Source organism: Vanacampus margaritifer, chromosome 1 (assembly GCF_051991255.1).
Source record: "Vanacampus margaritifer isolate UIUO_Vmar chromosome 1, RoL_Vmar_1.0, whole genome shotgun sequence".
Classification (NCBI taxonomy): Eukaryota; Metazoa; Chordata; class Actinopteri; order Syngnathiformes; family Syngnathidae; genus Vanacampus; species Vanacampus margaritifer.
In genome coordinates, this window is record NC_135432.1 from 16582240 (window position 1) to 16644360 (window position 62121).

The 62121-nt window shown below is 41.5% G+C and overlaps 4 protein-coding genes and 1 pseudogene across 4 annotated transcripts; 1 reads left to right on the forward strand and 4 right to left on the reverse strand.

Annotated features, from left to right (window-relative positions):
• Window positions 1–7965: 7965 nt before the first annotated feature.
• LOC144058920 (actin-related protein 5-like) lies at window positions 7966–40033 on the forward strand. Its single transcript, XM_077577582.1, has 5 exons — window positions 7966–8122; window positions 37212–37478; window positions 38536–38675; window positions 38974–39106; window positions 39950–40033. The coding sequence occupies exons 2-4, from the start codon at window positions 37404–37406 to the stop codon at window positions 38993–38995; spliced, it is 237 nt and encodes a 78-aa protein (XP_077433708.1). The 5' UTR covers window positions 7966–8122; window positions 37212–37403; the 3' UTR covers window positions 38996–39106; window positions 39950–40033.
• LOC144058884 (uncharacterized) lies at window positions 11031–13993 on the reverse strand. Its single transcript, XM_077577509.1, has 2 exons — window positions 13505–13993; window positions 11031–13109 (listed from the first exon to the last, which is right to left on the reverse strand). Exons 1-2 carry the CDS (start codon window positions 13626–13628, stop codon window positions 11254–11256), a joined length of 1980 nt encoding a protein of 659 aa, XP_077433635.1. The 5' UTR covers window positions 13629–13993; the 3' UTR covers window positions 11031–11253.
• On the reverse strand, window positions 24651–47582 carry LOC144061877 (uncharacterized). Its single transcript, XM_077582773.1, has 4 exons — window positions 47411–47582; window positions 39532–39709; window positions 30711–31203; window positions 24651–24704 (listed from the first exon to the last, which is right to left on the reverse strand). Exons 3-4 carry the CDS (start codon window positions 31200–31202, stop codon window positions 24651–24653), a joined length of 546 nt encoding a protein of 181 aa, XP_077438899.1. The 5' UTR covers window position 31203; window positions 39532–39709; window positions 47411–47582.
• On the reverse strand, window positions 40680–41895 carry LOC144058906 (uncharacterized; annotated as a pseudogene).
• On the reverse strand, window positions 42907–46642 carry LOC144058863 (uncharacterized). Its single transcript, XM_077577464.1, has 2 exons — window positions 45901–46642; window positions 42907–45495 (listed from the first exon to the last, which is right to left on the reverse strand). The coding sequence occupies exons 1-2, from the start codon at window positions 46022–46024 to the stop codon at window positions 43136–43138; spliced, it is 2484 nt and encodes an 827-aa protein (XP_077433590.1). The 5' UTR covers window positions 46025–46642; the 3' UTR covers window positions 42907–43135.
• Window positions 47583–62121: the final 14539 nt, after the last annotated feature.

Genomic DNA, 62121 nt, shown 5'->3' on the forward strand with positions numbered 1-62121 from the left:
AAGACAAACAAAGCACAGCTTCTGCCTCCTTTTTCCTTTGTGCACGGTCAGTAACTAAGGGGATCTGTAATATCAGACCCAACATTTAACTGGTGCCGAAACCCGGGACCTGCATCTGGACGGACGACCGCCGCCGAACCGAGGACACCGATAATCTGTCGACAGCGTCTCCCCTTGCGTGACGGGTCTCGTCGCTCCGGCCACGGGCGTTCGCCCGGACACCGGGTCCTGCGAACCAGACCGGCACCGAGGACTAACAGGTATTATGCTGTTTAATTATCACGATTTACACAAAAGTTTGAAAAAGGAACACTAAATATACTGAAGAAGTAACAGAAAAATAGAAAAGTGGGGAGTAAAAGCAAAGCGCTTGGGCGTTGGCCCGTGAAGAAGAAAAACCCATGGTATATATGATCCGGGCATCAAAGGGATCACGGTTTTATTAGATGAGATCCAAAATACTTTTATTGACTAGTTTTTAACTTGTTAAATAAAAGTGTAGTTTTCGGGTGCCCGGGTAGAGGAAATTAAACGTTGCCGTAAATACGTAATAATTTACACCTCCCCACTCATTGTTTACCAAAATATCTGTGTTCAATATAACTAAGATTTATCAGGTCAGAATAGAACTGACTGCGATTAAAAATAATCGCCTAAAATACAAACATGGTTTTAAGTTAGAAAATGGTGCACCACAGAAAAGAGTGTGTGTGTGAGTGAGTGTGTGTGTTTGTGTGTGTGTGTGTGTGTGTGCGTGTATGTGTTTGTGATAAGGAAAAGGGAGTGACTGCTGCCCGCTCCGGAGTAGAAACAATGGGCCAGTCATTGAGAAAAGAAATAGAACAACACCAGGATGTTAAGTTTATTGCAAGCTTTGACGCTAATGCGTGCAAGTATCTGGAATCCTGGGTGACCAAGTATGATTTTAACCCGTCTTTGAGAGATGTCAGGAACAAAGAGGAAGTTAAGAAAAGTTTAGTGGAGAAAAGAGCAAAGAAGATTAAAAAGGGAAAGAATGTAGAAAAATTGGAAGCAAAACTACGTGCTGTTGAAGTGTGGATAAAACAGTGTAAAATGAGGGCAGAAAGCATTTTGGAAAGTGAGAAAAGAAAAAAGGAAAAGACAGAAAGAAAAATGTACCAGATGAAGATAAGACCTAAAAAGACAAAAAGCGCAATCATCAGTCTTCAATGCCATGCACACATTTTTTCAACATGCCTCTCCTCCACCTTCTGGACCAATTTACTACCAAAACCAACCCAATCGGGGTAGAGGACGTGGACGTGGAAGAGGAAGAGGCCGACCAGCCACCAGACAGGATGTGTGCTACAATTGTGGCAAGTACGGCCACTTCGCCCGAGATTGCCGCTCCAAACAAAAAATTGAGACCCCAAAATCTGACCCCTGTGATCCAACCGAATGACGCGAGCAGGAAAGGTCAAGTGATGAAAACCCTGATGACACCAGAACGATCGTCGAGGTGCTTGACCTGACAGTCCTGTTTAGCCAGATGTCCTCTATTGACCCAGCAGTAAGAAAACTAGGCTTAGGGCCATTTATTACAACATTGAAATTCATTGTGGATTCAGGAGCACAATCCTCCGTGATCACTGATCTACCAACAGGTGTCAAATTGTCAAAAAGCACAATAATGGTCATAGGAGTGGGAGGTAGACCAGCCATCCATTACTTTACCGAACCACTGACCATTATTGATGAAGAACAGAAGGGAAGTCCCATGTCTCAACAGGAGGGATGATATCTATGGTAGAACAGACAATGACAATACCACAGGGCTTACAAACCTATTTTAAAACTTTTTGTAGGTCATGTATGGTGTGTTGTCGTCACAATGCTCAGGGAAACTTAAGATCACAGAGAGGGAAATGCCCAGTGGGCTCCTACCCATTTGAAGTTTTACACATGGACTTTATTGAACTACACAGAAGTGGTCAGCACAAGTACTGTTTAGTGTTAGTAGACTCACTAACTAAATGGGTTGAACTTGTCCCTTCAAAACATCCAAACGCCCTCACAGTAGCTAAAGCTATTTGTAAACACATAATACCAGAACATGGCATTCCACGAGTCTTGTGGAGTGATAACGGTAGCCATTTTGTAAATACCATCGTTGACAATATGGCCATCCATTTAGGGATCACCCTAAAAAATCATTGTGCATATCATCCACAGAGCGCAGGCTTAGTTGAACGGACCAACGGTACTATTAAGTCACCGAACTCACCGAACTCAGATAAGGGATTACCCCCTGATTCTTGTCAAAAAGAAGAAGAACAAAGGAGAAGATGACCCTTTTTCAGACATTGTTTGGACTTTGATCATTATAATGTTTATCTTATTATGTGTTATTTGTTCCTGCTGTATTGTCCCAATGTCTAAGAGGTTAGTCGCCCGTATGTTCGTGGCCCAGATGTATCAATATAACTTACTACGCGTAGAGGATTATGTTGACACTGTGGAGACCGACACAAAAGTGTGACCCTCATCTTATTGTGTTTTCCTAACTTCAAATTCAGTTCCATTCTCAGACCAAGAGGTTCTCGTCACCGTGCGGTGGGGGAGTTATGGAATTTTTTCCCTTTAAGTTAAGGGTTTTCGCCATTTCCTGAGAATGGTTCAAATGTTGTGAATCTATTAATGAAGTAATACTGAGAAAACTTAATTGTTTTAGTATTTACTGATGTCCTTTTAAATCCACAACAGGAGGGAATGTGAAGTTGCTTAAAACAGTAGTCTTAACATTATGTGTATTTTAAAGAATATCCTGTATATATTTTTATGTTTTTATATTATCAACTGTCGTTTAGAGGCGCCGCTCAACTTTCTCAAATGTTTTGTATTTTTCCATGACATATGAAAACAGAAACTTAACCATGCTTTGTATGAAACGAAACTGAAACTTAACTGTAATAAAAGCGACGAGGTGGCCGGGGGAGGAGAGAGAGTCGGACGGAGCCGAGCGTGAGTTAAGGTCTCGCGTCTCCTCTCCTCTCCCAGCCGCGGTTGCATTAAGACAAACAAAGCACAGCTTCTGCCTCCTTTTTCCTTTGTGCACGGTCAGTAACTAAGGGGATCTGTAATATCAGACCCAACAATAATATATATCAGAATATCATATCAGAGTTCGTTCAACACTTTAATTTGAGTTTACCGTATTATTTGAAATTGGAATGTTTTGAAGAACAATGTGGGCTCAACAAATACAATGTCATAAACAACTGGAGCTGTAAGCTTGCTTTCACAGTATTTTCCAGAAATTCAGAACTCTCAAATACAGGCAAGCTTTTACAGAGAAAGAAAGCTCACAATAATAATAATAATAAAGTAAATTACACATTTTAATAGTATTTTCGTGAATGTATTGTTATTGTTGTGCATTTTACTAGGGTGACATTACGATCTGTCTCGTGACTGCAGATGAAAAATAGCCTTTTGGCTAATTCTGGCATATTTACTGAAATGTTTGTTAATATGTACTGTCCCTGATACAAAAAAAAAATCAAATCAATACAGTAATAAAGTCAGTAAACATAGAAAAACACTTATAAAACAATGAAATGGGAAAACAGTACAGCGGTAACTAAGTGTCTCTTCTTGTGCCACGTGACGAGGTATTCATACGCCGCTGCACAAACTAGTTCCTGAGTACTGTAGTCTGACATCTTACTTCCACGAGACGTCCTAAATCAACAAGACGTCATTACGCCCTCCCGCAACACAAGCATGTCAACAAATTGTTAGTTTAAGGTAGCGCACACGAATTCTAGATTAATGGCAATGACTGATTGATGACAAAAAAATCTTATAATAAATACATTTAATTTGAGTAAAATGTTAAAAGAATGATCAAACCTGACAATGACTTATTAAGATGTCAGAGTTTCTAGAGGTGCAACAGTTAACAACTAATCGATTATCAAACGAATTCACAACTATTTTTGATAATCAATTAACTCATTCACTGCCATGGACGACTATAGACGTAAAAAATTCATTTTAACTATTTCTATTAGTTTATTTTTTTGTACATTCATAACAGATATAAAATGTGTGATTAATTGTGAGTTAACTAGTGAATTAATGTAATTAATTATGATTACAAATTTTAATCGCCTGACGCCCCAAATTTTTAATAATGTTTTCTTCTCTTTTTTTTTTTTTATTCATTCATTGCCATTGATGGCTACAGATGTCAAAAAATAATTAGAATTATTAGTTTAACATTGTTTTCCACTTTTGTTAACAAGAGTATGAAAACCTAGATTTGTTTATTGTACATTTGGAACAGCTATAGAATTTGTGATTAATCGTAAGTTAACTAGTGAAGTCATGCGATTAATTAAATTTAAAAATATTAATCGCCCGTCGCCCCTAATTCTTTTTTTTATTTTTTATGAATTCATGGCAGTAAATGAGTTAATTATAATGAGGACTTATTTACTTAAAACTGTCCTGATTTCAGCCTCTCAATAATAAATATTCACTGATGTTTAATAGAACTCCATAAAATCTGACGATGTGTATGTTTAATCAAGTAAGACATTTTCAAATATCTGCTTTTACTTTGGGAAACTAATAGACCAACCAGTCAATTAATCATGATCAATTTATATTAGTGCATTTTCTCAACTGTCAATTTGAAAATGCCCTTTTATTTTAATAGAGGGATGGAAATAAAACATAAATCACATTTATTGATTCATCAAAAAAAAAAAATCAACAGATTAATCTACTTTTAGATTAATTTTTAGTTGCACCCCTAATGTATATGCAAATACATGTATATTTATAGCCTGTACAGATGCAGTATACGGTAGGCTATGTGTATTTAAAGAATGGGTGTGAGTGAGTGAGTATGTAGGCTATATATTGCAGGTGCTCCACACAGACAGTGCATGTTGTCAACATGGCAGACGTGCAGTCTAATAGCGTTAAGTAGTGTGAAACTGTCAGTGCTGAAGCTTCGAACCCTATGCCAGCCTGTCCTGTTTCTCCTCAAAACACACACACACACACAAGTTTGTTTTACTGTCTTTGTGGGGCCATCTCATTGACATAATGCATTTCCCAGCCCATCCCCATAACCCCAACCATCAAAAATTATTGCCTACCCCTATTTCTTACCCTAATCTCAACCATAACACAATTCAAACCTTAACTCTAAAACCAAGTCTTGACCCTCAAAAAGAGGTCTAAACTTGTGGGGCTCAGCAAAATGGCCCCACATGGACGGGTGGGCCCCACTGTGTAACAAAAACAAGACACACACACAAAGCAGGGGCATAGGGAGGCTAATCGTAGCCCAACCAGTCTTGTGAGTTGTGACTGCAGGATGTTTGGCTCAAATTTAACAAGGTCGATAAAAAAAAAACACACAGCACAACAAGGCAATATTTTTGCGTGAGTATTTATTTCTGTGTCGACAACCCTTCTTGCCATAATGATGAATTTAAAAAAAACAAACAGCTGGTGCAACTTGATGACATTGCAACATGGTTCATTTTAAGTTAATTTGATGCATTTGATCCCCCCAAAATAAAAGGAAAGTACCTATTCCATTTTGTATTATCCTTCCGCTTTTGTTTAAGATCCATTGTCAGATGAATTGCTATTACTTCATGTCAGCATTACACGGACTTCAGCGCAGAACTTTCTGCTGCATCATGCAGGTAGTGTTTATTTCTAAACGGGTATCTCTTTATGTGAAGTAGGGATAATGGTGAGATGCTGTGATCACACCAGGCACTCTTTAGGAGAACAGACCTAGAATTGCTGTATGATTTCAATGTAACTTGATAGCCTTAGAGACTCTTCAATATTATTTTGTATTGAATGCAGAATGGATCTTTAACTCATTCACTGCCTTTGACGGCGATAAACGCAAAAATTCATTTGAACTATTTCTATTAGTTTAACATTTTTTCTACTTTTGTTAATAAGAGTATGGAAACCTATATTTTTTTATTGTACATTTAGAACAGATATAAAATGTGTGATTAATCGTGAGTTAACTATTGAAGTCATGCGATTAATTACGATTAATTAATCGCATGACTTCAATAGTTTACTCACGATTAATCACACATTTTACATCTGTATTTCTAAAAAACAATTCTAGGTTTTCATACTCTTGTTAACAATGTTAAATGTTAAACTAATAGAAATAGTTGAAATGAATTTTTTACGTCTATAGCCGTCAATGACAGTGAATGAGTTAAATGTCCCACTGAGGTTCTGTATGCATCACGGCTGTAGCCAATTATGTTGGGGTTCCTGACCTTGGTTATTGTTAAGACAATAGAAGTGTGTGTATATGACTGGACAAATCTTTTCACTCCCCCAATTTAATTGGCCTATTTTAGTTCTTTTAAAGTCAGCAAAAATTGGTAGATTTTTTTTCCCCCCTCAATTTTTGCTGATTTTTTTAAAAAAAACACATTACATAACATAAGGCAAAGTTAACCCTATAAAGCCAAATGTATCATATTAAATGCAAGACATTTTGAGCCCTCTATTGAATTAGTATATTTTTTCCCCTTTAAAAACCCTGACGTATATGATCTGACACAAGCATTTCACACATAATCCATTAGAGGGCAGTGTCACTCAGGTGATGGCTTTTCCAGCGACCTTGCAAGATTGCCCCAATTGAGACAAGAGAGACATCTATACTTATTAATAGTGGGAAATGTTCTTTCTGATTTTGGGAAATACTCATGTTTGATACATCTGTTTATTATTATATATTTTTTAAAGTTATAAATGTACGACTTTAAAGCATTGTAACCGGATGTATCAAATATGACACAAATCAAAAGTCATATGTGGAAGTGGATTTTGTTGAAAAAGGACCGATCAATACTCTATTTACAAAGAATCCGAATTTTCTCTCATATATTTCATGGTTCTGCTTTTATAGGGTTATTTCATTCATTCAAAATTGTCAACAAAACGATCGATTTTGCTCTCTGTTTTAAAGTTGAACAATTACCGATACGATAGGGAAAAATGTTGGAAAACAGTCAAATAGTCTGTCTGTAATTAATATCCTCAACGTTGTAAGTGAACCAAAAAGAAAGTGTTTTATTCATTTTTAAATAATTGTTCAATTAATCAGTTATCAGAATTTTGTTCTGCCAAATATCATAATTGAGGCCAATTACGCTTAAAATAAGCTTTTTTTTATTTAGTTTTTGTTTAAATCCATGTCGGTCAGGCCCTAGATTAAATATTTACAAAAATATAAAGCATGTGGACAAGCGCATGTTTACATTTCATGTGAAAGGACAAGATGGATGTTGCACCTGTCCTTGCAGCAGTTCCAGTTGACAATCGTCCCCACAACATCACAACCAACACAATAACGTGCTTGTTTGCTTTCTGATGAGTCCGTATAAGATGCATGAGATGATGGACGCAATTTTGGGTTATCTGCATATATTTTAATTGTGCATTTGAATACCTACTAAAGCTCTATTACAGTCTTGTTTCCATTATTTTGTTAGATTTTTATTTTACTGTTTTAAGCCGCTGGAGCTTCATTCTTTTTATTATTTTTTTCAGCTTTCCATTTCTCGTGAGACTTGACATCTTCCTGTGCTGTCTTTGAAACTGATATGTTGTCAGTGAGGAGGTCCATAAGACGCTGATGTTTTTTGCACGCCTTCCCATTTCCTCCAGTTTGCTCTCCAAAGGCCCCTAAGTCGAGAAAGCAAGGGAGCAAAGATCTTTTGATCTCTTAACAGTTACAGGAGCTTTCACAACTACACAGCATCCTCACAAGATAACAATTGTTGTCCAATAATTTGGACGAATGTCGCAATTTATTTATTCTTTTCTTTTTTTTTAAAGAGGACTAAATGGATACCAGCAAGAGATCAGAGGCAGCTGTAATCAGATATAAAGGACTTGTTTCCCCTCCCATTCCTCCTCCTCCCTCCTCCTGCCTCCTTGTTTAGTGCAACAGGTCTAGATGGGAACTAACGAACAAAGTGAGGCCAAGCAAACGCAAGGAGCTGATTTAAGTCCCTCTTTTGTTTAAAAGTAGTGCAGAGCAATGAGATTTCGGGCAGCGGTGAACCATGCCAGGAAGTACCCTGCCGTGAGTAACCTTAGTAGTAATTAGTAGTCATTTTTATTTTCTGCTTCTTTTTTTGCATGAGTTTGGTCTGAAGCTGTGAGTCAAATCGATAACACAGCTGATAAAGTTGATCCTAATTAGATAGATAAACGTCTTCTATGAAGTAACTGACAAAAGAATAATGGAAATCAGGCATTGCTTTTTTGGCTGGTCCAACAGAATCATTTACAAAAAAAAAAGTGGCCTGGACCAAAAAAAAATGGTTTAAAGGTTGCCTCTCTAGACTTCCCGTTTCAACTCTTTTGACCGATGTGCAACCGAACTGAGATCAGGACTTGTCATAATAGTCTGATGTTTTAGATTTTGATTTTATTGGACCAGAACGCTTTGATAATAGGCTTCAGATTTCATTGTGCAATGTGGATTCAAGGCACCCTACCAGAACAAAACCGCAGGTCTCTGCAATGCTGCACAGTAGGTGCACTGTTCTTTTCTTTGTGCACAAAATTGCTAGTACACTTTCACAAAGGCAAGAAAAAGCTATGATTATTAAAAAGTAAAAAAAAAAAAAAAAGTAAAAAATTAAAATAAATAAATAACTTGAAACTGACTAGAGTTTGTCCAAATTTATTCCGACAATGCCAGATGTGACAAAACTGTCACATTAGATCCATGTTAATAGATAGAAGCATAAGAAAAACTGTTGCTACTGTGAAACATGGAGGAGGCTCAGTTAGGTTCTGGGGCTGCTTTGCTACATCCGGCACTGGATGGCTTGAGTCCGGTGCAGGGTACAATAAAATATCCAAGACTATCAAGTGAAATGTGCTGAGCAGTGTCATAATAGCTTGATTTCATTCATCAGGTTAACAACCCAAAACATACAGCTGAGCGGATTTTGACTGGTTTGTCAACAATGTTTGAGGGAAATGCGCCTCTTGCGCACATAGAAAAATTGTGCGAGGCGTGCGAGACTGAAAGTGATGCAAACAGCCACAATGACAAAATTGTGTGTGTGTTGAGGGGGGATGGGGGTGGTTTGGGGGGATCCAAGTCTGCACATACAGGGGAGAGTATTATAATATTTATGTATTCATTCATTTATGTATGTATTTATTTATTTGTTTGTTTATTTATTTCAAGCTTGTCGTGCTGACATGAAAGCTCTTACGTGTGACAATTTTTGCTTCGTGTCAATGGTTTGGGGGTGGGTGGGGAGTGCAGTCTGTCCAAGCCGCCACCATCACGTCACATGAGACAGAAAGACAAAAATAAAAGAAGACAAGCTGTTGGTCAGGCAAAGGTCCTCAAATCAAACCACATGAAATTAACTCATTCACTGCCATTGACGGCTATAGATGTCAAAAATTCATTTGAACTATTTCTATTAGTTTCAAAAAAAAATTCCACTTTTGTTAACAAGAGTATGAAAAACTTTTTTTTTTTTTACTGTACATTTAGAACAGATATACAATTTGTGATTAATCATGAGTTAACTATTGAAGTTAATTAATTACAATTTTAAAAAAGTAATCGTCTGAAACCCTTAATTTTTAATAATCTTTTCTTCTTTTTTTATTAGGGGCATCAGGCAATTAAATTTGTTTATTATAATTAATCACATGACTTCACTAGTTAACTCACGATTAATCACAAATTTTATATCTGTTCAAAATATACAGTAAAAAATGTTCTAGGTTTTCATATCTTGTTACCAAAAGTAGAAAACAAAAAATTGTTGAAATGAATTTTTGACGTCTATAGCCGTCAATGGCAGTGAATGAGTTAATAGTAAAGTTACATTATTATTCACTTTGAGATCTTATCATTCACACATTCCACTATTCGTGTAGCTGCTGTTAAGTCCAGCTCAAATACATTTGTTAGTACTGTACATATGGCATCTTTGTTTTTGTTTACATGATGATGATGATCTTAATTATAATCATACAAATAATGATATTTGTAAATGACCATTGACAAGGTTGAGGACATTTTTTCCCCCTTGTGTTGTCTATCTCCCTCAGTTTTTCTTCATCTGCTTGGGAATGGGCAGCGCTGTTCTATTCCTGGCCCGACTGGCCAAAGGACCTTAGGTCATGTAAGGACCTTGACCTGGTGTGAAAAAAATCTGTTGCGCTTTTTGCTACTTTTAACTTCTGATTGATGAATGAGTGTGGGTTCCTGTGTGTTGGCTTAAGTTTCCCTTGCTAGCAAACTTTTGAACACAAACTGGGCAGGCAAAAGGCTTCTCTCCAGTGTGGTTTATTGTGTGCACTTTTAAGCTTGTTTTGTAAGAGAGCCCGAAATGAAGAAGAATCATATAGTGAAGCGCGACAGCGTGTGTGTCTACGCAAAAGCGGCCTGGAACGGAGTATCATCGTCGTGTGAAACCTACGGCAACTCCAGTTGGACAAACCCCATGTCCGGGGAAAACCAAAATTTAATAATATACAAAAATATACGCTGAACGATACATTTACCAGGAGAACAAAAGAGACATATTAAACCTGCATTTGGACGAATAAGAAACACGTGTAGTACTTGTACAGCGGTAGGAGTGCCCAATCAGGAGCTCTGTGTCACTGTTGAGCCCCCTGACTAGATGTATTTAATTGGCCTTTTACTTATTTACTATTTTTAGCAAATTATAACTTGTATCTATTTTTTAAAAGGTTTTATCAGGCAAAGTGCAATTTCGAAGTGGCCGGCGTCTAGACTGGCTCTGTCAGAGTTTAGTGGCTGCCGTGAAGAAATATTGTTTGCTGTGTGAATCATTTAAAGAATTGTTTGCCCTTATACAAAGTAATTGCAGCCTACTATAGGTATATTTCTGCAAAGAATATCATGGCAAGATATGTGGAGTAAAAAAACAGAAGGCTGCAAAATATACAGACAACTTAAATAACTTTGCAACACGGAAGAAGAACCCCATTAGCGAGTTTATTGGGAAAACGCATGACAGAGAGGCATGGAGGGCCATGATCACTGATGTCTGTAGCAGACCTGGCACATGAAGAAGAAATATACGCATATAACAGGGTTAAGTCAAGACAAATACAAGTACACAGATCCTTCGTTCATTCAGCGGTAGACAGCATTTCTGCACCATTTTAAAAGTCAATCCATAAATGAGTTCATATCAGGCCTCATTAATCACGGCTATTCTCACCAGCACACCTGTGCCTCTTAGCGTTGGCATTACTTGAATATATTTGACTACAAACGGAGCAGGCAAAAGGCTTCTCTCCAGTGTGGGTTCTTGTGTGTCGACTTAAGCTGTCCTTGCAGGCAAACTTTTTACCACAAACTGAGCAGGCAAAAGGCTTCTCTCCAGTGTGGGTTCTTGTGTGAATTTTTAAGTGTGGTTTTTGAGAAAAACATTGACCACAAACAGAGCAAGCAAAAGGCTTCTCTCCAGTGTGTGTCCTTGTGTGTTTGCTTAAGTTTCCCTTGTGAGCAAACTTTTGACCACAAACTGAGCAAGCAAAAGGCTTCTCTCCAGTGTGGGTTCTTGTGTGCATTTTTAAGAGTTCTTTGCGATAAAAACATTGACCACAAACCGAGCAAGCAAAAGGCTTCTCTCCAGTGTGGGTTCTTGTGTGTCGGCTTAAGCTGTCCTTGCAGGCAAACTTTTTACCACAAACTGAGCAGGCAAAAGGCTTCTCTCCAGTGTGGGTTCTTGTGTGAATTTTTAAGTGTGGTTTTTGAGAAAAACATTGATCACAAACAGAGCAAGCAAAAGGCTTCTCTCCAGTGTGTGTCCTTGTGTGTTGGCTTAAGTTTCCCTTACGAGCAAACTTTTGACCACAAACTGAGCAAGCAAAAGGCTTCTCTCCAGTGTGGGTTCTTGTGTGCATTTTTAAGAGTTCTTTGCAATTAAAACATTGACCACAAACCGAGCAAGCAAAAGGCTTCTCTCCAGTGTGGGTTCTTGTGTGTATTTTTAAGTTTTTTCTTTGAGTAAAACATTGACCACAAACCGAGCAAGCAAAAGGCTTCTCTCCAGTGTGGGTTTGTGTGTGTGTGCTTAAGTTTCCCTTACTAGCAAACTTGTGACCACAAACTGAGCAGGCAAAAGGCTTCTCTCCAGTATGGGTTCTTGTGTGCATTTTTAAACTATCTTTGTGATTAAAACATTGACCACAAACCGAGCAGGCAAAAGGCTTCTCTCCAGTGTGGGTTCTTGTGTGATTTTTTAAGTGTGGTTTTTGAGTAAAACATTGACCACAAACCGAGCAAGCAAAAGGCTTCTCTCCAGTGTGTGTTCTTGTGTGATTTTTTAAAGTTATTTTTTGAGTAAAACATTGACCACAAACGGAGCAAGCAAAAGGCTTCTCTCCAGTGTGGGTTCTTGTGTGTTTGCTTAAGTTTCCCTTATTAGCAAACTTTTGACCACAAACGGAGCAAGCAAAAGGCTTCTCTCCAGTGTGGGTTCTTGTGTGTTTGCTTAAGTTTCCCTTACGAGCAAACTTTTGACCACCAACTGAGCAGGGAAAAGGTTTTTCACCAGTGTGGCTAATCATATGTCTTCTCAAATGAAAGTTGCTGCCAAATGATTTTTTACATAGAGAACATTCCCAACGTTTGCTGCCAGTGTTACATGTCACGTCGCCGTCAGACTGCTCGTCTTCAGTGTGAGAAGAGTGTGACGCGTCTTCAGCATCTGACATTAGAGCTAACCGGCTGTCTGCTTGTGATCCTCCACGGTGGTCCTCATCATCTTCTGTTGTTATCAGTTGTCTTGAGCTGCTGCTTGAAGGCTCCGCCCCTTTGTTGTTTTCATGTAGACATTCATCTTTAGTCTTCAAATGGACATCAGTCCCGGGCAACTCTGTGAACTCCTCCTCCTCTTTAATGTATAGCGGCAGCTGCTCCTCTTTATTTATGTTGGGAGGGTGTGGCTGCTCCTCTTCTTTAACCTGGAGAGGCTCCAGGTTGTCCTCCTCTCTCACACCAGGGAAGTCTGACTCCTGCCGCTCAGAACAAAGATATATTTCACAGACGTCTGTGGGACACCAGAGACACAAGTTTTGGTAAATTCACTTTATTGTGGGGTTATGTATTTTATATTTAAGATTATCACATCGGCCACGTGAGCGCATTAATAACACAGCCCGGAAAACGTACACGTGTATACGTGTATGTATGTGTGTAGAAACAACAGATTTGCCTCAGCTTGTTTAAAAAATATATATGCAATTGCTTAGTGCTGTGTACAAGTGACACAGCGATGTGAAAATGGAAAAAGCAGTTCTGAGAAATTCAATTAAGATCTGAGTAATGTACCAAAGCGACAGACACAAACTGTAAACACAAGGTAACACAGTGGTGGGATGAAGATTCCTCTCAAAATAAATAAATACATATTGTTGAAAACTATTGATTAAGCAAGCGACAAACCTGCTCTGTTCAACACAACACGAGGCTGCTTGCGCACAGCGTCCAGCAGCTGACGTTGTCGCTCGTTCTCCTCCTGTGCTCCACAAAGCTCCTTTTCGCACGTCACGTTCGTTGCAGCACACATTTTCACGATATTGGCGACACTCTTTGCTCACACTTGGCGTCTGCTGAGCCAATTAGTCGCTAACAAAACGCGTCTCCTTTTTTTGTGGTGGCTAGCAAGCTAAGCTAAGCTAAACCGGGCCGAGAGATGTCGACGAGCACTGTCTGATACGAATGTAAGCAGACACGAAATGTAGTAATTATTTTAGACTTCTCTAAAGTAGCGACGCACGCACAGTGTCGATGTTTAAGTCCATTCAGTCCGAAATCAAGAAGGATCATACAGCGAAGCGCGTAAGCGTGCGTGTCGACGCCAAAGCGGGCTGGAACGGAGTATCATCGTCACGTGGAACATACGGCAACACCAGCTGGACAAATCTCATGGCCGGGGAAAACCATGATGTATTAATAAACAAAAGTATCACGCTGAACGATATATTTACCAGGAGAACAAAAGGGACACATTAAAACTGCATTTGGACGAAAAAGAAACACGTGTAGGTTGTGTGCCATTTGCAATCAACACACAAGAGAACTGGTGTTGATTGTGCCACTGTTTGATGCCCTGCAAACAGCACCGAGGCATTTCTGTAGTGATGCGCGCTGAATGCCAACACGCCCGCCGAATATTGCCAAAAAATAAATAAAAATACTGGCCTGAACATATGACGATAGCCCACACATGCCCGTCCGCGCAAGACGTTGAAGCCTGAGGGCGGCGACTTCGCTCTTCCCATATCACAAGCAGCTATTCAAAAAGGGAAAACGTTTTTAACCAAATATTGAATAACAAGCACAATATGATACAATCGCTGTAACCGATGGAATTATTCATTAATGTATGAAAAAGAAAGTGCCATTATTGGCACTTATTAAATGATGATATAATTTGTCATCATTTGCGTGTCCAAAAAATTGGAGATTAGACTTCTTTGCGAGAAAGGCTCCTTGCAAGGATGATTTATCACAGAGATCTCTGGTCACACATATTGAATATCACGTAATAATTGTGTCAATCCAAAGAGTGCGTGTGCCCCCTCCCTTGAGAGAGAGAGCTCTTTATACACCCCAGTCTGTAGAAAAACGCCTTTTTCTCTTCCCATGAATAAGAAAAACAGATTGGTTCTCACAATGTTACATAACAGAAGAAAAACAGAGAAGAAAACAGACTCTCAGTACACAGTTTGCACCTGTCTTCATCTTTTTAGACACAACATATTCTTCAGTGTACCAGTTCGTACTTTTTTCCCAATACAAAATCTCAGTCAACAGATTTAACTTGACAGCTCCTGATGGTAGTAATGGGAACTGTGTGTGTGTGTGTGTTCTCTCTCACAAACAGAATATGTTCTCACGCAGGACACTGAGAAGAAATTTTAGACAAAACAAGGTACCAGATAGGTTTAAGGTCGAGTTATATTGAGTTCAACATTATTTCACCTGCTCTACACATCTATAAAACATTTCAACATGGTTAAAATATGAAATAAAGAATTAAAAATGTTAATAATGTCAACAAACTCCACAGCAAAGCAGCAGGAAGTGACGAAATGTCGAACAGGATTGTGCTGGATGGCAAAGGTCAGGCAAACACGATGGTATTATGGCTATGCCCAAAAGCAATAATGTGAGTACAGTAAAAGCAGTCAAATAGTGACATTCTAAAGTAGCAGAACTGTGTGGGGGAAAACTAGCAGGTTTGCAACGTGACGCGTGGAATCTGCGAGAACGCGGCACATTTATGAGGGGGGAGAAACAGAAACCTGGGCGGGAAAGAAATATATGCAGCGCCAATGCTTTTCTGTCGGGCTTCCAAATAAGGAGATGGTTATTGCGCTAGCAGAGACCAACCACATCAAAATAAGCAGTCACACTTTGAAGTGTTGGCTACTGCAGGCGATAAAAAGGCCGACACAGAGGGAAAAAATCCCGAATTAAATTAGCGGGAATATACATGCATAGGCATGTATATTCCCGAACTATGTAGTATACATACGTAAGAACATTTAGTCATTTATTGCATACGTAGCCAAATAGAAAAGTAAAATCTGCTGTTGCCGGACATTTACCCAAAGTATTCTAGCTTCTGATTGGTTAGCGTTAGTCAGCTCTGACTTCCTCTTCTACTTCAGATGCTCCCATGGTTTCATCCTGAGTGACAGTGGTTGCTGGGACTGTTTATGTATTTGTGTCGAGTATCACGCAAAAGCAGTGTATTTATTTATTTTTTTTACATGGCAAGGGCCCATATTTGGACACTTATGATTTAGACAAAAAGGCCGCCACATGCTTTATTGTATAGCAGCCAATCAGCAAAGAAAGTCGAGTAGTAACAGTGTCTTTAACAGTGTTGAGGAAACATATTTACAACATTTCATAAGTCTCCTCCCTTCATCAGTCGGAAAGACCAAATTCATGCGTCAATGATTTTGGTTAGCAACTTAAATCAAGTGGGCTCAGCAGGTAACGCCTTCATGTACGATAGCATCTATAAAGTGAAATCAATACAGTTAAAAGTAGTGCTGTCAAAGTTAAAGCGTTAACTACTTAATTCATCACAAAACATTATCGCATGAATCATGTATTAACGTAGATTAATCGCTATGTTATTATTATTTTCATTTTAAATAATGCAAGTAATTAACTGATTAGAAAAAGAGGCGCATGAGCGTGTGCTGGTTGGTTTTGGTACAATTATACATGGGTTTCCGTGGGTTAACTAATTTCCACGTGGCATTGTTTCTTAGTTTTTTAAAAATTGTATTATCAACCACTGTAACGCACATTGCTGGCACCCACAGGACTAAACTGGGACAACAGAAAATAAATGTATTCTTCCAAAATAAATGACTGAACTGTCTTTTAAATGATTATTATACTTATCCTACCTGAAGTATAATCTGTACATTTGTAAATAAACCAATTTTCTAAGTAGGCTTTGTTTATATATATATATATATATATATATATATATATATATATATATATATATATATATATATATATATTTTTTTTTAGATTTAATTTATTTTTTGGATCAGGAAACCAGATTGTCCATCTTTACTTGTGTTCCACCATCAAACTGTTCCTTTCTCTCATAAAATGTTATATATTATATATCAGAATATCATATCAGAGTTCGTTCAACACTTTAATTTGAGTTTACCGTATTATTTGAAATTGTAATGTTTTGGAGAACAATGTGGGCTCAACAAATACAATGTCATAAACAACTGGAGCTGTAAGCTTGCTTTCACAGTATTTTCCAGAAATTCAGAACTCTCAAATACAGGCAAGCTTTTACAGAGAAAGAAAGCTCACAATAATAATAATAATAAAGTAAATTACACATTTGAATAGTATTTTCGTGAATGTACTGTTATTGTTGTGCATTTTATGAGGGTGACATTACGATCTGTCTCGTGACTGCAGATGAAAAATAGCCTTTTGGCTAATTCTGGCATATTTACTGAAATGTTTATTAATATGTACTGTCCCTGATACAAAAAAAAAATCAAATCAATACAGTAATAAAATCAGTAAAAATAGATAAACACTTATAAAACAATACAGCGGTAACGGAGTGTCTCTTCTTGTGCCACGTGACGAGGTATTCATACGCCGCTGCACAAACTAGTTCCTGAGTACTGTAGTCTGACATCTTACTTCCACGAGACGTCCTAAATCAACAAGGCGTCATTCCGCCCTCCCTCAACACAAGCATGTCAACAAATTGTTAGTTTAAGGTAGCGCACACGAATTCTATATTAATGGCAATGATTGATTGATGACAAAAAAATCTTATAATAAATACATTTAATTTGAGTAAAATGGTAAAAGAATGATCAAACCTGACACTGATTTATTAAGATGTCAGGGTTTCTAGAGGTGCAACAGTTAACTAATCGATTATCAAACAAATTCACAACTATTTTTGGTAATCAATTAACTCATTCACTGCCATGGACGACTATAGACGTAAAAAATTAATTTTAACTATTTCTATTAGTTAATTTTTTTTGTACATTTATAACAGATATAAAATGTGTGTTTAATTGTGAGTTAACCAGTGAATTAATGCAATTAATTATGATTACAAATTTTAATCATCTGACGCCCCAAATTTTTAATAATGTTTTCTTCTCAATTTTTTTTTTTATTCATTCATTGCCATTGATGGCTACAGATGTCAAAAAATAATTTGAACTATTAGTTTAACATTGTTTTCCACTTTTGTTAACAAGAGTATGAAAACCTAGATTTGTTTTTTGTACATTTGGAACAGCTATAGAATTTGTGATTAATCGTAAGTTAACTAGTGAAGTCATGCGATTAATTAAATTTAAAAATATTAATTGCCCGTCGCCCCTAATTCTTAATCTTTTTTTTTTATGAATTCATGGCAGTAAATGAGTTAATTATAATGAGGACTTATTTACTTAAAACTGTCCTGATTTCAGCCTCTCAATAATAAATATTCACTGATGTCTAATAGAACTCCATAAAATCTGACGATGTGTATGTTTAATCAAGTGAGACATTTTCAAATATTTGCTTTTACTTTGGGAAACTAATAGACCAACCAGTCAATTAATCATGATCAATTTATATTAGTGCATTTTCTCAACTGTCAATTTGAAAATGCCCTTTTATTTTAATAGAGGGATGGAAATAAAACATAAATCACATTTATCGATTCATCAAAAAAAAAAATCAACAAATTAATCTACTTTTAGATTAATTTTTAGTTGCACCCCTAATGTATATGCAAATACATGTATATTTATAGCCTGTACAGATGCAGTATACGGTAGGTTATGTGTATTTAAAGAATGGGTGTGAGTGAGTGAGTATGTAGGCTATATATTGCAGGTGCTCCACACAGACAGTGCATGTTGTCAACATGGCAGACGTGCAGTCTAATAGCGTTAAGTAGTGTGAAACTGTCACTGCAGAAGCTTCGAACCCTCTGCCAGCCTGTCCTGTTTCTCCTCAAAACACACGCACACACACACACACACACACACACACACACACACACACACACACACACGCGCGCGCACGCACACGCACACGCACACGCACACACAAGTTTGTTTTACTGTCTTTGTAGGGCCATCTCATTGACATAATGCATTTCCTAGCCCATCCCCATAACCCCAACCATCAAAAATTATTGCCTCCCCCTATTTCTTACCCTAATCTCAACCATAACACAATTCAAACCTTAACTCTAAAACCAAGTCTTGACCCTCAAAAAGAGGTCTAAACTTGTGGGGCTCAGCAAAATGGCCCCACATGGACTGGTGGGCCCCACTGTGTAACAAAAACAAGACACACACACACACATAGCAGGGGCATAGGGAGGCTAATCGTAGCTCAACCAGTCTTGTGAGTTGTGACTGCAGGATGTTTGGCTCAAATTTAACAAGGTCGATTAAAAAAAAAAAACACAGCAAAACAAGGCAATATTTTTGCGTGAGTATTTATTTCTGTGTCGACAACCCTTCTTGCCATAATGATGAATTAAAAATAAATAACAGCTGGTGCAACTTGATGACATTGCAACATGGTTCATTTTATGTTTATTTGATGCATTTGATCCCCCCAAAATAAAAGGATAGTACCTATTCCATTTTGTGTTATCCTTTCCGCTTTTGTTTAAGATCCATTGTCAGATGAATTGCTATTACTTCATGTCAGAATTACACGGACTTCAGCGCAAACCTTCTGCTGCATCATGCAGGTAGTGTTTATTTCTAAACGGGTATGTCTTTATGGGAAGTAGGGATAATGGTGAGCTGCTGTGATCACACCAGGCACTCTTTAGGAGAACAGACCTAGAATTGCTGTATGATTTCAATGTAACTTGATAGTGTTAACATTGTTAACATTTTTAATTCTTCATTTTATATTTTAACCATTTTGAATTTAGTTATAGATGTGAGATGCAGGTGTAATAATGTTAAACTCAATATAACTTGACCTTAACCTATGGGTTATCTTGTTTTGTCTAAATTCCCTGTTTTGTCCTGTTTGAAAAAGTTCAATCTAGCATACTGAGAACCTGTTTTTTCTAAATGTGAAAGTCCAAGTTCAATCTAGCATACTGAGAACCTGTTTTGTATTAATGTGAAAGTTCAAGGACGATCTAGTTTACTGGCAAAATGCAAACTCATTCTGTACCTCACGGGATGACAGAGGCGTTTCCTGATGTTTTGAATAAAAAGGCTGTGTGGGCAAAAGAGCACACACACATCTTGGATGACACTGCTTGGGTGATAAGCAATTGTGTGACCAGAGATCTCTGTAATAAATCAACCTTGCAAGGACCCTCTTCACAAGAATCTAATCTTTGATTTATTTGAACACGCACAAGATTACAAAGGTAAAGGTAATCTTTCAAATGGTGACCTCGACGAACGACGTTTTACGGGCTGTGGCGTTCACGGACGGATAGAATTCCAGGCCACATTAATTACGGTAAGTGGACATTTATCCACGTTTAAGGATATCTGTCTGTTTGGAAGCGCTGCAGCTAGTATTCGTCTTGTAAAATTACTACATTGGAGATGAGATCTGTGTGAACAGGTATTGGTAAAATTTGAAGTCGTTTTGTTGGACACGAAGTCCCTGATTTCGGATTTTACTACGGTGTTCGAACTGTACACGTACGTGGTGACGAGAGCATTGTTTACGGAAATGCCGTCACGTTGGTTGTTGCGCTGAAAGGGAAAAACAGGTTGTGAAGAGGAATCTAGAATTTTGTCCTCTTTGCGTGTTCCAAAAATGAAGATAGATTTAATGTAAGAAAAATACACCTTTGCAAAAATGATTTAATAAAAAACAGAGAATCTCTGGACAAATAACTGCCTCTAATCATCACTTAAACATCGTGGGATTCAGAGCGTCACATGTGTCTCTTCCGCGTGCACAACGGTTTCTTATAGTTAAAAAGACCTCCTCTCTTTCATTTGTAGACAAAACATACTCTCTGGTACTTTTCCGTGAGCGATGGCGAAAACAGAGTCAGGTGTGGGTGTGTGGGTGTTCAAAACAGATTCTGTTCTCAAGGACCAAATGTGTTTTCGCACAAAGCGCTGAGAAGGAACTTTTTTAGACTAAATAGTATGACCCAGTTTAAGGCCAGATTATACCAAAATCAACACCATCTGCTCTGCACAGGACACAAAACATTTCGACAAGGTTAATATAAAGAATTAAAATGTTAATAATGTGTAACAATGGTTAATAAAATAAAATGAAGTATTAAAAATGTTATAATATCTATCAGTTGACGCAGCGGATTGACGCCGCTGTTAAGAAATCGGGAGATTCTTGTATAAATTTGATATTAAGGGGTACAGATTGACGCAGCGGATTTACGCCGCTGTTAAGGAATCGGGAGATCCTTGAATACATTTGTTCAGCTGCAGTACAACAGATTGACGCATGCGCAGCTGAGGAAATATTACCAGAGTTTGGTACGTAACGTTACGATGGATTGTGCACAATTAAGACGGATTGTGGCAAACTGGTTGAAGCAGGCGTTTTATTAAATTACGGAAAACACATGGCAGTCTCGTTCTGAAGGAATCTTAGAGAGTGTAAGTCCTTGCATTTCTGAGGCCATTGTTAAATAGATGTAGAGTTGGAAACAACATTTCGCTGCGAAGGAGCCGAGAGACTGCTTCGTGATCGTTTTAAAGCAGTATATATTATTTTAAGAGGTGAAGGTATTAGTTGACTATATTAAATGTAATCTTTGCGTGTTCAAAAATAATTGAAAAATGAGATCTGATGAAGAAGCCTTCTTTGCAAAGAATTTATTTTAGGAGCTCCTAAAAGACACAAGAGAAAATGCTTACATTCGAAGGTGATGTTAAGCCTCGAGTGTATCCATATGAAAACACACAGTCGCTTTATAGATGAAAAAAGCATACTCCTCCTCTGAGGCTGGACAAAGGGTTAGTAATTATACTAGGCAGACAAGTGATACACCGACATGTTTTACTCCAACTCCCCGTCCAAGCCGGAAATATATGATTAGACAGGAAATGCCATGAGACCTAGACTCCCTCAAACCCACAGTGTTATCTACATGAGAACTTGACTCCCATCACATTCCTATCTCACCAGCTAGCAGGGAGTGAAAAAGTTCCAATATACTTCACAACAACATCATCACAGTTATATTCATTACAATACACAGTTATATTCCAATATATGTTTATAAGTAAATTCATAAACAGTAAAAATATAAAATGAAAATGTTAAATGTCTTCAGTCCCTCAATGAACAAATATATTTGTTCAAAATAAGACATTAAACCCCTTAGAAATAGTCTAGAGAAAAATTCCAGACGGATCTTCATCTGATGTCGCCACCGCGGTCATAGCTTTAGAAGTTACAGATTCTACCATCATATAAGACGACTTGTTTTGTACATCTTGCTTTTCAATGGCTGTGGCAATAAGCCGCGTGCACAACGATCTCAAACAAGGAATACAGCAACAACCGCAAGTTGTCGGATACGGAAATTAACTCTTTCACTGCCATTGACGTTTATAGACGTCAAGTAAAAACCTACGGAGCACTGCCAATGACGTCTAAAGACGTCATCCAATTTTTATTTTTTATTTTTATTTGAAACGGGTGCGGGCAAGGCTTCCGGAGCTGTGGTGAAAGTTTCCAGCCGGTCTGTTGTGCCTAATGACTATTTTTGGCCCCTAGAGGGCTGCGATGACTCTCTTTTGACAAGATCAGGTGGGCGTCAGTAGAGGCGGAGCTAGAGCGTCGAGCAGGAGATGAGAATGGAAGACAAAGGAAAAATGGCGGCCGGTCGCGAGAAGCTCACGCTCGAGCCGTTTTTTTTTCAAAGACCAAAAGCATCACTGAAAGAGCACATTGTTGACGACGATGATCATCATCGATGATGAAGATGAGGGTGGTGACTCCGTGGTTGGGAAGCATTGACGCGGCAGTAGAAGACGTTAGATGGAGCTAGATGGAGGAGGGAACGGGCAATGGCGAGCGTTTGCAAGCAGCTCTACACTTACAAGACGAAAGGCATCGACCAACGCTAAAATAGTACATTGATGACGACGATGATCATCATCGATGATGATGAAGGTGAATCTGAGCTTGACGGCGAAATTGGAACCGCTGACGCGGTGGCTATGACGGCGTCGTAACGCGGAGCGCAACAGAGCACGCACAGGCGGACGTTCGATCGGACGACGGAGAGTGCCCCGAGTCCAATGCATATTCATCGGAGGAAGTGTGTACAGTCTGCTACTTGCTTTTTATTCCCCGGAAAAAAAGGCCGTCAAGAAAGTGTAACGTTTGCACGCAAAACGGACCAATGCGAAAGTGAAAGTAAACTGTTGTGCGAGTTCTGGCGTCTCCTTGCACGCAGGAGAGCGTTACAAAGGAAAAACTGTATTTGAAACATCCACATAATTGTAAGTAGTACCACAGTTGCACACATTTGTAAATAGTTTGCGAAATTGTTTTGTCAAATTGTTACACTGTTGAATGGAAATAATCGTATTTTGCAATCAAAAAACACTTTTTCATTGTTGGTGAAAGCGTTTTACATAAGTAAAGCACTATTTAGGTGTTTGTGGCATCATTCATGGACAAAAAGAAGTGTACAATTCACTAGAGTGCATGAAATAACATCGTTTCACAAAAAGCTGTTTTTCTCCGTTTTTTGTTTCAAAACAGAGAATTTCGGTGAAAGTAACCATTTTCTATTGTTGATTACTGAAGAACGGAATAAGGTAGAAACAAACTTTTTTTTCTGATGAAAGCTGAGAGTCAAATCTTTCATTTGGTAGTATGTGTGTTTCCATAGTCCAAACACAACATTTTCTGTGGACCTTGGACCTCACTCAAAATGCTTAAATCGGCTGGCAGTGGGGACAACCCGTTTCTGAAAATGTCTGGCAGTGAAAGAGTTAAAATTGATGAAACCAAATTTTTATATCTTCCAAAAGCATCCATCCAGTTATCCCAAATTGACGTATCGATACCGGACAGCTCTTTCATTTTTTTATTAATTGTTCGGAGTCCCTCAATGGCATTGGTTAAACTTCCATCCGGTGCAGTATTATTAGGAATAAAAGTACAACATTGTTCTCCAAACATTGAACAAACCCCTCCTCTCTCTGCAAGTAACATATCAAGGGCTATACGATTCTGAAAAGCCATTAAAGAACAAAAGGTGTTATTTATGGTTACATTAGGTGGCCGGATATTACCTTCAGGAAGAACAAAAGTTCAAATTGATTTCCCATTCTACTCAATGTTACTCTCTTGCTAAAGAAAACTGCCTCCCCGCTGGAACCTGACGGCCAGTATCGGCCACTTTGGGTGGTAATGAAGGTGCTCCAGTCTAGTCGTAAAACACTACCTGTCAAATACCACCAGTACTTGAGCCAAAGGCCCCCCTTCGTCGGCCCCCCATTACTAAATCCCTTCAAAGATTTAATGGGGAGTTTGACAGATGTGTTTGTGTTAGGAGCAACGGTCAGGACAATTGAGTTATTATACACCCAGGTCATTATCCATGGGATTTGGGTAGAAATAACATTTCTTTTATCACGGTGTGTTGTATTCGAACTCATGTCAAGGGGTTTCATGAAAAACCAAAATGGCACAACAATTAACAAGAGAAAAATCGTCACAATGCAGCAATTAGTAGCAGAGTTCTTCTTCGAAGTCATCTTGAGAAGAAGTTCTTTTGTCGAAGGAGAAGGATGTTTGTCAGTTGTTGGTTGATTTTTTTTTTTTTTTTTTAGAGGCGTTGTCAGCCTTTTTCCGAACCTTGGCTCACTGCCAGAGATCGCAGGAAAGGTCACGGGACTTCATTCCCAGTGTGACTCTATCCTTGTGAATTGATGAAAAGGGGCATGTGACTCAAATCACCATTGAGTGATTTCCCCCTTTCAAACAGCAGATTGACACTTGATCAGCTTTGCCAGGCAAATCAACTGTGCCAATCTTTGCCCATGGAAAAGGCACTCCAATGAATCTCCTCTCAGGACCTCCTCCGCGTGCAGCTTCCCCCCTCGGACTGCTTGTCAGGTAGACACTGGAAACGGGTGTGGTGGGGTCCGTTAGATTGTTCCAACTGGTGTGGGCGTAGATCATCAGATGGTTGCCCTTGGTGGCAGCGTTGAACCAGAACTAGAACCAGAACCAGCCGGCCTGGTAGATGAGAGATGATACCAAGTAGCTCCTTTTCGATACAAGCGCACCGCACAGGATGTACGCTCCTTGACCTTAAATGGACCTAACCAATGAGGACAAGACCATTTACGTTTAGTTACTTTCAACCACACATATTCACAATCATTTATTTTTGAAGGAACTTCTGTTTGGTTATCTGTTAGCTTAGAGAATGTAGACACTATCTATTTAATTACTGGGGGCCTCTCAACGTGTGACTCCCCCAGCAGAACATTGGGGGCGGGAAACGGCCTGTTTTTATGACCCTCAAAAGGAGTCCAGCCTTTAGCTGAATTTAACGACATGCGCACATTCAGCAATGCGACAGGCAGAGCCTGCAACCAGATCAATTTTGATGAAGCTAGTGCTTTCGCCAATTTTTCTTTAATAGTTCTATTCATTCGTTCAACTTGTCCCTGTGATTGAGGATGATAAACAGAGCCAAATGTATGTTTCAGCCCCAATGCTTTTTCAACTTCTTGTAAATGCTTATTCTTAAAAATGACTGCCATTGTCCGACCGAATTTTCCTGGGGAACCCATGTGATAGTAGATAATGATTAATCAAATATTTTACCATGATATTTACTGTTGTAGATTTAGCATAAATGCGCTCTTTATCATACATCAAATTTCTGTATTTTTACGCTGTTTTTTATTATAGCAGTGTAAATCATTTAAAAACAACATCATCTTAACCCAAAACTGCTCATGTCCGGCCGGGCCATAAACAGTCTGAGAAGAGATTTATATATATATTTATACCTTTAATAAACACTGCAGTCCTGCAGTTCATTTTTACAACTTGTCTCATAAAATAATGTCCACCAGGTGTCCCAATGTTCCTTCCACACCTAAATGGCAAATTCCATGGGCTCTAGAAATTATACTTTTCAATTGTTTCTGAAATTGAATATACTTACCTTATTTTCACCATGAGTTGTCTTTGCCAGCACTTACTTTTCCTCCCATGGTCAAAATCCGATCACCTCAATTCTCCACCTGTGTTCATTCACTCACATTCTTTAGAAGTATCACATTCAGACTAACTTATAGTCCTACATTTATTTAATTCAACATGACTTGTTTGTGTGCATAATTTCTTTGTGACACACACAGACAGACCAGTAACTGACTTCCTCATCTGATAAAGATCAATTTTGATAATTTCAGACCTGAATGTGAGCACTGCAGCCGCTTACAAATTGCTGCTTCAAAGAGGAAAAAACAAACAAAACAGACACCTTGTGTCCTGTTGATAAGAAAAAACAAATTGGGGCAATTTGGTCAACACCAAGACTACAGGAGCAGGTCCTGATTAGCTTGCAACAACAATTCATAAAAACAAAAGCCCTTGAGGCACAAATTTGAATCCTGTCCAGGCAACACAGAGGGAGGAAAAAAAAAAAAAAAAAAAACTAACTGTAAAGTAAGATAAAAGATCAGAATACCTACTTCAAATAAACCAAAAAGTAATCTTAAAATGCTAATTATCCTCACCTCTTCTACAGAGTAGCGGGGCTTGTTAAAACACAGCAGGCAACTTTGCAGATCATGACCCAATTAAAAATCACAGTACTGCAACCTAAATCAAAAATTAAAAATTTTCGCCGTAGGTGTTCCAAATCTATGAGTCCAATCTAGAAGCTAAAATTTAAAAGGAAAATGGGCAAAAAATTAGAAGACCAAATTCAACAAGCATCAAACTACGGAAAATATAGTATTAAAGATTAAAATAAATTTTATACTACCCTAATTCACATAAACTGTTCTCAATTTCCGAAACTGCGTTGCTATAGATCACATCTCCTTTTCCGACACAGTACAGAGTGCAAACCGTACTCAAACAGACCAAAATATGACTCAAGGAGCCGATCTCAGATGACTCGAGAACTTTGAGTCAACAACTGAAGTTCATATTCCTTCCTGTCCTTGTAGATCAAAGTTCAAAGCAGGCCTTAGCTGTCACTGGAGACCCCTGACAGTTTCATCAGGGTGGCTGTGATGAGAGTTTGAGATGTCTGCTCAAAGAGTTGATAGACATTTTGCTCAGATAAATCATAAGAGTCATTGAACAGTCACAGGGCGAGCGGATTTACAGTATACCATCCTTTTCGCAGTCCGTGTGATCACTTCCCCCCCGAAAGTGACCATTGTTCAGTTCGCCGTTCACTCTGTGCACCAAGCAGAGCAGTAGCCATATTCCCAACAGCCAGGTTATTCCAGCACGTTGGAGACACCCAAGAACAACACCTCTCGTCAAAGATTGAACCTGCCTGAAACACTTATACACTCGGAACAGATAGAGGGAGATGAGATCATAGCAAGAGATTTATATGCTTGTTATAATTAAAAAATAATAATTTTCTCAAAAAATATGTATTTTGTAGTTTCATCTAAATGTGTTCACTACACTATAGCAAGTAATATTACTATATTTACGCATATGTCTACCATAGACTTCTTCTTCATTACATGTTACCTTAAATTATGCTTCCACATGGAGGGAAGTCTCAAATTCCAGGACTTCTCAGACTTCTAGAATGGGACTCAGATAAGGACAAAGGTTAAATCATTTTCACACCTACGAATGAGTCATGAGAGATGTAGGGGGAAAAAAATCAAAAATAAAAAGTCTTTTTTCAATTAAAATTTGGTTTTATTACCCATTCAACTATATTAAAATTTGGTTTTATTACTCATTCAACTATAAAAAACACAGACCTGATTTTAAAAATAATATGGAGAGTGGCCTGTAGTTAACACCTAGACCTCTATATCCTTCCACATTCTTCTCTTACCTAGAAAAGAGAAAAACTCCCATTACAGGACACATTGCCCTCTGACTCCTATTTTCCACACAAATCCCCCCTCGTCCCATTTAAGACACAGGGAAGGAGCAGAAAAAAAGGGGGGGGGGGGAATCACATTCAAAACCTATTTTTTCCTACATTACTATACGAAAAACAAACGCCATTATCACACCAGTCTTTTCTACTCAAAAACAACCCCAAACATACAGTTAAAAGTATTAAAGAAAAACAAATGAAATATCTACCCACACATTTCTTATTCACAATTACAGATTCAGTTAACTCCCAAACCACCCGGATAGCCCTCACTTTCCTTATCTAGGTCTCATTCAATTACTCAACAATTCTCTCAACTTTTCAAACTTTTGCGGCACATACGCACACACATACCAACTAGAAAAATCCCCATTATAATCACACAATTGACCCTAGTGTTTTATAACAAAAAACATTCCCTCCAAATCACACAAGTCACACATACTCCAGATTAGTACACCATCTAGAACGAATAGACTGTGGAATCTCCGCATGCCGAGCCAATTCCAATCCGAAAACTTTTGCCTTATTTAATCTATCTTCCGGGTCATGTCTCATTTCTAACAATTTATCCAAATGCAATTCCAGGCGCTTGACAGAAGCATTTACGCCAGCAGCTAATGCACTAGCCGCCTTCACAACGGAGTCGCTAGTTAGCGTCTCGTCAAATTTCCTCGAATCCCAATTTACATCGAGATTACCACCATTTACTGTCAAAACAGGCGCTTGCAAATCCTGCAGCATTTGAAAAGCCGTACTATACGGTGATTCAGTAAACGGGTTCTTAGGGCCAAATCCATCACTCGCACTAGCTTCAGCATAAGCCGGCGGAGATTTTAGCCTAGCATTCGCCATGCGGTCATCAAACACGTTGCCGTTAGCCGAGCCGTGGCTAGCGGACTCGCTCAACACAGCTTTACGAGCAACTTTCACAGAGCTGCCCAAAGCAAGCATTCTAGCGTTAACCAACATTTGGTCCACGACCTTACATTGTCGTCTCACTTTTCTTCCATTCGAAGAAAATATAGATGTTTTTTTTCACTGAGTTAATCAGTGTCTGGCGCTGTTTTACACAAGCAAGTTCTACAGACTTCATTAATGCAATCAGACATGTCTCGGATTTTAACAGTGGGAACCAACCTTTATCACAATTTGTCAAAACGGGGGGCTTTAGGACCCAGATGCGTGAAGGCAGAGCAAGGAGGCAGGGGTGTAGTCCAAAAAAAAAAAAAAAGGGATTTAATTTCTATTAACAAAAAGGTTTCCAAAGTTCAAAAACATAAAACAAAGCATGAACTTGAACAAAAGAGGGAACAAAAAACAGACAGCAACAAAACATGAACTTGAACTAGAACTTGGGAGGGAACAGAAAACAGGCAGCATGACATGAGGACAAACATACATACCACAATGCACCAACACAGACAGAGGAGAGACAGCAGACTAAATACACAACAAGACACACCTGGACCAGACACAAGTGGCTGAGGGCACTGATTGGACAACACAAGGAAGGGCAGGGTCACAATCAACAAGACAAGGAAAACACACAAGGAAAGCAGAAACTGAACATGACAGAACCAAAACCAAAACATGACAGAACCCCTCCGTTGAGGGACGGCTTCCAGACGTCCCTTTAATAATTTCAAAAACAGGGTGGGCGGAGGGGGGTCACGGAGGCGGGAACCTGACACATCCCTCCAGTCTAGTCCGGGGGACGTCCCGGGCGCCAGACGAGGCGAGGACGCCCGGGGCCCTGAGGCTGCCGCCGAGGCGGCCGCGGAGGCGGCCGCGGAGGCGGCCGCGGAGGCGGCCGCGGAGGCGGCCGCGGAGGCGGCCGCGGAGGCGGCCGCGGAGGCGGCCGCGGAGGCGGCCGCGGAGGCGGCCGCGGAGGCGGCCGCGGAGGCGGCCGCGGAGGCGGCCGTGGAGGCGGCCGTGGAGGCGGCCGACGAGGCGCGAAGACTTGAGGCTGCCGACGAGGCGCGAAGACTTGAGGCTGCCGACGAGGCGCGAAGACTTGAGGCTGCCGACGAGGCGCGAAGACTTGAGGCTGCCGACGAGGCGCGAAGACTTGAGGCTGCCGACGAGGCGCGAAGACTTGAGGCTGCCGACGAGGCGCGAAGACTTGAGGCTGCCGACGAGGCGCGGAGACCTGAGGCCCCGACGGCCGACGTGGCTCGGAGACCTGAGGCCCCGACGGCCGACGTGGCTCGGAGACCTGAGGCCCCGACGGCCGACGTGGCTCGGAGACCTGAGGCCCCGACGGCCGACGTGGCTCGGAGACCTGAGGCCCCGACGGCCGACGTGGCTCGGAGACCTGAGGCCCCGACGGCCGACGTGGCTCGGAGACCTGAGGCCCCGACGGCCGACGTGGCTCGGAGACCTGAGGCCCCGACGGCCGACGTGGCTCGGGGACTTTGGACTTCGGCTGACGTGGTTCGAGGAGTCCGGGAGCTGCCGCGGAGCCGGCACGGAGTCCGGGAGCTGCCGCGGAGCCGGCACGGAGTCCGGGAGCTGCCGCGGAGCCGGCACGGAGTCCGGGAGCTGCCGCGGAGCCGGCACGGAGTCCGGGAGCTGCCGCGGAGCCGGCACGGAGTCCGGGAGCTGCCGCGGAGCCGGCACGGAGTCCGGGAGCTGCCGCGGAGCCGGCACGGAGTCCGGGAGCTGCCGCGGAGCCGGCACGGAGTCCGGGAGCTGCCGCGGAGCCGGCACGGGAACCTGGGACTGCGGCGGCAGACGTGGCTCAGGGATCTGAGGCTGTGGCGGCAGACGTGGTTCGGGAACTGGGAACAGCGGTGGCAGACGTGGCACGATAGGGACTTGAGGCTGCGACGGTAGACCTGGCAGGATAGGGTCTTGAGGCTGCGGCGGCAGTCCTGGCAGGGAAAGGGACATGAGGCTGCGGCGGCAGTCCTGGCAGAGAGGCTTGAAGCTGTGGCGGCAGACCTGGCAGAGGACTTGAGGCTGTGGCGGCAGACGTGGTTCGGGGACTGAGAACAGCGGCAGACGTGGTTCGGGAACTGGGAACAGCGGTGGCAGACGTGGCACGATAGGGACTTGGGGCGGACGTGGCTGACGTGGCACGATAGGGACTTGAGGCTGCGACGGTAGACCTGGCAGGGAAAGGGACATGAGGATGCGGCGGCAGTCCTGGCAGAGAGGCTTGAAGCTGTGGCGGCAGACCTGGCAGAGGACTTGAGGCAGCGGCGGCAGGCGTGGTAGGACAGGTACTTGAGGCTGCGGCTGAGCCGATACGGGGACCTGGGGCTGCGGCGGAGCCGACACGGGGACCTGGGGCTGCGGAGGCAGACGTGGCTCGGGGAGTTGCGGCTGGCGACTCCGAGCGCCACCATCTGAAGCCCAACGACGCCCAACTCCCTTAACCAAAGAGGACAGCAGGTCCATTTGGGCGGCCATGATGTGCTGGAGCTCCTCCTGGCGCGACAGGCGCGCCTCCTGATTCCCCATCATGGTTTTCAGCACTCCCGCTGGGTCCTTCTCTGGTTGGTGCATTCTGTCAAAACGGGGGGCTTTAGGACCCAGATGCGTGAAGGCAGAGCAAGGAGGCAGGGGTGTAGTCCAAAAAAAAAGGGATTTAATTTCTATTAACAAAAAGGTTTCCAAAGTTCAAAAACATAAAACAAAGCATGAACTTGAACTTGAACAAAAGAGGGAACAAAAAACAGACAGCAACAAAACATGAACTTGAACTAGAACTTGGGAGGGAACAGAAAACAGGCAGCATGACATGAGGACAAACATACATACCACAATGCACCAACACAGACAGAGGAGAGACAGCAGACTAAATACACCAACACTAATAACGCAACAAGACACACCTGGACCAGACACAAGTGGCTGAGGGCACTGATTGGACAACACAAGGAAGGGCAGGGTCACAATCAACAAGACAAGAAAAACACACAAGGAAAGCAGAAACTGAACATGACAGAACCAAAACCAAAACATGACAGAACCAAAACATGACACAATTAGTGCGTACCCATTCATTTAAAAGATTTTTCATCTTACGCCGTCGCCGTAGTGGGAGCGCTTCAGCCATGACGAGCGTTGCGGCTGTGACTTGTTCGCTTAGCGAGAGGCTCTCAGTATGTACCGGAAGTTTATGCAAATCAAACCACCCTGAGTCTCGGTCAAAAATGTCGTCCATTATATATAGTAATTTAGTCGTTTATAATATTTATAAAGTCAGTGACGTCTCACTTATGATACTACAATATAACAGATCAAAACTATTCTCATTAAATGACGTTCTGCAAAAACCTACGGAGGAGCGCCAAAGACGTTAAAAGACGTCCTCCCATTTTTTTTAATTTTTTTTTTGAAACGGGTGCTGGGAAGGCTTGCGGAGCTCTCCTGAAAGTTTTAAGCAGGTCTCGTGAGCCTAATGACTATTTTTGGCCCCTAGAGGGCAGCGATGACTCTCTTTTGACAAGATCGGGTGGGCGTCAGTAGAGGCGGAGCTAGAGCATTGAGCAGGAGATCAGAATGGAAAACAAAGGAAAAATGGCGGCCGGTCGCGAGGAGCTAACGCCAGAGCCGTTTTTTTCAAAGACCAAAAGCATCGCTAAAAGAGCACATTGTTGATGACGATGATCATTATCGATGATGAAGATGATGGTGACTCCGTGGTTGGAAAGCATTGACGCGGCAGTAGAAGACGTTAGATGGAGCTAGATGGAGGAGGGAACGGGCAATGGCGAGCGTTTGCAAGCAGCTCTACACTTACAAGACGAAAGGCATCGACCAACGCTAAAAGAGTACATTGATGACGATGATGATGAAGGTGAATCAGAGCTTGACGGCGAAATTGGAACCGCTGACGCGGCGGCTATGACGGTGTCGTAACGCGGAGCGCAACCGAGCACGCACAGGCGGACGTTCGATCGGACGACGGAGAGTGCCCCGAGTCCAATGCATATTCATCGGAGGAAGTGTGTACAGTCTGCTACTTGCTCTTTATTCCCCGGAAAAAAAGGCCGTCAAGAAAGTGTAACGTTTGCACGCAAAACGGACCAATGTGAAAGTGAAAGTAAACTGTTGTGCGAGTCCTGGCGTCTCCTTGGACGCAGGAGAGCGTTACAAAAGGAAAAACTGTATTTGAAACATCCACATAATTGTAAGTAGTACCACAGTTGCACACATTTGTAAATAGTTTGCGAAATTGTTTTGTCAAATTGTTACACTGTTGAATGGAAATAAACGTATTTTGCATTTTGTATTTTTTTTTGGGTCGCGAAAACGATATTTCATGTTTGTCTGATGTACAATTGTCTGACGTCATTTATTATTATTTTTTTTTACGGGGGGCGTAATGAGCTATATTGTCGACTAATTTAATTGTGGTACTACAAGTGAGACGTCACTGACTTAATACATATTTATATAACTTTAATATAAGAATAACTAAGCAGGTTAATGTTTAATATAAGTTACGGGGGCGCTTTTGACCGCGACACCGAATAGTTTGACCTGATAGTACTTCCGTTGAACGAGTTGAAAGCGCTTCCGGGGTTTGTAATCGGCCGTTGGCCGTCAAACAATGACGTAAAATGTATTTATTATTGAACGACTGGATGTAGATTTATTGTGGAAAAGGTTGGTTCGCTCCGATAAGATCTGTGGTTTGCTTCATGTCTTTGATGACGGCAGTTTAAGTTGTATGTGTACGTAAACGCCGATCGCTGGTTACAAAAGTGTTAGAGATATATGTATTTTCTTTAAATAGAGGAAAAAGCCGGACGTAACTGTAAGAAAAGTGTATTAAATGATGATTAATGCTGAAATGTTGACTTTGGGTGGTTCTGTAAAGATCGCTCGGATAGCTGTGATAACAACTAGGTAAATAGCGTTCTATTTTTTCTCGCTTTGAAAATAAAAACAGCTGTAGACGACGAATTTACGTAATAAAACCGTTTAGTAAAAGCTGAACGGGATAAATTGATTGGACAACGACAACGTGATATGACTAATGAAGCTTCTAATGTATTGTCGAACAGCTATTAAATTGAAGATATTTAGAGGAAGCTGCCTTATCTGATATGTGTGCTTTTACTGGGTGTAGTTATGTGTTACTTGTGTGTTAAAGGGGGCATTTGATTTTTTTATGTGCAGGGAATTGTGAATGTTTGTGTGACCCTGACAATGGAAAAGGTGGATTGCGTAATGTGTTGAAGTAGAAGGGCAGTTTTTGTGGTTTTTCTCCTCAATGATGTAAATGGAGAGGAACAGAAGTTAAGTGAAAGGAGGACTGAGTTTTGCAGAAAGTGGTAATAGAGCAGGTTTCAATGAAAAAAGGGTGAAGTTGGTAGATAGCAGGAGCTCTGCTTATTTATGAAAATGGAGGAGAACAGATAAGATAGGATGTACTGTATATGAATGGCGTTTGCAGAAAGTGGAAAGAGTAGGTTTCAATGAAAAAAAGGGTGCATATTTTGAAAGTGGAGGAGACTTCCTCCCTTAGTCTGTGACATTTTTTTTTTAAAAAAAGCCTTTCCCCCATCCTTGTAAATAGAATTTTTTTTTTTTTTCCTGCATCTAGGATGACTCATTCGTAAGTGTGAAAATGATTTAACCTTTGTTCTGTCTCTGAGTCCCATTTCAGAATTTGAAGTTGCCCATTTTGCGTGCAAGTCCCTGAGACTGGACAGAACTTCCCATGAGGGCGCCAACTGGGAGTTGTCACATTTTAAACATAATTTGAGGTGATATGTAATGAAAAATAATCTGAGGTCGACAAATACGAAAGTACAGAAACACTACTTGTTATGGATTGCTCCCAATCCCGGAAATTGTCATATCTGACTTGATGTTTCACCAAAAGCTGAAAGGAGGCTGCGGCCTTCAGTGACCGTGCTCTTGTGGAATATTCATTGAAAACTGGACACTTGCCATTTGACTCTGTACTATATTCGCAAGTTTTTAGAGCAAGCTGTCCTATCTCATCTTAAATATTATTTACGAAGGTATACAAAATTTATCAAATTAAATACTGTAAAACATAACAATACTGAATAATAATTAGCAATTATTTAATTACAAACTTTCAGAATTTTTTTTATCATTATTATTATTATTTTTTTTAAATATTTTTTAAAAATAATTAAAAAACAAAGGAGGATTTTGTTCTTCCGGCTTTCTACTGATATGTCATCACCTAATAATGTTGGGGCAGATTTTATTATGTTTCAATCAGTGCCGTTCATTGATCGAGATCACTGTTTCAACTGTGGCCGTTCTGGACACTGGGCCAATACCTGCCGACAGCGCTCGTGGGCAGAGGCACATGACAACAAAGAGGAGGACCTTGTTGTTCCGCCCTCCACTGATATTTCATCACCTAATGTTGTGGGAGATTGTGTTATGTTTCAGTCACTTCCTTTTGTTGATCGAAATCATTGCTTCAAATGTGGTCAAGCCGGCCACTGGGCAAATCAATGCCGACAGCACTCACGTGGCATCTGGAGCAGAGGCCGCCGACAACAAAGAGGGCGCGGCTACTACCAACAAAATGGGCGTGCCTACTACCAGCAGAGGGGGCGTGGCTCACGTACGCTGTCATCACAACAACAACAATATCTGCCTCTCCCTAATCAGCAGTTCCTGCCACCACCTGCTGGACAGCAGCAGTTCCTGCCGCCGCCTGCTGGACAGCAGCAGTTCCTGGCGCCACCTGGTGGACAGTTTCCACAATGACTGGACCCTGAACTCAAATGCAAAGGTCTCCAAGAACCAATGATCGACATTACGGTAGGCGGAACTGCCTTATCATTTATGGTAGATACTGGAGCTCGTCACTCTACCATTATGACATTGCCACCTGGAATTTCCCTCACCACTGATGGCATTTCGCTGGTTGGATTTAAAGGAGAGCAAACTACTTTGAATCTGACATCTCCAAAACACACGCAGTGCTTCGCACAGACTTTCTTACATGCATTCGTGTACGCCCCGAACTGTCCCGTGAATCTTATGGGAAGGGATCTTCTCATAAAAACTGCTCCACTGCGCTGGTGACTCCGCCCCCACCCAGAATGTCTCCTTGAGTTCGTGATCTCAGACCATATGATGCGGTATCTGACTGTGTACACTGCACTCTATTTTTGACAGGTGTAGGTGATGACATATACAGTAAAGCATTCCGTACAGTTGCTGACAACGCCTGAGAGTTGCGTGTGGGTGGTCTGTTCGCAGCACACGGCAAAACATTTGGGTCCATTTGTCCTGGCCTGCCCAGCAGCAACTGATTAGCACCACTCTATACACACAGATTTATTTTATTCTAAAACTCTTGATGCCTATTTGATTAAATCTGATTTGTTTGCTTCCATGTCTGTTTTAGAACAATCAGCTTTTGGACCGACATCAACAAAGGGAGACATCTGAACAGCAAGCTTGATGGTGACATGTTACAACTAAAAAACTAAACTAAACTACTGCACTGTGGTCTATTGACCCAACTGATGTGGGCCTGTCAAAAGTGGCTTTAGTAACTTTTAAAATTAATACCCCACTCCGTTTGAGTGCCGCAATATTAATTACAAATGAAGGGTGACTTGATATCTTAGTAATATTTGATGGTTGGCTGAAAACGGGGGTTCTTTGTAAAATTAATGGGCCTAGCTACAATATTTCTATTTTTATAGTAGAAAAGAAAATACTGGTAAATTTCGTATGGTTTCGGAAATTGAAAACGGCTTATGTGAATAAGGGTAGGATAAAATTTATTTTAATCTTAATTACTATATTTTCCGTTATTTGATGCTTGTTGAATTTGGTCTTCTAATATTTTGCCCATTTCTCTTTTGAAATTTAAGCCTCTGAAATAAATATAGAACTATAAGTTAGTCTCAATGTGATAATTATATAGTCCGTGAGAATGAATGAATTCACAGGAGGACAATTGAAGGTGATCGGACTTTGACCATGGAGGAGAGTAAGTTTTGGCAAAGACGGCGAAAATAAGGTGAATATGTTCTATTTCCGAAACAATTGAAGGATCTCTCCCCAGGGTGCTCACGTTCCGGCCGGACGTGACAGCTCTGGGGTCAGATGTTATTTTATGATTTTTACTTGCTGGTGATAGTTGCATTTATTTTATGGCTGGAAGCACATTCATGCCATATCTATAACAGTAAATATTATGGTAAAACATTTCATTAATCATTATATACCATCATATGGGTTTCCTAGGAAAATTTGATCAGACAATGGAACCCATTATAAGCTGTAGACAAAATTGGCCTCATCAGATTTGAATTGGCTATAAGATTTTCATTGTTGCATTAATGAATGTGCTTAGGTCATTAAACTCAGCCAAAGGCTGGATTCTGATTGAATGTCACAACAAACAGAATTTTTCCCCAGGACGGACCTACAGAACTTCACTAACATTTACTAACTCCAAACTAACAAAAACTACCAAGATGCTCTTCCAAAAAGAAGGAATTGTGAATATGTATGTTTATAAGTGACTAAATGAAAATGTCCTGCACCCAGATGAGGTGATGGAGAGGTCAATCTGATCCAGTTCACTGGGAACACATCGTTCCACATCTTGCCTATCAGACCCGCCGGGTCCGCCTTCTGCTCATGCGCTCCCACCAGCAGGAACCACCTGACGATTCAACTGGAAAACCATGCCTGCTTCCAGTGTCCACCTGACGAGCTGCCCGCGGAGGAAATCACTCAATGGAGATTGAGTCACATGCCCTTTTTCCCATTCATCATTCCACAAATGAGTCACACCTTGGGAAGATAACCCCGGTGAGCTATCCTTGGATCTCTGGCAATTGACCAGGGTTCTGAAAGAAGCTGACAACGCCCCTTTCAACAAAAACAGAACTGACAAACGCCCTGAACTGAACACATGGTTTCACAGGAACACATCTGCTGCTGCATTGCGACGTTTTTTCTTGAACATAACCACAACACATCGTGTTCATATATGATATGCTTATTTCACTGAAAAATCTTTTAATGAATCACATTGTTTTTGACATATGACTGACCTCCTCTCCTGCTAAAATAATGTTTTCATTTGCTCTTATTTTAATGTTGCGCCAGCCATTTGCGACGATGAAGATCCCGCTGGATTATTTTTGTAAAAATGTTTAAATGTTTAGTTTTTGGGCTCTTTCGAGCCCAATTGGAGGAATGTTAACATTGTTAACATTTTTAATTATTTATTTTATATTTTAATCATTTTGGATTTAGTTATAGATGTGTAGAGCAGGTGTAATAATGTTAAACTCAATATAACTCGACTTTAACCCATCTGTTATCTTGTTTTGTCTAAATTCCCTTTCTTTGTCCTGTTTGAGAAAGTTAAATGTGGCATACTGAGATTCTGTTTTGTCGAAATGTGAAGAAAGTGCAATCTGGCATACTGAGATTCTGTTTTGTCGAAATGTGAAAGTTCAAGGACGATCTAGTTTACTGGCAAAATGCAAACTCATTCTGTACCTCACGGGATGACAGAGGCGTTTCCTGATGTTTTGAATAAAAAGGCTGTGTGGGCAAAAGAGGACACACATTCTTGGATGACACTGCTTAGGTTGTATGCAATTGTGTGACCAGAGATCTCTGTAATAAATCAACCTTGCAAGGACCCTCTTCACAAGAATCTCATCTTTGATTTATTTGAACACGCAAAAGATTACAAAAAATGATTTAATCCTTCAGTACTTTCACAGCGTTTGAAACTACGGATTTGTTTGATAATATTTTAAGGGGAAAGTAATTGGCCGATTGTTCTGGCCGTTGTTTGAAGGTCAATAATCAGCTGATTCATTTTATGTACTAAAGAATGACCTTTCTCCAGCCGTCCTTCAACATGGCGGAATACCACCAACTGTTTGTGGGCACGGAGCGTCTGCGTTGTCCGGAGATCCTCTTCCAGCCCTCGCTGACTGGAGAAGACCAGATGGGGATGATGGAGACACTTCAGTATGTGCTGGCCAGGTAATGATGCAATACTGTGCATTCTTCACGGGAGCAATAAAGTCTCAAATCTATGCTATCCATCTATCCTCTTTCTTCTTGGCACGAGACTCCTCCCACGCCAATCTCTGTGCACCAGTGAACAGGCTGCATTGCATCTAGCTCCTAGTGCCAAAAAGTGTGACGGTTTTAGTCGGTCGCAATTGAAATTAAATAATACAAATAATGTCATACATACACATTATTTAGCAGGTTTGGGGATTAATTTTATTGGTAAATGATTAAAACATTGTTAGCTTTTTTTCCTATTGATGTTCAGGTACACTCCCGAGCAGCAGTAGGCGCTGGTGAGCAACGTGTTCCTGACGGGAGGAAGCGTGCAGTATCCTGGGATGAAGGAAAGAATGGAGAGGGAGCTGCTGGCCATAAGACCCTTCCAGTCTCACTTCAAGGTACTTCATGTGTTGCCTTAAATTGATGATGCTTGCTTTCTTTGTGTGTGTACACAACAAAAGTGAGTACACCTTCTCACCTTTTTTAAAAATTCACAACAGTTTGCTTTCAGACACATTTTGTAGGCAATAGCAAGATATTTGATTGGTCGCTTAATGTCACAATGGTTGGGCAGGCTCTACAGTTAATTAACAGTTTGCAACATTTATGTACAAAAAAAATAAAATTAAAATAAATCTCTATTATGTCTCTTTGAAATCTATATCGTATCAAATAAATAGAACTATGGATGTGAAGAAAAGGTGACACAGAATCTTTTTTTTGTGTGTGAATGAACCTATCGTTGAGCTAACCTATTTTCTAATTACCAAATAAAATAAGTCGTTTTGCTATCTAGTAAGGTGAATAACATAAAAGCAGGTACCTTGATTTACAAGTGCCCCAACTTCAGAGTGACGAGCGGTTGCAGAGTTCCAAACGCTTAGTGACTAGATGGCCACTAGATGGCGGCAGCAAACTTCACAGCGTCCGACTTCCGTCTGTTCACATGGTTAGCTTGTAGCGAGTTTTGTGCTTGCATTTTCTCTTTCTTCTCACAGGCCCTAAAAAAGTGAGTGAGAATGTGTTGATAAAGGCTATAATGAGAGCTCAGGCGAATGTGAAGCTGCTATATGTGAAAAAATATATATTTATTACATTTATTTCTCATTCTAGTTTATTCAATTACTGCTGTATATGTCTTCATTCGATCCAGTACTGTGTTTTACATTTTTCACAAACAACTGGCGAAATGATGTGCTTCAAGCATCAAGATCTTGCTCTGCTATGACCCCCCTCCCCAGGTGACCATGGCGAAGCAGCCAACCTTGGGCGCGTGGCTGGGGGCAAGATTTAATTCATCACAAAACATTATCGCATGAATCATGTATTAACGCAGATTAATCACTATGTTATTATTATTTTCATTTTAAATAATGCAAGTAATTAACTGATTAGAAAAAGAGGCGCATGAGCGTGTGCTGGTTGGTTTTGGTACAATTATACATGGGTTTCCGTGGGTTAACTAATTTTCACGTGGCATTGTTTCTTAGTTTTTTTTTTTAATTGTATTATCAACCACTGTAATGCACATTGCTGCCACCCACAGGATTAAAGTGGGATAACAGCCAATAACTTTATTCTTCAAAAATAAATGACTGAACTGTCTTTTAAATGATTATTATACTGATCCTACCTTAAGTATAATCTGTACATTTGTAAATAAACCAATTTTCTAAGTAGACTTTGTTTATATATATATATTTTTTTTTTTTGTCAGGAAACTATTGAACACATACACATAACATACAGTACACATAACTATTGAAGTTATGTGATTAATTACAATTTTTAAAAATTAATCGTCTGACACCCCTAATTTTTAATAATCTTTTCTTCTTTTTTTATTAGGGGCATCAGGCAATTAAATTTGTTTATTGTAATTAATCACATGACTTCACTAGTTAACTCACAATTAATCACAATTTTTTTATAACTGTTCTAAATGTACAGTAAAAAATGTTCTAGGTTTTCATATCCTGTTACCAAAAGTAGAAAACAAAAAATAGTTGAAATGAATTTTTGACATCTATAGCCGTCAATGGCAGTGAATGAGTTAATAGTAAAGTTACAATATTCACTGAGTTCTATTCATTCACACATTCCACTATTCGTGTAGCTGCTAAGTCCAGCTCAAATACATTTGTTAGTACTGTAAATCTGACATCTTTGTTTTTGTTTACATGATGAGGATGATGTTAATTATAATCATACAAATAATGATATTTGTAAATTACCATTGACAAGGTTGAGGACATTTTTCCCCCCGTGTTGTCTATCTCCCTCAGCTAATCCCTCAGTTGACCTGGTGTGAAAAAAATCTGTTGCACTTTTTGCTACTTTTAACTTCTGATTGATGAATGAGTGTGGGTTATTGTGTGCCTTTTTAATTTTCGCCTGTCAGAGAAACTTTGACCACAAACCGAGCAAGCAAAAGGCTTCTCTGCGGTGTGTGTCCTTGTGTGTTGGCTTAAGTACCCCTTGCGAGCAAACTTGACCACAAACTGAGCAGGCAAAAGGCTTCTCTCCAGTGTGGGTTCTTGTGTGCATTTTTAAGAGTTCTTTGCGATAAAAACATTGACCACAAACCGAGCAAGCAAAAGGCTTCTCTCCAGTGTGGGTTCTTGTGTGAATTTTTAAGTGTGGTTTTTGAGAAAAACATTGATCACAAACAGAGCAAGCAAAAGGCTTCTCTCCAGTGTGTGTCCTTGTGTGTTGGCTTAAGTTTCCCTTACGAGCAAACTTTTGACCACAAACTGAGCAAGCAAAAGGCTTCTCTCCAGTGTGGGTTCTTGTGTGAATTTTTAAGTGTGGTTTTTGAGAAAAACATTTATCACAAACAGAGCAAGCAAAAGGCTTCTCTCCAGTGTGGGTTCTTGTGTGCATTTTTAAGAGTTCTTTGCGATTAAAACATTGACCACAAACGGAGCAGGCAAAAGGCTTCTCTCCAGTGTGGGTTCTTGTGTGTATTTTTAAGTTTCTTCTTTCAGTAAAACATTGACCACAAACCGAGCAAGCAAAAGGCTTCTCTCCAATGTGGGTTCTTGTGTACCTTTTTAAGTTTGTTTTGTAAGAGAAACGTCGGCCACAAACTGAGCAGGTAAAAGGCTTTTCTCCAGTTTGGGTTACTGTGTGCATTTTTAAGTGTGTTTTTTGAGTAAAACATTGACCACAAACCGAGCAAGCAAAAGGCTTCAAGCGTGAGCTGCTTGCAACCGGTCGCCATTATGGCTTCCTCAGCCATTGTCCCCTCAACACTCTAGCTCCGCCTCACGTCTTCTACTGACGCGTACCCAATCTTGTCAAAAGAGAGTCATCGCTGCCATCTAGGGGCCAAAAATAGGCATTATACTAACTAGATCTGCTTGATACTTTCAGCACAGCTGGCCAAGGCTTTCCTCCACCCGTTTCCAAAAAAAAACAAAAAACTTGGTGAACGTCTTTGGCGCTCCTCCGTAGGATTTTACTAAACGTTATTTAACGTTTTTGGCAGTCAAAGAGTTAAGTGTCCTTGTTGAGTAAAACATTGACCACAAAATGAACAAGCAAAAGGCTTCTCTCCAGTGTGGGTTCTTGTGTGCACTTTTAAGCTTGTTTTGTAAGAGAGCCCGAAATGAAGAAGAATAATATAGTGAAGCGCGACAGCGTGTGTGTCTACGCAAAAGCGGCCTGGAAGCGTGAAACCTACGGCAACTCCAGTTGGACAAACCCTATGTCCGGGGAAAACCAAAATTTAATATCACGCTGAACGACAAATTTACCAGGAGAACAAAATAGACATATTAAATCTGCATTTGGACGAATAAGAAACACGTGTAGTACTTGTACAGCGGTAGGAGTGCCCAATCAGGAGCTCTGTGTCACTGTTGAGCCCCCTGACTAGATGTATTTAATTGGCCTTTTACTTATTTACTATTTTTAGCAAATTATAACTTGTATCTATTTTTTAAAAGGTTTTATCAGGCAAAGTGCAATTTCGAAGTGGCCGGCATCTAGACTGGCTCTGTCAGAGTTTAGTGGCTGCCGTGAAGAAATATTGTTTGCTGTGTGAATCATTTAAAGAATTGTTTGCCCTTATACAAAGTAATTGCAGCCTACTATAGGTATATTTCTGCAAAGAATATCATGGCAAGATATGTGGAGTAAAAAAACAGAAGGCTGCAAAATATACAGACAACTTAAATAACTTTGCAACACGGAAGAAGAACCCCATTAGCGAGTTTATTAGGAAAACGCATGACAGAGAGGCATGGAGGGCCATGATCACTGATGTCTGTAGCAGACCTGGCACATGAAGAAGAAATATACGCATATAACAGGGTTAAGTCAAGACAAATACAAGTACACAGATCCTTCGTTCATTCAGCGGTAGACAGCATTTCTGCACCATTTTAAAAGTCAATCCATAAATGAGTTCATATCAGGCCTCATTAATCACAGCTATTCTCACCAGCACACCTGTGCCTCTTAGCGTTGGCATTACTTGAATATATTTGACTACAAACGGAGCAGGCAAAAGGATTCTCTCCAGTGTGGGTTATTGTGTGCCTTTTTAATTTTCGCCTGTCAGAGAAACTTTGACCACAAACCGAGCAAGCAAAAGGCTTCTCTCCAGTGTGGGTTCTTGTGTGTTGGCTTAAGTTGCCCTTGCAGGCAAACTTTTTACCACAAACTGAGCAGGGAAAAGGCTTCTCTCCAGTGTGGGTTATTGTGTGCCTTTTTAATTTTCGCCTGTCAGAGAAAGTTTGACCACAAACCGAGCAAGCAAAAGGCTTCTCTCCGGTGTGGGTTCTTGTGTGTTGGTTTAAGTTTCCTTTACTAGCAAACTTTTGACCACAAACTGAGCAAGCAAAAGGCTTCTCTCCAGTGTGGATTCTTGTGTGCATTTTTAAGTCACTTTTTCGAGAAAAACTTTGACCACAAACCGAGCAAGCAAAAGGCTTTTCTGCGGTGTGTGTCCTTGTGTGTTGGCTTAAGTTTCCTTTACTAGCAAACTTTTGACCACAAACTGAGCAAGCAAAAGGCTTCTCTCCAGTGTGGGTTCTTGTGTGTATTTTTAAGTTACTTCTTCCAGTAAAACATTGACCACAAACGGAGCAGACAAAAGGCTTCTCTCCAGTGTGGGTTCTTGTGTGTATTTTTAAGTTATTTCTTCCAGTAAAACATTGACCACAAACGGAGCAGACAAAAGGCTTCTCTCCAGTGTGGGTTCTTGTGTGTTGGCTTAAGTTTCCCTTACTAGCAAACTTGTGACCACAAACTGAGCAGGCGAAAGGCTTCTCTCCAGTGTGGGTTCTTGTGTGTTGGCTTAAGTTATCCTTGCAGGCAAACTTTTTACCACAAACTGAGCAGGCAAAAGGCTTCTCTCCAGTGTGGGTTATTGTGTGCCTTTTTAATTGTCGCCTGTCAGAAAAACTTTGACCACAAACCGGGCAGGCAAAAGGCTTCTCTCCAGTGTGGGTTCTTGTGTGTTGGCTTAAGTGTCCCTTGTAAGCAAACTTTTGACCACAAACTGAACAAGCAAAAGGCTTCTCTCCAGTGTGGGTTCTTGTGTGCCCTTTTAAGTTTATTTTTTGAGAAAAACATTGACCACAAACCGAGCAAGCAAAAGGCTTCTCTCCAGTGTGGGTTCTTGTGTGTATTTTTAAGTTTCCTCTATCAGTAAAACGTTGACCACAAACCGAGCAAGCAAAAGGCTTCTCTCCAGTGTGCGTTCTTGTGTGTTGGCTTAAGTTTCCCTTACTAGCGAACTTTTGACCACAAACTGAGCAAGCAAAAGGCTTCTCTCCAGTGTGGGTTCTTGTGTGTTTGCTTAAGTTTCCCTTACTAGCAAACCTTTGACCACAAACTGAGCAAGCAAAAGGCTTCTCTCCAGTGTGGGTTCTTGTGTGCATTTTTAAGTGTGCTTTTTGAGTAAAACATTGACCACAAACCGAGCAAGCAAAAGGCTTCTCTCCAGTGTGGGTTCTTGTGTGTTGGCTTAAGTCTCCCTTTTGAGCAAACTTTTGACCACAAACTGAGCAAGCAAAAGGCTTCTCTCCAGTGTGGGTTCTTGTGTGCACTTTTAAGAGTTCTTTGCGATTAAAACATTGACCACAAACCGAGCAGGCAAAAGGCATCTCTCCAGTGTGGGTTCTTGTGTGTTGGCTTAAGTTTCCCTCACTAGCAAACTTTTGACCACAAACCGAGCAAGCAAAAGGCTTCTCTCCAGTGTGGGTTCTTGTGTGCACTTTTAAGCTTGTTTTGTAAGAGAAACGTCGGCCACAAACTGAGCAGGGAAAAGGTTTTTCACCAGTGTGGCTAATCATATGTCTTCTCAAAGGAAAGTTGCTGCCAAAAGATTTTTTACATAGAGAACATTCCCAACGTTTGCTGCCAGTGTTACATGTCACGTCACCGTCAGACTGCTCGTCTTCAGTGTGAGAAGAGTGTGACGCGTCTTCAGCATCTGACATTAGAGCTAACCGGCTGTCTGCTTGTGATCCTCCAGGGTGGTCCTCATCATCTTCTGTTGTTATCAGTTGTCTTGAGCTGTTGCTTGAAGTCTCCGCCCCTTTGTTGTTTTCATATAGACATTCATCTTTAGTCTTCAAATGGACATCAGTCCTGGGTAACTCTGTGAACTCCTCCTCCTCTTTAATGTATAGCGGCAGCTGCTCCTCTTTATTTATGTTGGGAGGGTGTGGCTGCTCCTCTTCTTTAACCTGGAGAGGCTCCAGGTTGTCCTCCTCTTTCACGCCAGGGAAGTCTGACTCCTGCCGCTCAGAACAAAGATATATTTCACAGACGTCTGCGGGACACAAGAGACACAAGGTTTTGTAAATTCACTTTATTGTGGGGTTATGTATTTTATATTTAAGATTATCACATGGGCCACGTGAGCGCAATAATAACAAAGCAGGGAAAACGTACGCGTGTATAGATGTGTATGTATGTACATCTGTAGTAACAACAGATTTGCCTCAGCTTGTTAAAAAAATAAAAATAAAAGCAATTGCTTAGTGCTGTGTACAAGTGACACAGCGATGTGAAAATGGAAAAAGCAGTTCTGAGAAATTCAATTACGATCTGAGTAATGTACCAAAGCGACAGACAAAAACTGTAAGCGCAAGGTAACACAGTGGCCGGATGAAGATTCCTCTCAAAATAAATAAATACATATTGTTGAAAACTATTGATTAAGCAAGCGACAAACCTGCTCTGTTCAACACAACACGAGGCTGCTTGCGCACAGCGTCCAGCAGCTGACGTTGTCGCTCGTTCTCCTCCTGTGCTCCACAAAGCTCCTTTTCGCACGTCACGTTCGTTGCAGCACACATATTCACGATATCGGCGACACTCTTTGCTCACACTTGGGGTCTGCTGAGCCAATTAGTCGCTAACAAAACGCGTCTCCTTTTTTGTGGTGGCTAGCAAGCTAAGCTAAGCTAAACCAGGCCGAGAGATGTCGACGAGCACTGTCTGATACGAATGTAAGCAGACACGAAATGTAGTAATTATTTTAGACTTCTCTAAAGTAGCGCCGCACGCACAGTGTCGATGTTTAAGTCCATTCATTCCGAAATCAAGAAGGATCATACAACAAAGCGCGTAAGCGTGCGTGTCGACGCCAAAGCGGGCTGGAACTGAGTATCATCGTCACGTGGAACATACGGCAACACCAGCTGGACAAATCTCATGGCCGGGGAAAACCACAATGTGTAAATAAACAAAAATATCACGCTGAACGATATATTTACCAGGAGAACAAAAGGGACACATTAAAACTGCATTTGGACGAAAAAGAAACACGTGTAGGTTGTGTGTCATTTGCAATCACCACACAAAAGAACCGGTGTTGATTGTGCCACTGTTTGATGCCCTGCAAACAGCACCGAGGCATTTCTGTAGTGATGCGCGCTGAATGCCAACACGCCCGCCGAATGTTACCAAAAAAATAAATAAATACTGGCCTGAACATATGACTGTATAGCCGATAGCCCACACATGCCCGTCCGCGCAAGACGTTGAAGCCTGAGGGCGCAGACTTCGCTCATCCCATATCACAAGCAGCTATTCAAAAAGGGAAAACGTTTTTAACCAAATATTGAATAACAAGCACAATATGATACAATCGCTGTAACCGATGGAATTATTCATTAATGTATGAAAAAGAAAGTGACATTTTTGGCACTCCACAGCAAAGCAGCAGGAAGCGACGAAATGTCTAACAGGATTGTGCTAGATGGCAAAGGTCAGGCAAACACGATGGTATTATGGCTATGCCCAAATTCAATAATGTGAGTAAAAGCAGTCAAATAGTGACATTCTAAAGTAGCAGAATAGTGTGGGGGAAAACTAGCATGTTTGCAACGTGACGCGTGGAATCTGCGAGACCGCGGCACATTTCTGAGGGGGGAGAAACAGAAACCTGGGCGGGAAAGAAATATATGCAGCGCCAATGCTTTTCTGTCGGGCTTCCAAATAAGGAGATGGTTATTGCGCTAGCAGAGACCAACCACATCAAAATAAGCAGTCACACTTTGAAGTGTTGGCTACTGCAGGCGATAAAAAGGCCGACACACAGAGGGAAAAAATCCCGAATTAAATTAGCGGGAATATACATATGTATATTCCCGAACTATGTAGTACACATAAGAACATTAGTCATTTATTGCATACGTAGCCAAATAGAATAGTAAAATCTGCTGTTGCCGGCCATTTACCCAAAGTATTCTAGCTTCTGATTGGTTAGCGTTAGTCAGCTCTGACTTCCTCTTCTACTTCAGATGCTCCCATGGTTTCATCCTGACGTGACAGTGGTTGCTGGGACTGTTTATGTATTTGTGTCGGGTATCACGCAATAGCAGTGTATTTATTTTTTTTTTTACATGGCAAGGGCCCATATTTGGACGTTTATGACTTAGACAAAATGGCCGCCACATGCTTTATTGTATAGCAGCCAATCAGCAAAGAACGGTGTTCAGGAAACATATTTACAACATTTCATAAGTCTCCTCCCTTCATCAGTCGGAAAGACCAAATTCATGCGTCAATGATTTTGGTTAGCAACTTAAATCAAGTGGGCTCAGCAGGTAACGCCTTCATGTATGATAGCATCTATAAAGTGAAATCAATACAGTTAAAAGTAGTGCTGTCAAAGTTAAAGCGTTAACTACTTGATTCATCACAAAACATTATCGCATGAATCATGTATTAACGCAGATTAATCACTATATTATTATTTTTTTCATTTTAAATTATGCAAGTGATTAACTGATTAGAAAAAGAGGCGCATGAGTGTGTGTTGGTTGGTTTTGATACAATTATACATTGGTTTCTGTGGGTTAACTAATTTCCACGTGGCATTGTTTCTTAGTTTTTTAAAAATTGTATTATCAACCACTGTAACGCACATTGCTGGCACCCACAGGACTAAAGTGGGATAACAGAAAATAAATTTATTCTTCCAAAATAAATGACTGAACTGTCTTTTAAATGATTATTATACTTATCCTACCTGAAGTATAATCTGTACATTTGTAAATAAACCAATTTTCTAAGTAGGCTTTGTTTATATATATTTATATATATATATATTTTTAATTGAATTTATTTTTTTGGATCAGGAAACCAGATTGTCCATCTTTACTTGTGTTCCACCATCAAACTGTTCCTTTCTCTCATAAAATGTTATATATTATATATCAGAATATCATATCAGAGTTCGTTCAACACTTTAATTTGAGTTTACCGTATTATTTGAAATTGTAATGTTTTGAAGAACAATGTGGGCTCAACAAATACAATGTCATAAACAACTGGAGCTGTAAGCTTGCTTTCACAGTATTTTCCAGAAATTCAGAACTCTCAAATACAGGCAAGCTTTTACAGAGAAAGAAAGCTCACAATAATAATAATAATAAAGTAAATTACACATTTGAATAGAATTTTCGTGAATGTACTGTTATTGTTGTGCATTTTACTAGGGTGACATTACGATCTGTCTCGTGACTGCAGATGAAAAATATCCTTTTGACTAATTCTGGCATATTTACTGAAATGTTTGTTAATATGTACTGTCCCTGATACAAAAAAATCAAATCAATACAGTAATAAAGTCAGTAAACATAGAAAAACACTTATAAAACAATGAAATGGGAAAACAGTACAGCGGTAACTGAGTGTCTCTTCTTGTGCCACGTGACGAGGTATTCATACGCCGCTGCACAAACTAGTTCCTGAGTACTGTAGTCTGACATCTTACTTCCACGAGACGTCCTAAATCAACAAGGCGTCATTACGCCCTCCCTCAACACAAGCATGTCAACAAATTGTTAGTTTAAGGTAGCTGAAGGGGAAAAAAAACATGGTTTGATATGTCCTCATGAAACCTCTTATATAAGGATATGTTGTTGTCTTGAACTGTTGTACGAATCCAGGTGCCCAACAATTTGTAAATAAAGGGCGGGATCAGCCTGGGAACTCTTCCTTGTTTATACTACAGCCTTCCCTGCTTTGCAAAACATGTTTTCGAAAGTGTCTGAGAAAGGGCTTTGCTAGCCCGGTTTCCCACGCTAATGAATAAAAGACGGAGTGGCACGTGGTCCCGACAGAGTCAGCTGCGGAACACGTACGATTGCCCAGCCCTTTTGCAGCTCGTTCTACCCGGACCGTAGGCTCTCCGGTCTCGTGTCAAGGTAAGCGCTGATGATCATCATATTATGCTGCTTAACGTTGTAGTCTATTGATTGCTGTTTGCGGGGAATAAAAGGTAAATTCTAGCAAATCGAGTTGTGACTGTTGCTGTTTGCGGGGAATGAAAGGGATAATCATTCTAGCATAGCGCAGGTGTTGATTACTGTTTGCGGGGGATAAAACGTACGATTATCCTAGCACAGTATAAATGTTGATTGCTGTTTGCGGGGAATAAAAGACACGGTTATTCTAGCAAAGCATATCAAGTCTCTGTGTATTCATTGTTGCCGCCGACCACTCACGATCCTGCATAAAAATATAAAGGTGAAGTAGTGTTTTCCACAAAACAGTAGCGCACACAAATTCTATATTAATGGCAATGACTGATTGATGACAAAAAAATCTTATAATAAATACATTTAATTTGAGTAAAATGGTAAAAGAATGATCAAACCTGACACTGATTTATTAAGATGTCAGGGTTACTGTCATGATTAGTATCAGCTATGCTGTTTCCGTTGCAGTTGCTGGGGAGACAGCTGGTGGGCGGAGCCCGCCACACTCACCTGCAGCCCGTTAGCTCATCAGGCCAGGTTAAAAGCCTGAGAGAAACAGCAAGGAGTGTCGGGATATTCCTCCGTGACACTACTCACTTGACCCGACTGGTAAACGCTTATCCGAGAACCAGCTGCTGATCTCCATGACTTACCTTTTTCCGCCACTGTGCGTGCTTTTGAGTTTGTTTGTGATCCGCCTGTGCGTGTGAGTTTGTGTTTGCTTTTGTCCGCCTGTGTGCGGGATTTTTGTGTTTTCGTTTATTACTACATTAAATCTAAGTTATCCGCATCCCTGCCGTGGCTCGCCTTCCTCTCTGCATCTGGGTCCTCCTTTCTCAAGCCGTGACAGAATATCCCGACCAGAAATGTACCCCGCAGATCCCAACAGCCTGTGACAGGCCATGGCCAGCCATGGGCGCTTACTCGGACAGCACAAATTATACTTCCGCGAGCTGAAGGAGGCACTGTCAACGCTGACCGCCCAGATCGGGTCGCTCACCTTGAAGGTGGAGCAGAGGTCAGAATCCACGGCAGCAGAAGACTTACGTGCAGCCGTGGCGTCACCTGTCGTGTCCGCGTCCCAACCAGCTGGCAATGTTGTTGCTCGGGAACCCAATATTCCCCATCCGCCCCGCTACGCTGGCGAAATTGGGGGGTGCGACCAATTCCTTCATCAGTGCAGCCTGGTTCTCGATCAACAGCCGCACACCTTCCCAACTGATGGCGCCAAGGTCGCTTTCATAATGAGCCTACTTTCCGGCCAGGCGGCGCTATGGGCTATGGCGGTGAGTAAAGCCAATCCCGAGCTCCGAGCTTCATTTTCTGCCTTCCTGGCGGAATTTAGGAACGTTTTCAACCACCCCGTAAAAGGGAAGGAGGCGGGCAGCCGCCTGCTGGACTTCCGACAGGCCGACTTGTCCGTGGCAGAATACTCCATCTCCTTCCGGGTTTTGGCCGCCGAGAGCCATTTCAACGAAGCGGCGCTGTGTGGTATCTTCCGGTGGGGACTCAGCCCGCGAATCAAGGACGAGCTGGCAGCATGAGACGTCCGGTCTGGAAGAACTCCTCAACCTGGCCATCCGCTTGGACAATAGGTTGCGGGAGCCGGTTTCGACCACGTCCGCGGGGCGCTTCTTCGGCGCCTCACCTCCCGACGCTTCGTGGCGATGCCCTCCGACGGGAGATGGTATCGAGCCTATGCAGCTCGAGGGAGGACGGCTCTCTGCGGCGGAACGCAAGAACCGGTGGAGAAATCAGGCGTGCCAGTATTGTGGTCGGCTCGGACACCAATCGGCCACGTGTTGGAGGCGGCCTGATAGACGTCGGGACATCGCACCCGTTCCAGCCGCAACCACTCAACCCCAACGCAACGACCAGTGTGAGTACTCCCAGTCTTCGGCAGCATGTGACCCTAACAGTTCGTTGGACACTAAAATACTACAACTGTTGGGAGAAGTGACTTGGGGTGGGGTGAATGTAAAGATGACGGCTTTGGTGGACTCGGGGGCGGATGATTGTATTATCGACCCGAAAATTGTTAACCTCTTAAAATGTCCTATGATTAGACTCGAGAAAACAAAGGAGATGTATGACCTTAATGGGCGCCTCTTGGGGGCGATTACTCATAGAACAGAGGGTCTACACCTGCGCTTATCGGGAAATCACGTGAAGACTAGACAGTTTTTTATTATGCCCTCCCGGTCAGCCCCAGTGGTTCTGGGTCTGACTTGGCTGGCCAGGCACAACCCAGACATAAACTGGGGCAGGCCTAGGTTAGAGAGGTGGAGCTTGTTTTGTCACTCCCATTGCCTGCGGTCAGCGGTGAACTACCACGGTGGCCCAGCGAAGGCAACGGGGGAATCAATTAACCTAGAAAATGTGCCAGCGGAATACCACGATTTACGGGAGGTGTTTAGTAAAGACCGGGCCTTATCTCTCCCTCCGCATAGGCCTTATGATTGCGAGATAGAATTGTTTCCCGGCGCACCACTGCCTAGTACACGCCTATACCAAATAGCTAAGCCGGAACTCCAAGCCCTTAAGGAGTATGTCACAACATCGCTGGCTGCCGGTCTTATTCGGCCTTCCAAGTTTCCGCTAGGGGCAGGATTTTTCTTCGTTGAAAAAAAAGACAAGACCCTTCGCCCTTGCATCGATTTCCGTAGTTTGAACGATATTACGATTAAAAACAAATACCCATTGCCACTGATGGATTCAGCCTTCGCTCCCTTACATTCTGCTACGGTGTTTACCAAATTGGACCTGCGTAGTGCCTACTACCTGGTTAGGATAAGGGAGGGTGACGAATGGAAAACAGCGTTTAAAACACCCATTGGGCATTTTGAATATTTGGTCATGCCGTTTGGCCTCTCAAATGCTCCCGCAGTATTCCAGGGGTTCATTAATGACGTCTTGCGTGACATGATCAATCACTTCTGCTTTGTGTACCTGGATGACATCTTGATCTAGCCGAACATCGACAACACGTTCGGCTAGTCCTGGAGCGGCTGCTGGAGAACCGGCTATATGTAAAAGCCGAGAAGTGTGCATTTCATACCAGCTCAGTCCAGTTCCTCGGATATATTGTGGAGAAGGGTTGGTTGAGAGCCGACCCGGCCAAGATCCAGGCCGTGGTCGAGTGGCCAACGCCCACGTCCCGGAAACACCTACAGAGGTTCCTTGGGTTCGCTAATTTCTATCGTCGGTTCATCGGCGACTATAGCTTGAAAGCGGAACCTCTGACAAGGCTTACATCTACAAAAATTCAGTTTATTTGGACTCAGCAGGCTGAGGCCGCTTTTGTTAAATTGAAATCATTGTTCTCATGTTCACCGGTCTTGACACACCCTAACGAAGCTCTTCCATTTGTCGTCGAGGTTGACTCTTCAGAGACAGGAGTGGGGGCGGTGTTGTCCCAAAGATCTCCGGTGGACCAGAGGCTGCATCCCTGCGCTTTCTTCTCTTGTCGGCTCAACCAGGCAGAACGCAATTACGATGTGGGCAACCGTGAGCTGCTGGCCGTAATTTGCCTTGCAGGAGTGGCGGCGGAACCTTTCCAAATTTTCACGGACCATAAAAACTTGTCATACTTACGGTCCGCTCGGAGACTGAATCCCCGCCAAGCGCGCTGGGCCCTGTTCTTGACGCGTTTCAATTACTCCATTACCTACCGACCTGGATCCCGGAATACCAAGCCTTACCTGTGGCGCAGAGATTTTGGTGGTCCGGGCTGCGCAAGGACGTTGAGGACTATGTCGCGTCTTGCGCGGCGTGTGCCCGTAATAAGTCCTCTCGCCTGAAACTATCCGGCTAGCTCCGTCCCCTGCCCATTCCCCACCGTCCTTGGTCGCATGTGGCGTTGGATTTCATCACCGGGCTACCTCCTTCCAACGGGCAGTCGGTAATCTTGACAGTGGTGGACCGGTTTTCAAAGATGGCCCACTTTATCGCCCTGCCCAAGTTGCCCACCTCACTACAAACAGCAGAGATCCTAATAAAGGACGTTTTTAGGATCCACGGGATACCAGTGGACCTCGTCTCCGACAGGGGGCCTCAATTCGTGTCCCGGGTGTGGAAGGCCTTCTGCAAGTCCTTGGGGGCTACGGCTAGCCTGTCTTCAGGCCGCCACCACCCCCAATCTAATGGGCAGACGGAGCGAGCCAACCAGGACTTGGAGTCGGCGCGCCGATGCGTATGCCATCAGCACCCTTCCTCACGGGCGTCCCACCTCCCGTGGGTCGAATACGCCCACAACACTCTCGTGTGTTCTGCCACAGGTTTGTCCCCGTTCCACGCGGCCTGTGGTTATCAGCCCCCCTTGTTTCCTTGCCAGGAGGGCGTGGTGGCCATTCCCTCGGTCCATACTCGCCTCCGCCGGGCTCGCAGGGTCTGGCAGGACACCAGGAAGGCCCTGTGCCGTACCTCGGCTCGCGGACAGGCACCGGGTTCCGGCGCCATCCTACCGACCGGGTCAGAAAGTTTGGCTCTCCACTCGGGACCTGCAGTTGGCGGGGAGCTCCAAAAAACTGGGGCCTCGGTTTGTCGGCCCGTTTGAGGTCTACTCCGTGATCAACCCGGTGGCAGTTCGGCTCAACCTGCCGCCCACGCTCAAGGTGCACCCAGTTTTCCACACGTCCTTGCTCAAGCCGGTCTCTGCCAGCCCATTGTGCCCGCCGGCCGCGCCCCCACCACCTCTCCGGGTCGTCAGCGGGCAGCCTGTCTACACGGTTAGGGCCATACTGGACTCTCGTAAGCGCGGCAGGGGGATGCAGTATCTGGTCGACTGGGAGGGGTACGGCCCCGAGGACCGCCAGTGGATCCCCCGCTCCTGGATTCTGGACCAGTCACTGGTCCGCGACTTCCATTCGTCGCATCCTTCTCTGCCAGGTGGTCCGCCTAGGGGCGTTCGTTGATGGGGGGGTACTGTCATGATTAGTATCAGCTGTGCTGTTTCCGTTGCAGTTGCTGGAGAGACAGCTGGTGGGCGGAGCCCGCCACACTCACCTGCAGCCCGTTAGCTCATCAGGCCAGGTTAAAAGCCTGAGAGAAACAGCAAGGAGTGTCGGGATATTCCTCCGTGACACTACTCACTTGACCCGACTGGTAAACGCTTATCCGAGAACCAGCTGCTGATCTCCATGACTTACCTTTTTGCCGCCACTGTGCGTGCTTTTGAGTTTGTTTGTGATCCGCCTGTGCGCGTGAGTTTGTGTTTGCTTTTGTCCGCCTGTGTGCGTGGTTTTGAGTTTGTTTGCTATCCGCCTGTGCGCGTGAGTTTGTGTTTACTTTTGTCCGCCTGTGTGCGTGATTTTGTGTTTTCGTTTATTACTACATTAAATCTAAGTTATCCGCATCCCTGCCGTGGCTCGCCTTCCTGTCTGCATCTGGGTCCTCCCTTCTCAAGCCGTGACAGTTTCTAGAGGTGCAACAGTTAACTAATCGATTATCAAACGAATTCACAACTATTTTTGGTAATCAATTAACTCATTCACTGCCATGGACGACTATAGACGTAAAAAATTAATTTTAACTATTTCTATTAGTTTATTTTTTTTGTACATTTATAACAGATATAAAATGTGTGATTAATTGTGAATTAATGCAATTAATTATGATTACAAATTTTAATCGCCTGACGCCCCAAATTTTTTATGTTTTCTTCTCTTTTTTTTTTTATTCATTCATTGCCATTGATGGCTACAGACGTCACAAATTAATTTGAACTATTTCTATTAGTTTAACATTGTTTTCCACTTTTGTTAAGAGTATGAAAACCTAGATTTGTTTATTGTACATTTGGAACAGCTATAGAATTTGTGATTAATCGTAAGTTAACTAGTGAAGTCATGCGATTAATTACAATTAAAAATATTAAAATTTGAAAATGCCCTTTTATTTTAATAGAGGGATGGAAATAAAACATAAATCACATTTATTGATTCATCAAAAAAAAAAATCAACAAATTAATCTACTTTTAGATTAATTTTTAGTTGCACCCCTAATGTATATGCAAATACATGTATATTTATAGCCTGTACAGATGCAGTATACGGTAGGCTATGTGTATTTAAAGAATGGGTGTGAGTGAGTGAGTGAGTATGTAGGCTATATATTGCAGGTGCTCCACACAGACAGTGCATGTTGTCAACATGGCAGACGTGCAGTCTAATAGCGTTAAGTAGTGTGAAACTGTCACTGCTGAAGCTTCGAACCCTCTGCTAGCCTGTCCTGTTTCCCCTCAAAACGCACGTGCACGCACACGCGCACACACACATGTTTGTTTTACTGTCTTTGTGGGGCCATCTCATTGACATAATGCATTTCCCAGCCCATCCCCATAACCACAACCATCAAAAATTATTGCCTACCCCTATTTCTTACCCTAATCTCAACCATAACACAATTCAAACCTTAACTCTAAAACTAAGTCTTGACCCTCAAATTTAACAAGGTCGATAAAAAAAAAAACATAGCAAAACAAGGCAGTATTTTTGCGTGAGTATTTATTTCTGTGTCGACAACCCTTCTTGCCATAATGATGAATTTGGAAAACTGCTGGTGCAACTTGATGACATTGCAACATGGTTGATTTTAAGTTTATTTGATGCATTTGATCCCCCCAAAATAAAAGGATAGTACCTATTCCATTTTGTGTTATCCTTCCACTTTTTTTTAAGATCCATTCTCAGATGAATTGCTATTACTTCATGTCAGCATTACACGGACTTCAGCGCAAAACTTTCTGCTGCATCATGCAGGTAGTGTTTATTTCTAAACGGGTATCTCTTTATGGGAAGTAGGGATAATGGTGAGCTGCTGTGATCACACCAGGCACTCTTTAGGAGAACAGACCTAGAATTGCTGTATGATTTCAATGTAACTTGATAGCCTCAGAGACTCTACAATATTATTTTGTATTGAATGCAGAGTGGATCTTTAACTCATTCACTGCCTTTGACGGCTATTGAAGACATTTAATATTTTCAATTTGTGGTTTTACTGTTTTTGAATTTACTTATAGACATAACAATGTGATATAATCATGAGTGTTTAAAATAATACAGTGGAGTAATGATTTTGTGAACTTTATTTTATCCTCTCACCCTCAAAGCTATTGAAGATAGGAATGTGCATGATGTTATCAGAGCCTTTTGTCATTGGAGTCTAAAAGTCTGGGGTTAGATCCTAATTGCATTTGTTCCCCCATTCAAGAAGGGGAACTGTATGTAAATGTCTGCTTACTAATAACATCACACATTTGGTCACTAGGAGTCGACATGTCTGTCCTTTAATCAACTTAGGAGGGGAAGAGGAACCTTTTATCTTTTTAGTATAAATGAGTCGATGTTCTGTAAATTGTCACACACTTGGGGTCATCACGTTGCATTCTGATGTGGTGTCCTGACTGTGTCTTTAGAGGCCTCTGTTGGAATTTATTGCTATATTAATATAAACTTAAGTTAATAATCTGACTCCAATTTGTGACCTTACCAAACTACTACCCATCCAACAATAGCATGCTCGTTCTGCAATAGAAAGGTATCAGGAAGCCGGCATTTTCACACACGAGTGGATTTATTCCTAACACTCAAATCTAATACAAACAGCTGGGGTCCCGGGTCCCTATCAATACAATTCTATACGTCTCTGTCTCAAGCAGCCAACGTAGTCTCATCCGAGTTGCCCCAGTGAATAGTTATACTACACAATATTTAAATGACACAGAAACAAAGGCATCCTGACATTATTCTATTGGCTATGTGTTTTCTGCAGTTTAACTTTAGCTTGCTTTTCATTGGCCGATCTTCATCCGCAGCGTCACTGGGTGGCTTCTCCTGTTTTGTACTTTTCCGCCCAGGTGTAAAACAAATGTGGTTTACAACCTACTCTGACCTTATCGCGGCTCTGCATCTCCCCCTGCAATTAGCATCCTTTGTTTGGCAACATTCCATTCCTGCAACCCCCATTCACACAAACTCTTACATTCCTTTATTCCCTCTCATGACCTCAGACGACTGAGGTCATCACTCGAATACCTTGTTTTTTATTGTTAAACATGAGCTAAAAATCAATAAACAACTAAAAATTTGTAAAAAAAAATTCATTCTAGTAGAAAATCAGTATAAACTTTCATTCTAGTAGAAAATCAGTATAAAATTTCATTCTCTCTCATGGCCTCAGATCCCTGAGGCTACCTTCACATACTCACATCCCGGACTCCCGGAGGGCCACAGCTGTCTCCGCTTCCTGGGGGTCCTTCTGAGGGATCATCATATACTGACCACCCGGCGGTAGTGGCCCCAACGTGCGTTCAATTGTCTTAACAGTCAATGATCTGATACATGGAATACAACTTCATCCGCATAACACCATAATAGCGGCAAACATCGCGATAGACATCAATACTGATGCAATCGAGCTTTTATATTTGCCAAAGACGTTTAACCAGTCAGAGTACCAACTGGTGTCCACGCCTGAATGCTCTTTCATTTTATTACTTAGCGTGCGCAGACCCTCCAATGCCTTAGTAAGGCGACCATCAGGAGATGTATTGTTGGGGATCAGAGTACAACACTGCTCCCCAAAAATACCACACACTCCTCCTCTTTCAGCTAACACCATATCTAAACTCATTCTATTTTGGAATGCCATAAGAGACGTGGCTGCTAATTGCTCGTGCACTGCCTGGAGTGCCGAGGTGGTAAAGTTCGCCAATCGTTGGACATTATAGTGGACATAATTAATCCGGTCCACATTTTTGTTTACTGTAATAAACAGAAAAATACTCTCCCATCCTGCCGCCACTTGATCCACCAATTTGTATTCATCAGGGACCCCTCTCGGAACTCCAATTGCATCTATGTATGTGGGGTCTCCTGCATTCAACCATTCTTGCATGTCCCTTTTCTTCCTCCCAAGGAAGGGGATTCTTCCCCACTGTCTAACTCCTTCCCAATTTATCCTAGCCATGTCTAATGCTGTCACACTAATTGGCATGATCAGCGTTACTAGGGCGCACTTACCTGAAGCATTGGGGGGAAGCCTATCGTACAACACTCTCTCTCCACACCACAGCCAAACATCAGCCCGAGCGAGAGGTATTCCTGCTGGCAAAGACACATTTTCATTACACCATGACTCCTGGATGTTTCCAATCCCAGGGCCACTCCCATGTAACTTTAGGCAGGTAAAATTTTGTTGTGCAACATGGATGTCAAAAATGGGCTTTTGCTTTTCCATATTTGTCAGTGGAAAGGCCGAATCCAATTGGCTGCACTTTCCTTGGAGAGTTTTGTTATACAGGAAACCAAAGAGACAGGTTTTGGATACAACAGTTGCTGCCATGATTTTCAAAACTGGTCTTGCACCTAAACATACCAAACAATCCTCGTTAGTATTCTTAGCGGCCTGTTCAGCCATCAGGAGCCAATTATTAGTGACCATAGAAATACCTGTGTCGGTTGTTTACACTTCAGATTTAACAGTAGTTGTTGTGTCTGTGTCAGCGTCTTACCACCATCTTGCTCTGCTTCATACCATACCGTTCCATTACAGGAATGATACACCATCACTCGTTCTCCTTTCGTTCCATCACTTCTATCATCCCGCACCATATGTTCAAACGCTAACATAGTCCACACAAAGCACAAGCCTGCAAACAAAATAGTCAATAAAGTTAAACATTTGCATCGTCGTCGTTTTTGTTCAGACACTTCCGAGTCCGATTTTGATCCAATTCTCGCCATCGTCACATTCCCTCTCTTGACCTGCCCGTCCGGGCAGTCAATCTTTAAGCTCACCATTGGCAGGCACAAAGTCTGGGGCCGGGCGCAACTGTGAGTAATGGTACCACTTTTGTCCTTTAGTTTCAATTCTCATAATCGCTTGCACCTCATTTGGGAGGCCGTTCAGCATCGCCGTCCTGAACATCATCTCAGCTTCAGGGTAGCTGCCTGGGTGTTTACCTGTGGTCTCAATCCACAGCTCCAATGCCTGAGCATAATGTTGCTCTTTGTCGTACATCAAATTTCTGTATTTTTAACGCTGGTTTCTTATTACAGCAGTGTAAATCATTTAAAACAACATCATCTTAACTCAGAACTATTCATGTCCGGCCGGGCCATGAACAGTCTGAGAAGAGATTTATACTTATACCTTAAATAAACACCGCAGTTCATTTTTAACAACTTGTCTCATGAAAAAATGTCACCTAGGTGTGTCAATGTTCCTTCCACACCTAAATGGCATATTCCATGGGCTCTAGAAATTATACTTTTCAATTGTTTCTGAGATGGAACATACTTACCGTATTTCTGCTATAAGGGTTTTGTCATCTTTGTAGAACTTACTTTCCAACTCCCATCCTCTTCATTCGCTGCCTGTAAATTCCTCACACCAAACTTCATTCTCACATCAGACTTCCTTTTCAACCATACACAGACAGACCAGTCATTCCCCCATCTGATAAAGATCAATTTTGATCATTTCAGACCTGAATGTGAAAACTGCAGCCGCTTCCAAATTGCTGCTTAAAAAAAAAACAGACACCTTGTGTCCTGTAGATTAGAAAAACAACCAAATTGTGACAATTTGGCCAACACCAGAACTATAAAAAGATCTCCAGCTGAGCTAGCCAGGAGCCATAAAAACAAAAGCCTTTGAGGCAAGAGTTTGTAATGTAAATTTGAATCCTGTTCAGGCAACTTAAAGTGAGAAAAACAAACAACTTAAGCAGATGTAAATTAAGATACTGCAGCGGAGGACTTTTAGGGTCAGGAAGAGAAGAAAATCTTTTTTTTTTTTTTTTAAACAACCCCATTAATCTATTGCAGGTCACAAATCTTCCAAATATCTGCCATCTCAACTAGTAAAAGAAACGAGTTATAATCAGAAAAACAAAACAAAATCCCTTCTTTAAACCAACCCAAAAAGTATTCTCAAAATGCTAACTAACCTCACCTCTTCTACAGAGTAGTGGGGGCTTTGTAAAAACACAGCAGGGAACTTTGCAGATCATGACCCAATCAAAAATCAGTGCTGCAACCTAAATCAAAAATTAAAAATTTAACCAGCAAATTCGCCGTAAGTGTTCCATATCTGAGTCCACTCTGAGAAGCCAAAGTTATAAAAGAGAAATGGGGAAAAAATAGAAGGCCAAATTCAACAAGCATCAAACAACGGAAAATATAGTATTTTAAAGATTAGAATGAATTTTGTACTACCCTAATTCACATAAGCTGTTCTCAATTTCCGAAACTGCGTTGCTATAGATCACATCTCCTTTCTGACCTAGTACAGAGTGCAAATGTCTACAAACAGAATACAACATACGACCTCAGGCACCAAACTCAGATGATTCCAGAACTTTGAGTCCACAACTGGAGTTCATATTCCTTCCTGTCCTTGTCGATAGCAGTTTATGCAGGGCATAGTTCAAAGCGGGCACTGGGCTTTGTGTACTGGAGTTCTCAGGAAAAGTTCATCATGGCAGAATCGATGATAATCCTGTCTGCTCAAAAAGTTGCTGGACATTATGCTCAAACAATGCATAAGAGTCATTGAACAGTCACAGGACGAGCGGATTTACAGTGTACCATCCTTTTTGCAGTCCGTGTGGTCACTTCCCCCCCCCGAAAGTGACCATTGTTCAGTTCGCCTTCCACTCTGAATCATCAAGCATAGCAGGAGAATGCTGTTCATTCCATTTCCAGCACTTTTTGGTTGAGTCACCCAAGTGAAACACCTTTCAGTCAAAGATTGAACCTGCCTGAAACATTTATACACTCGGAACAGACAGAGGAAGATGAGATCATAGCAAGAGAACACTGCTTGTTGTCATTCAATTTCCAAGAAAAAATAAAATAAAAAATTCCCCCAAAATATTTTGTTTTTCAAACCCCTAATTTATTCATTTTGTGGTTTTATTTGAATTTGATCACTACACTATAGCAAGTAGTAGTACTATATTTACGCATATGTCTACCATAGACATCTTCATTACGTGTTACCTCAAATTTAAGAAACATGTGACAGCTGTCAGTCACCCTGGCCACTTGGATGGAAGTCCTTTCCAGACTTCTAGAATGGGACTCAGATAAAGACAAAGGTTAAATCATTTTCACACCTACGAATAAGTTATCAGAGATGCAGGGGAAATATAAAAATCAAAAATGAAAAGTCTATTTCAATTAAAATTTGGTTTTATTACTTATTCAATTATATTACACAGATCTGATTTTAAAAATAATATGATAGTGGCCTGTAGTTAACACCTAGACCTCTATATCCTTCCGCATAACAGGAACAATTTGATTTTAACAGATTAGCCTTAGAAGACCCCTGCTATTCACACACACAACAGACTACAAGTCTCCCAAATGGAGACAATGGGAGAGAGGACTAAACTTATCACACCCCCTGGCCTTTTTATTTAGTTTAATTTAATTTTAACAGACAACAGTACAAATCACCACCTTCTTAAAACAGCAGCTCACGGCCCCCATCCTTTCAAAATATGCAGATTTCCTGCTTACCATTCTTTTCACCCTTTTTTTTCACACACTTAAAAATCACTGTCTTAAACAAACTTACACTTCCATTCACTTAACTTCTGCACTTTTCTCATCTCCACAAAGGCAGTGAGGAGAAACAGACCAAATGGCCATTTTGATTTCTAAAATCT

What these genes read in the sequence shown, in the direction of transcription:
- LOC144058884 (XM_077577509.1), bottom strand. Translation starts at nt 13,628, where the DNA reads ATGTGTGCTGCAACGAACGTGACGTGCGAAAAGGAGCTTTGTGGAGCA. An exon ending in TGTTGTGTTGAACAGAGCAG is followed by an intron (nt 13,110 to 13,504) that starts GTTTGTCGCTTG and finishes GGTGTCCCACAG; the next exon opens with ACGTCTGTGAAATATATCTT.
- LOC144061877 (XM_077582773.1), bottom strand. Translation starts at nt 31,202, where the DNA reads ATGCACCAACCAGAGAAGGACCCAGCGGGAGTGCTGAAAACCATGATG. An exon ending in GTCTGCCACCGCTGTTCCCA is followed by an intron (nt 24,705 to 30,710) that starts GTTCCCGAACCA and finishes ACCCGTTTCCAG; the next exon opens with TGTCTACCTGACAAGCAGTC.
- LOC144058920 (XM_077577582.1), top strand. Translation starts at nt 37,404, where the DNA reads ATGGAGATTGAGTCACATGCCCTTTTTCCCATTCATCATTCCACAAAT. An exon ending in ACCTTGGGAAGATAACCCCG is followed by an intron (nt 37,479 to 38,535) that starts GTGAGCTATCCT and finishes ACCTTTCTCCAG; the next exon opens with CCGTCCTTCAACATGGCGGA. An exon ending in CTTCAGTATGTGCTGGCCAG is followed by an intron (nt 38,676 to 38,973) that starts GTAATGATGCAA and finishes ATTGATGTTCAG; the next exon opens with GTACACTCCCGAGCAGCAGT.
- LOC144058863 (XM_077577464.1), bottom strand. Translation starts at nt 46,024, where the DNA reads ATGTGTGCTGCAACGAACGTGACGTGCGAAAAGGAGCTTTGTGGAGCA. An exon ending in TGTTGTGTTGAACAGAGCAG is followed by an intron (nt 45,496 to 45,900) that starts GTTTGTCGCTTG and finishes TGTGTCCCGCAG; the next exon opens with ACGTCTGTGAAATATATCTT.